The sequence below is a fragment of the Lipotes vexillifer genome, unplaced genomic scaffold, assembly GCF_000442215.2.
Source record: "Lipotes vexillifer unplaced genomic scaffold, Lipotes_vexillifer_v1.1 scaffold40, whole genome shotgun sequence".
Taxonomy (NCBI): domain Eukaryota; kingdom Metazoa; phylum Chordata; class Mammalia; order Artiodactyla; family Lipotidae; genus Lipotes; species Lipotes vexillifer.
In genome coordinates this window covers 3776339-3830816 of record NW_006771578.1, presented here as the reverse complement: position 1 = coordinate 3830816, position 54478 = coordinate 3776339, and the positions used below count along the sequence as shown (strand labels likewise).

At 48.4% G+C, this 54478-nt stretch overlaps 1 protein-coding gene across 2 annotated transcripts; it reads left to right on the top strand.

The window, feature by feature from the left end:
- The first annotated feature begins 16227 nt into the window (after positions 1-16227).
- Positions 16228-46875, top strand: PXYLP1 (2-phosphoxylose phosphatase 1). 2 transcript variants are annotated; one of them, XM_007446967.1, is made up of 5 exons: positions 16228-16306; positions 31843-32001; positions 33360-33486; positions 41323-41462; positions 45649-46586. In XM_007446967.1, exons 1-5 carry the CDS (start codon positions 16228-16230, stop codon positions 46584-46586), a joined length of 1443 nt encoding a protein of 480 aa, XP_007447029.1. The 2 variants fall into 2 exon arrangements, with proteins under 2 accessions (XP_007447029.1, XP_007447030.1); XM_007446968.1 differs by lacking the exon at positions 16228-16306 and adding an exon at positions 18223-18335 and having other exon boundaries at positions 45649-46875.
- Positions 46876-54478: the final 7603 nt, after the last annotated feature.

Genomic DNA, 54478 nt, shown 5'->3' with positions numbered 1-54478 from the left:
CCGTGAGCCATGGCCACTGAGCCTGCGCGTCCGGAGCCTGTGCTCCGCAAATGGGAGAGGCCACAACAGTGAGAGGCCCGCATAACGCAAGGAAAAAAAAAAAAAAAAAGCCTATGTGTGTGGGAGTTCCCTGGTGGCACAGTGGATAAGACTCCGAACTCCCAATGCAGGAGGCCTGGGTTCGATCCCTGGTCAGGGAACTAGGTCCCACATGCGTGCTGCAACTAAGAGTTCGCATGCCACAAGTAAGGAGCCCGCATGTTGCAACTAAGACCCGGCAACTAAGACCAAATAAATAAATATTTTTTTAAAAAGCCTATGTATATGGACAAGTAACTGTTAGGATTAGTGTTAAGCTGCTATAACAAATAAACCCCTAAATTTCTGTGGCTTAACACAATAGATTATTTTTCCCTAACAAAAATGGTCCAGTTTGGTTCCAGGACAATGGTATCAAGGATGGTGGTGTGTGAAAGTGGTGGGAGCTCTGTTGCACACAGATTTGGGGCCCCAAGCTTGTGGAAGCTCTGCTTCTGTAGCATGTGACTTTCAAGTTTGCCTTTTTCTCTTTTCTTTTGGTTATTTTATTATTTTTTAACACTGTACATTCATATTTACTCAACATCAATTTATATCCTATCTTCTTTTTTCCTCCAGTTTTATTGATATAATTGACTTACAACATTGTGTTAGTTTAAGGTGTACAACATAATGGTTTGATACGTGTGTATATTGCTAAATAATCACCACAGTAAGTCTAGTTAATATCCATCATCTCACAGAGTTATAAAAATTTTTTTTCTTGTGATGAAAATTCTGAAGATCTACTCTTTTAGAAACTTTCAAATATACAGTAGAGTATTGTTAGCCATAGTCACCATGCTGTACATAACATCCCAATAACTTATTTATCTTATAGCTGGAAGTTTGTACCTTTTTACCACCTTCACCCATTTCGCCTAACGCCCACCCTCCACCTCTGGCAATCACCAATCTGTTCTCTGTTTCTGTGAGTTCAGTTTTTTGGGTTTTTTTAAGATTTCACATATAAGTGAGATCATGCCATATTTGTCTTTTTCTGTTTGACTTATTTCACTAAGCTTAATGCCCCCAAGATCCATGCATGTTGTCACAAATGGTAGAATTTCCTTCTATTTCATGGCTGAATAACATCCCATTGTGTATGTGTGTGTGTATATATAAAGAACCTAATTGTCCATCAACAGATGAATGGATAAAGAAAATGTAATATATGTATATAGATGTAGATATAGATATATATCTTGGTTATTATAAGTAATGCCGCAGTGAACATGAGATGCAGATATCTCTTTGAGGTAGTGATTTTATTTCCTTCAAACATACACCCAGAAGTGGAATTACTGGATCATATAGTTATAGTAGTTCTATTTTTAATTTTTTGCAGATCCTCCATGCTATTTTCTATAGTGGCTGCACCAATTTACATTCCTACCAGTAGTGCATATGGGTTCCCTTTTCTCCACACCCTCGCCAACACTTGTCATCTCTTGTCTTTTTGATAATAGCCATTCTAATAGGTGTGAGGTGATGTCTCATTATGGTTTTGATTTGCATTTCCCTGATGATTGGTGGTATTGAACATCTTTTCAGGTACCTGTATGTCTTCTTTGGAAAAATGTCTATTCAGTTCCTCTCCCTTTTTTAAATCAGATTTTTTTTTTTTGCGGCTGAGTTGTATGAGTTCTTTATATATAGTTTAGATATTAATCCCTTATTTGATATGTGATTTGCAAATATTTTATCTCATCACATAGGTTGCCTTTTCATTTTGTTGATGATTTCCTTTGCTGTACAGAAGCTTTTTAGTTTGTTATAGTCCCACTTGTTTATTTTTGCTTTTGTTACCTTTGCTTATGGTGTCCATAGGAGCCAAAGGAGTTTACCCTCTATGTTTTCTTCTGGGAGTTTTATGGTTTCAGGTCTTATGTTCAAGTCTGATCCATTTTGAGTCAATTTTTGTGTATGGTATGAGATAGGGATTCAGTTTCATTCTTTCGCACGTGGCTGTACAGTTTTCCAATACCATTTATCAAAGAGGCTATCCTTTACCCATTGTATATTCTTGGCTCCTTTGTTGTAAATTAATTTATCATATATGCGTGGGTTTATTTCTGGGCTCTCTGTTCTGTTGATCTATGTATCTTTTTATGCCAGTAGTATACTGTTTTGATTACTATAGTTTTATAATACAGCTTGAAATCAGGAAGTGTGATGCCTCCAGCTTTGTTCTTTCTCAAGATTGCTTTGGCTAAGTGGGGTCTTTTGTGGTTCCTTACAAATTTTAGGGTTGTTTTTCTATTTCTGTGAAAAATGCCATTGGAATTTGGATAGAACGTGTAGATTGCTTTGGTTAGGATGGACATTTTAAGTTCTTCTAATCCATGAACATGGAATATCTTTCCATTTATTTTCCCTTCTGTTTCTTTCATCAATGTCTTATAGTTTTCAGTGTACAGATCTTTCACCTCCTTAGCTAAATTTATTCCTGGTATTTTATTCTTTTTGATGCAATTGTAAATGGGATTATTTTCCTAATTTCTTTTTCTGGTAGTTCATTTTTAGTGTATAGAAAGGCAACTGATTTTTGCATATTGATTTTGTAGCCTGTAACTTTACTGAAATTGTTTATTAGTTCCAAGTTTTTTGGTGGAGTCTTTAGGGTTTTTTGTATATAATATTACGTCATCTGCAAATAGAGACAGTTTTACTTCTTCCATTCTGATTTGGATGCCTTTTAATTCTTTTTCTTGCCTAATTGCTCTGGCTAGGGCTTATAGTACTGTGTCGAATAAAAGTGGCAAGAATGGACATCCTCGTCTTGTTTCTGATCTTAGAGGAAAAGTTTTTAGCTTTTCACCATTATACATATGAGTACCATTGACCTTGAGGCTTATGTTTCATTACAACTTTAAGCTGAATCAGTCTAAATGGAGCTTATTACAGTGTTATTCCCTACTTTATGGGAAGGGAGCTGGGACTAAATAACAGTTAGGATTCCTTCCAAGGTAAATGTCTGTGATTCTTTATGACCATGTTCTTAGCTCTGTTTTTGCTCTACCTGTCTGTTTATACATGCAAAGAAACCAGAAACAAACAAACAAACAAAAACCCAGTTTTGAGAGTTTCTCAAAACATCTGAATCAGAGAATCCTTGGATCTCAGCACATGGATTCTCCTACAGGTCACCCATGCCAGCCCCTCCACAGCACCTGCAGCAGGTAACTGCCCATTTGACCACCTCCTTGGGCAGGAGGGCTCATTCTGTATTGACACTGATGCTGCCAGCCTCCCACTGACTCACCCAGCAGTTTTCTGAAAGTTTTTTTAGAGGCATGGAGTTCCTGCCCACCAGCACTGGCAGTGATGTTGACACACAGAGGACCTGGGGCCCCACGCCTCGTCATGGCCGAGCCACGGGATGGGCCAGCAGTGAGCACAGGTTTTGTCAAAGCTCTGTAGGTGAGTGTGCTCCCAGCCTGAAAAAGGCCTCCCTGGGAGAAAAGCCTTGATCCGTTGCATGGATGAGTGCTCCCTTCATGTATCCACCCAGAGCAAAATTCTATTTCCACATAGTACTGTTAACATAGAAAAAATGCAGGTTTCAGAAAGCATAAGTGGCCTTGGCAACCTGCACTTTCAGGCGTGCCTGGTTCGCTCTGGACAGCTGAGATTCTCAGGACAGTGTGAGCTTTTTTGTTTTTTTTTTTCCTTTAAAATTTTGACTTCATCACTGAAATCTTCGATTGTCCATCACTTATAGTTCCAGTTTTATAGCCCTGCCTATTTAATCCTTTTGTGCTTTCCTTGACATTTTAAGAAACTTTTAATTGACACAGTTTGCTTGCAAAATAAAAAGAATCAGCTGTATTTTTTCAAGTGGCTTTGTGGTGAGTAAGGCATGCCAACTGTGTGTTCTCCCTTTTTTGTTGAGGTACTTATCGTTGCCCTTGACATTCTAAAATAAGAATGCCAGTTTCAGATGTGATGCTTCTAAAACTTAAGAAAGAGCAAAGCAGCCAAGTTGGCTGGCACCCAGACTTCTCCCCAAATGTCAGGAAAAAAAATCACTGAAGAGTACATAAAAGTGAAAATCCTGGCTTGCCGAATTATTTATTTCAGTCTCTTCTGGTCCTGAGAAACGATCAGTAGCCCTGACAAGTTTATCCTTTGTCGAGCTGGAAAAAAACCTCAAAGGGAAGAGGGGTGGGCATGTGTAGCTCACAAATGCAGGGCAAAAAAAAAACTTCACTATTTCAGGGCTTTTAAAATGCTACGCCTGCAGATTTATCTGCCTCAAAATCCTTTTTGGAAAGAAACGATAGTTAAATACTTCATGCTGCATATTTCAGCACATGTGAAATATGGAAAAAAAGTCTTGTCAGTAGAACGTGCAGTCAGTAGTCTGAGGGATGCTGCTCTGCTGGTTGTACCCAAGCAAACTGATGCTCGTTAAACATACAATTATAACGACATGTGCTTTGATTGCTAGATCTGAAAAGGGCTGGTACTGTCATCAGATGACTGGGTTTGAGAATAACTTTTTAGAGTCATTGTGTGTGTTGTCAAATCTTCTCCAGCTGTGGGTTGTTACAGGCATCCCCTCCCTCCCTCAGTCCTAACAGAGCTCCGATTCTGTTCACCATCTCCCTCCCTGCATGGGCCTCCGCCAGGAGGTGAATCCTGATTGGTTTCACCCAGTCTCGGTGGTCCATTCGTGGTGCTGGTGATCAGTTTGGGGCATGGGCATGTGACACAGTTCTGGCTGTTAGACGTTTGGGGAAGTCCGCTGGAGGGTTTCTGGGAAAGGCACCCTGGCGTCCAGTAGAAATGTGCAGGATCATCCCTTCTGCCTCTGCATATTGCCAAGGGTGATGCCTGGAAAGTGGTCACCATCTGTGATCCTTGGGTGGAGCCATCCTAGGGACAAACACAGAGGACGACAAACACAGAGGATGGCAGAGAGCCCGGATATGGAAAGATCCTGACTTCCTGATGATGCCTTTGAGTTGCTGAATTAAGCAACCCTGCTGCAGCAGTTCCTAGCACTGTGACTCATGTGAGAATGTCGATGGGTCCCTTTGCGTTAGCAGGGTTTTCTATTACCTGCAGCCAAGCCATCTTCATAGGTACATGAATTGTTTGAGATAAAACAAAAAAATAAAACTAAAAAAGAACAAAGGGGTCTTCCCTGGTGGCGCAGTGGTTGAGAGTCCGCCTGCCGATGCAGGGGACGCGGGTTCGTGCCCCGGTCCGGGAAGATCCCACATGCCGCAGAGCGGCTGGGCCCGTGAGCCATGGCCGCTGAGCCTGCGCGTCCGGAGCCTGTGCTCCGCAACGGGAGAGGTCACAACAGTGAGAGACCCGCGTACCGCAAAAAAAAAAAAAAAAAAAAAAAAAAAGAACAAAGGTTCCCCCAGCCATGTCTCATTTATATCACGTCTAAGAGTGATGTTCAGCCTGGTCAGTGATGAGCCTAATGCAATTAATCAGGAGTGTGTGTGGGCTTATTCATCACACCCCACAGAGGGAGCCCACATGGAGAGGACCCATGTCCTTTAGAGCTAGTGGTGAGTTCTAGTTAGGGGATTGCTCTGGCTGCTTTAACAGAAATGACAATGACTTTTTTTTTGTTTTTAATTTTTATTTTATATTGGAGTATAGTTGATTTACAGTGTTGTGTTTGTCTTGGGTGTACAGCAGCCTGGTTCAGTTATACATACACATGTATCCATTCTTTTCCCATATAGGTTATTACAGAAATAACAAAGACTTTAAAAGATTGTGAGATTGATTTTTCTCTCCCAAAACAGTTTGAGCTGGTAGGCAGTTAAGGAGATGGATGACCCATGGGGTCATCCAGGGTTCTTCTCTGTCATCTACAAGGATGTTGTCTCCATGGGCATCGAGAAAGCTGGCTCACCACCATGCCAGGGTTGAGGGTGGGGGAAGGAGGAAGGGCAGAGTCGGGTAGTGTAGGCAGCCTCCTTTTGACCCAGCACTGCACATATTACCGCCAGTCACAACTCATTGACCAGAACCTGGTCACATGATGACAGCTAATTGCAAGGGAGTCTGGGAAATAGCTGTCTCTAGCTGGGTGGCCACGTGTCCAGCTAAAACTAGAGGATTCTGCCAGTAAGAAGGCGAGAATAGACACTGGGCGACAGTTAGGAGTGTCTGCCACATCTGTGCCCTCTACGGTGAAGAGGAAGAAAGTGAGCAAGGCAGAGTGCTGGCGGCCACTCTCTGGTTGTGAAGCAGGGGTGCGTGCCAGGAGGGCCAGGCTCCCTGAGCAGCCTGGAGCCTTGTGCTGGTCGTGACCTGCCCTTGGCCTGTCTTCCGGTCAAACAGGGGACTTGAACCAGGTGGTGTTTAAAACCTCTTCAAACTGACTTGGTCTGTTTGCCGCAGTGGAGGCATTTATCTCTAGGCTGGGCACAGAGACAAGGCGGCAGCAGGGTGAGGACCCCATGTGTGGGTGGTGGGTATTAAAGTCATAAGAGAAGTCACTGCTGACACTTACTGAGAGCTTATTAGGAGCCTGGAACCGGGCTGTGTCCCTTACGAGGATTAACCCCATGAGCCTTACACACCCTGTGAGATGGATTGTTGCCATTTCATAGATGGGGCAGCTATGGCTCAGGAAGTGTTAGAGAAGGGCTCTAGCCCTGGCCAGCTGACCCCGGAGCCCACATACTTAACTCCACGTCGTGCAAAGAAGGACTGGGGCCTGCAGTGGGATTTGTGGGGTGTGGCCAGGTCATAGCAAGCCCGGAAAGCGGGGCCAGAGAGCGCTGGGCCTGATGCCGCCCTTATCCAGGGCCAGCTTCGGGCGTGACCGGCAGCGTTGATTGCTCCCCGCCCCCGACTGGTGACCCTGTAGCCAAGGAGGTGGGTGTTGCCACTCCGTGTCACATCTGGGCATGACGCTGTCTTGGGTTACACCACCCCTCCCCAGCCCAAGGTAGAAGACAGGCTGCCCTTCAAGAGGAGGGTAATGTGGGTGAGAGAGGCGTCCGGGAGGGTTGGTGTGAGGCACGGCGCAGAATGTTCCAGGGGCGGCACGTGGCTCTCAAGCGTCCTTTAAAGTGTCACCCCTGCTGAGAGGGGCAGGGAGGCCTCAGGGCCTGCTCCTGTCCTGTATTCCCAGCAGAGGCTGGTGCTGGGAAGAGATAGAGAATCCCAGCCCTAGAAAATGAGGGTCAGTCCACGAAGTAGGCCTGTCCCTCAAGCTGGCACTGCTTGGTGGCCTGGCTCCTGAGATCAGACCCCTCCCCTTGCTCCAACCTTGGAGGTCAGTGGCTTTGGGCCCTGAGGGGACTCCAGGAAGGGAGTGGGCATCAGTGGGTGAGCAGTCCAGTCCCTTGGTGGTGGGATTCCTTGGGGTCCATTGATAGGCTGGCCTAGGTGGGGGGAGTGAGGCCCTTGTAGCCACCTGCCTGTTGGCGCCGGGTCACAGGCAAGCTCCCCGTGGAGGAGCAGACCCAGGTGAGGTGAGGGCTCCCTGGCCTAGCCCTGGTGGGGCCTCTGGGCAGCCGGCTGTCCCCGGGTGCGGCAGACTCACTGCAGGTGCAGCTGTGGGGTGGTGCCCGGACTAATCCGCCTCCCCGCTCTGGCTCCTCTCACACACAGAGGTGCAAGCCCTCCTAGAGTCAGGACAGTCTTTCTTAGTGCTGTTTCTTCGGTTCGTTCCTGAAACGCACATGTTTTCCTAAAATGCAGTTGTGAACCCGTCAGCTCCAATCTGCTCTTGAAGATTGAGCTCAGCTCGGGCCCAGCTTTCTCCACAGGAAACAGTACCACCCACTCTGGGCCTAGGTGGGTCCCCTCCCCTCCCCCGCTCTGCTCCCCCATCATGGTACTGGTTTCACAGGCCAGATGTTCTATTTACTCATTGCTCCACTGACCAGACTGTGAGCTTCCTTTTTTTTTTTTTTAAACACTTGAAAAAAATTTTTTTTAACCTCAGACATACACAAAAGCACGGAGGATCATATGATGTGCCCTTAGGATTCATCACCCAGCTTCAGCAGTTGTCAGCAGTTTGCCAGTCTTGTTTCACTAATTCCTCCTTGACCTTCCCCCACCGCTCCCCCTTCCAGAATATTTTAAAGCAATTCCTAGATCTCATATCCTTTCTCTCATAAGTACATTTCAGCTGTGAGCTTCAAGGTGGCAGAAACTGTGTCCTGTATCCTGTGTCCTCAGCACTTCCGATGGTGCTCAACACATAATTGGCTTTGGGGAAATATGTTGTTTTGAATCAACCGATTGACTGGATGAGTGAATCGGTTTCGGCCTTTAGAGCCCAGCCTGCAGGTTAGCTGGAATTTGAATAACTGGAATGTGAATGACTGCTGGGAGCTCACAGCCCCCTTGGTGCTTTCCGGGAAGTTCTGGAATCTATCAGGCTCTCACTCATCAGACTTTAAGGTTGGTTTATTCTTAGCCAAGTGTCTTTGATTTTGCAATTAAACTCCACTCTGAGGTGACCTTGGAGAGGGAGGATTACGACGATGTAGCTTTTACCTTTGCTTGGTTCATATTTAGTTCACAATTATAGACTTGAGGGTTTTTTGTTAATTATAATGCTGGATTTACTTAGGCCAAAATGATTAAGACCGAAAAAAGAAATACCAAAGTATAGAATACAGCTAAAGCATTTTCTTTAATACCGTCTTTCTATTCCTGGTAATGGTATTTTAACTACACGTATGAGATAATTGAATGCATATTTTTCTTTCAAATGGTCATGGTCACGTTTACAACCCCCAATTCTGTACACTTCGAAGGGGACTCTGAGACCGGAGTCACCGACGTAGCATTTCCAGCTTTTACAAGGTGAAAGTCAGGCCAGGGCTTGGGCTTTGGAAATCTCTGGTGGTAGAATGGTAGCTTGTAAAAATGCCTTTGATATGTTCCTTTTTCCTCTTAATTCAGAAATGGTATTTACCATAATACAATAATGGGAACTGCCTATTTACTAGTGCTTTTTTTCAAAATTACATTCTAAAATATTTTCTTTCACTATTCAAATCTGTTGTAAAGTTGAATTAAGTTAACTGAGTTTTCTGTTTGCTTATTTGTTTGTTTTCTTTCTTGCTGCTTCATCAGGGATTCAGAGTAATAATTCTATTTCTGGATTTCAGATATTTTTTGCCATGTGGGTTTAGCAGTGGGGACTAAAGCTGGGCCCAGTAGACATTTGATGACTGGTAACTGTTAATATGTTCAGCCTGCAACATGAAACAGTGGTTTCCACTGAAGTATTTACAGGGATTGGATTTGGTCATGATGTCATATTGAGTCAAGAGCATCTTCCATGGAAGGTGATGGGACTTGAGAGATGTTTGACGGTTAGGAGAGGTGGGAGCTGTACTGAAGTAGGTCGCAGTCCTGCAGCATCTCACCCTGCTGATGTGGCAGTGACTCTTCCTGTGCACTTTGCTTTCTGGGCTGTGAGCAGGCTGTGGGGTTTCTTCTGTGGGCCCGGTCCTGGCTGTCTCTTGGCATGACTTGGACAAGTTCAATGGGTTATCTGGAGGAGCTGCAGTAGATCCCAGGGGTGTGCGTGCTCCAAACTCCTGTGGAGGGAATATGCAGGAATATGACCGGAAGGAGACCCAAGGAATGCTTGATGTCTTGAGTGGCTGAGGGCCTCCTCGCTAGGGATGGAAAAGGAGAAAGGGTCTCTGGAGAATGGGGCTGGAGCTTGGGCCAGAGAGACGGAGAGAGCCCGTTGGCTGGTAATCCTGTCTTCTTAGGGTGGGGCCCAACAGAAGCTGAGACAGATGTTCCAGGCTGGAAAACCTGTGGCAGGGTGGGACACCACAGCTGAGTCAGCCCCAAGGAAGGCCGGCATGGTGGGATGGGCCAGGAACGGGCTGCAAACGTGGCTGCCCGCCCTGACGGATGGGGCTGGGCTCGTGAAGAAGGCAGTGGCCCATGGCCAGGGTTTGGAAGGGGAGCCACAGCATGGGGCAGAACAGCAGCTCCGGGAAAGGTTGACTCTTCGTGTTTAGTTGGTGGGCAGAAGTCTGTGTGACTCCTCCAGAGCTGGGGGTCACACACAGCACATCCCTACTGTGTGCCAGGTGCTCTGCATATTATGATATTTACTCCTGCTCTTTATTTTATTTTTTTAATCCATTTATTTATTTATTTGTTTGTTTATTTTTGGCTGCATTGGGTCTTCGTTGCTGCACGTGGGCTTTCTCTAGTTGCGGCAAGTGGGAGCTACTCTTCGTTGCGGTGCACGGGCTTCTCATTGCGGTGGCTTCTCTTGTTGTGGAGCACGGACTCTAGGTGTGTGGGCTTCAGTAGTTGTGGCTCACGGGCTCAGTAGTTGTGGCTCACGGGCTTAGTTGCTCTGCGTCGTGTGGGATCTTCCCAGACCGGGGCTCAAACCCGTGTCTCCTGCGTTGGCAGATGGATTCTCAACCACTGCCCACCAGGGAAGCCCTACTCCTGCTCTTTTACGCTCTTATCCCTAATCTTATTTAAAGATCAGGATCCTGAAACTCGGCAAAGTGAAGTTGTCAGGAGGACACAGAAGAAAATAGCGGCAGAGCAGGGAATTGACACAGATATGCTGGTCTCTGAAGCCTCATGTTTCCCACTATGTCAGGGCTCCCCGGATCTCTTCCACTGAAGAAGTGAAGAAACACCCCAGGGTGGAACCATGCACCGGCTTCTCACATGGGGGTCCTAGCTCCAGCTGCAAATGCAAACTTCAAAGCCATGTAATTATATCGTTATTCTTTAGCCGTTTAAAAAAAAAAAGAACAGAGCGTGACCTTCCTTTCCAAGTATTCTAGGAAAATTAGCTCCAGGAGAAGGCATGTATGTGTTTATCCCAGGTTTGGTGTTAATGTGCTGCCCCCTTCCCTCTCCCCCCGGCCCCTAGGCTTTGTGCCACCAGGCTGGTCCTAGCACAGTGGCAGTAATGAGATTCTGACCATTATTTGCCATTTGCAGTCTGCCAAGGGAGAGTCAGAAGGTAGGGGCACAGAAACCCAGAACACATCAAGGGGAAACGGTGCGTGTCCCTTGATGGAGGCCTGTGTCATCAAATGAAAAGCCACAGATAACGTGGAGACGTCAGTAGCCCAAAAAGTAAAAGCAGTACGGCAGTCATATGATCCCAGCCATCTGGTTAACCCAACATATCCTCGGTATTTTAAATCTGGAACTAAATATAGCTTTCCCCAAAAGCCCTCAGCATATTGAAGAATGTAGATGAGATGGAGCTTTTGTATGTGGTGCCTGCAAAATAAAAGATGAGGATATAGGGATCTAGACCCTGGCTTAGAATTTCCTGGTAAAAACCCAAGGTGTTTTCTCTTTATTGGATCAGTTAGCTTTTGCTTTACAGGTCTCAAGCTCCCCAAACCTAGTGGCTTAAAACAGCAACCTGTACGTATTTGCTGTGATCTGGGGGTCGGCCGTGCAGTTCTTTTAGTCTGGGCTGACTCTCCCGATCTGCATCTGCGGGTGTTAAGGCTGAGCTGGATGGTCTCGGATGGCCTTGCTCACATGTGTGGTGATTGGCAGGCTGGTGGTCTGAAGAGAGCCTCAGCCAGGACTGCTTGCCTTGGCCCCATGTGGTCTCTCATCGTCCAACAGCCCGCCTGGGCATCTTCACATGGTGGTCTTGGTGTGTTCTAAAAGCAGCCAAGGAGGACAAGGCCTAATGCATAAGTACTTTTCATGCCTACCTTTGCAGCTCATTTGCTATCGTCCCATTCTCCAAAGCATATATATCTTGTCCAAGCTTAGAGTCGGTTTGGGAGGCATCTACACAAGGCCATGGATACAGAAAGGCACGAACAGAATGGGGGCCGTCACCACAGCAAATCAAACCTGTCTATAAGCCTGAGATTTAACTTAGCAAAAGCAGTTGTTTCCACCTGATGCCCACCTGAAGAAGACTCTGAACCAGGCTATGACTCACCCTCGTGTAAAGAGGCAGTTCTAGTGGCCTCATCTGTCAGTAAGTGTGGTGGAAAATCTCTCGAGAGCCTGGAGGCAGGAAGTGCTTAAAGGTCAGACCCAGCGCAGCACCAGAAGAAAGTTCTCACCCCCCACACCCAAATGCAGGGCAACCAAGAGGCAAGTCTGGTTCCAGAGCTGCTAAAGCAAAAGACACCACCAGGCTCAGAAATCAGTGGTGGGTGGTTTCCCCCAGGCAGCAAGGCTGCATCCCAGGCCCACAGTGAGAGGCTGAAGATGGCATCTGAGCCAGAGCGACAGAGAGACGGGTGGGGATGAGAACAGGTGACCATTTTAGCACTCACATAGCTGGAGGAACCAGCAAACAGGTTAAGAAACTCTTTCTCTTTCCCAGGAGGAGGGAGGAAGCAGCAGAGTGAACTGACAGAAGATGAGTAGGTAACAAAGACATTTTCTTTTTTTTTTTTAATTTATTTAATTAATTTATTTATTTTTGGCTGCATTGGGTCTTTGTTGCTGTGCACGGGCTTTCTCTAGCTGTGGTGAGTGGGGGCTACTCTTCGTTGTGGTGCGCAGGCTTCTCATCGCGGTGGCTTCTCTTGTTGCAGAGCACAGGCTCTAGGCGTGTGGGCTTCAGTAGTTGTGGCTAGCAGGCTCAGTAGTTGTGGCGCATGGGCTTAGTTGCTCCGTGGCATGTGGGATCTTCCCAGACCAGGGCTCGAACCCATGTCCCCTGCATTGGCAAGCAGATTCTTAACCACTGTGCCACCAGGGAAGCCCACCATTTTCTTTTAATATTTATTTATTTTATTTATTTATTTTCCTTATGTTTTTTGGCTGCGTTGGGTCTTAGTTGTGGCACACGGGATCTTTGTTGAGGCAAGAGGGATCTTTTCGTTACGGTGCGCGGTCTGCTCAGGTTTCTCTCTAGCTGTGGCATGCGGGTTTTTCTCTCTCTAGTCATGGCTGTGGTCTCCAGAGTGCGTGGGCTCTGTAGTTGGTGGCACGCGGGCTCTCTCGTTGAGGTGTGTGAGCTCAGTAGTTGCGGTGCACAGGCTTAGTTGCCCTGCGGCTTGTGGGATCCTAGTTCCCCAACCAGGGATCGAACCCACATCCCCTGCATTGCAAGGGGGATTCTCTACCACTGGACCACCAGGGAAGTTCCTGACAACCATTTTCTTTTGAGCGTCTACCATACGCTGGGGATTGTACTTAGCCTCACAACTCCCCCGGGTAATTAGTCCCAATTTACAGATGAGGAAACTGAGTCTCAGATTAAGTAACTGGGCCCATGGTTGCCGAGCTCGAGGTTCTGACCCAGCTCTGTCTGCCTCCAGAGTGCCGTGTGCCCTTTCTCTGCACGTGCTGCTGATGTGGTCCCGCAGAGAAGCATCTTCAGGCAGCAAGAAAAGCAGAACCCTCCTAACAGAACTCTGAAAGGCCCCAAAGGCCACCTGCTGGGCAGGAACACTTGAAGATGTTCGTGTAAAGGAAATGGAGCCCTTCCAAAGGTGGTATTAGCCTCAAAAGAAGGTGGTAGCATAACAGAAGGGACAGGAAGGCATGAAGGAAAGCCCCAGGATATTTATTTTTGGGGGAACAGGGACACCCAAAAGGAGACATTGCTCTGAACCTTCTCCACATTCTGTGATCTAATCTCCATCCACACACCCCACTCACCTTCCCCAAATTAAAAGGATCCCCTTATAAGAAGGTCATCGTAAAGTAGAATAAATCCAATCGGAAATGACTGAGTTAGTGAGAGGGTTCTGAAATCCACAGGCTGGTGAGCCAGAAGCAGCCAGCCGTCCTCAGGTAGCTAAGAAGCTGGCACATGCCAAGAGTTAAGTTGTTCTGCAGCTAGAATCAGTATGTGGACATGCGGGGATGACACTGTAAGGCATAAGAAAGAGCTTTAGAGGCACAGATCTCATTTCGTATCTTGTCATCACCACTTAATAACCTTGTGCCCTCGAGCTTCGATTTTCTGCTTGCATGTTAGAAATTACCAAGCCTGTCCTCAGGGCATGTCACGGGAATCCTAAGGGAATGGATGGTTTTGAGAAGGTAGAAGTCCCTGGTTCCCGGAGGAGTGGAGCCAAGGTTGGAAGCTGCCCAGGGGAGGCTGCTCCGGGGAACGCTGACATCCCACCCGGGTGGGGTATATTTTGGAAATACTGGCCAGTGATTGTAGCTGGATGTCGGTGCCTCCCACGCTCATCCCTGGGGAGCTTGGCCAGGCAGTAGAACCTGTCCAGGGTGAGGGGTCTCAGAGAGACTGTGACTTGGATTTGACTTAGGTTGTTTTCCTTTGGGCGGGCAGGGGGACGGTTGCTGTTGAACCATCAGATGAGCATTGCCGGGGACACCCCCAGGGTCGAGGATATGAGAGAGTAGACCATGACGCCTCCCAGACACCCCGGGCAAGGAGCTCGCCAGCCTGGATCAGCGGCCCAGAGCCACCCAGGCTTGATGCTTTACCTCTGGGACTGGGGTTTGTCCACATGAAGGCTTCACCCTCTTTGTTGCCTCAAGAGGGAAGAGCTACAGGGCCACAGTCAGATGGGCCCACATCCTGTCTCTCATTGTGACCTCAGCCGCCTCGGGGGTTCAGTGCAGAAGTCCTGGCCTTGGCCTCTCAGCAGGTGTAGGTTCTGTAGCTGCTTTCAGGGTCTGTGGGTGTCCTTGCAAACACCCCCAGGGGGAGGCCATGGGGAGTTTGAGTTTTGGAAACAGAAAACATTTATTTGGGGTCCTAAATATATTAAATCCTGGGTGGGATCAACCAGGGCTGTGTGTTGTTTTAGCCAGAAACGCCAGAGAGCTTGTGAGGCTGGTGAGTCCCCACCAGGGCAGGGAGGTGAGTGTCCCCAGGAGGATAGATCACCTTGGTACATGAAGTACTGGCCCCTGGCTAGGAGTGGTGACTAAAGGGACAGACGCAGTGCTCATTTGAAGGTATTAATTGGGATCCATTTGTTAACAGAGTTGCCAGACGCTGGACGTACAGGCTCGACTGTGAGGTGCAAGTGTATTTTCGTCAGTCTTTTAGCCACTGTTCTCTTGTGATAGAAAGTCTGACAGGTCTTTTAAAGGAGTGGTTTCTCAAACTCCCTTGTAGGGCTCTGGGTGTGGAGGTGGGTGAGTTGGGGGAGGGCAGCTGGGAAGCAAGAGACCCCAGGGCTCTGGCTCCTGCGTCATTCCCTGCACATGTGCTTTTTTTTTTTTTTTTTTAACAGCTTTGTTTAGGTATAATTCACATACCAAACAACTCACCTGAAGGGTATAATTCAATAGCTTTTAATATATTCATAGAGTTGTGCAGCCCTCACCGCATTAGCAGGTGAACTTTTATCTGATTGCTTTTCTATTGTATTTGAAGGAGAAAAAGATTCTGCCACAAAAATCAGGTTTGAAATAACTGTTATAATCTTTCTGTGGTTAAGAACCTTTTGTGAAGAGGCTGTGATTTTCAAGTTCTATTTTAAACCCCAATGAGAATCAGGAAATAAATTTGGTATCTAAGACTGATGGGGTAAAACCCATAGCAACCATTCACTTTTTTCACAGGAGGGACATTTAGAGCCTCATTCAGCATTTTTTTAAAGTCCTTTTGCACAGTTCTAACATGGTCAGAGAAAATTAGAATGGTGAGTGGGGCTGCAGGAAGACCCATGGATGCAGCTGAAATAGGCCCAGTGGTCCAGGATCGGGGGAGGTCTCTAATTAGCAGATGTTCCTGCTTGGCGTAGGAACAGATCCTCGACACAGCCCAGCTGTCCCTAAAGGCATTAAAGTGGGGCATGAGGCAGTGATTGACATTCAGGGTAACGATCAAAGCAGGGTCATCGTAGCAAAGTGTTCATCAGAAACGGTTGAAGATTTAGAAGTCGGGGGTCAGAATGGGGTGAGCATTTGCTGGTCCTTGTAAAGACTTCATGCGTCTGGCACACTGTAAGTGCTCAATAAACATCCTGTCTGGTTTTTCTTTGGAAAGGCCATGCTGTAGAATCTCCTTCTCTCTTGAGGTTGGATAAACAAAGCATCCACAGACTGTTCCCACTTGTTAATTTGAAGGGCACTTCCCTGCCAGAGGATGGGGCTAATTAGATTATTTCTGGTTGACAAACTTGGTTTTCCACCTTGGAACACATGTTTCTTGCCTCTCCTCTCTTCACAGGATGTGTTCCTGATTCGAGGTGAAACCATGAAGAGAAGATAAAACAAATAATAATGCTTTTCCGCAATCGCTTCGTGCTGCTGCTGGCCCTGGCTGCGCTGCTGGCCTTCGTGAGCCTCAGCCTTCAGTTCTGTGAGTGTGGCTGGGCTGGCGGGTCCCGGCCGGGGGAGTGCTTCTCTCTGAAATAGAAGGCCCCATGGGGAGGAAGCACGTAGGTCCCAAAGCCTTTGTTCTTTCAATGAACAGTGAGGTTTCAAACAACCCAGTCTTTTTATTGTTGGTCCTAGCGGTGGGAGGCTGTGATTCTGTGCCTGTGAGGAACAAGAGCAATCACTAAGCCTCGTGATGCGTTTTTGGCTTCTCCCTGGATTCCTAAACTGCCTGGTTATTCCTGGATCTTTAGTTCAGGTTCCCAAGGCAAAGACAGTGAGTGGTCAGCTCGTGTCCTCGTGCAGGTCACACAGCAGAGGTGCCTGGCCCACCAGCTGGTTCTTTGGGGGTTGGGTGTCCGTTATTAGGGAGGGTAGGGGGATTAGGTCCCAGTACCAAACGCAGCCCCTGGGCAGCAGGGACCGTGCATGGGAAACCCCACATGGCGAGCACAGCTGAGGAAGCCAGTCCATGGGCCTCACCGCCTGCACTCTGCCCTTCACTGGGAGCCTGGGCTCAGGCTGGGCCCCAAATCTATGTGCCCCACTGCTCCCTGAGGGAGTTTGTCCTCAAATAACAGATCTGGTCTGGTACCTTGTTGGTTGTAACCCTTCAGTGGTGGGTCCCCAGGAGGCCCCTTGCCTTCCTGGGGCCCCTCTCTCACCTTGAACTTTGTGCCATAGGCTTGTCAAGTGGCTTGGCATTCTCTCCAAGCCACTTCTCTCTGCTCTGTGCCCGGATCCTGCCGGCCCCTCTGCCTGGACTGTCCTCCTCACCTCCCTTCCATCTTTTCCTCCACATGGTTCACTCAGCCCTTTCTTCTTCAGGAACGTTCCGTGACTCCCTAACTGGGTCTGGGCTTCTTGGCTGTACTTCCGGGGTGCCCCGAACCTGCTCCCCTCCTACACTAGCCGTGCGGTATCATACTTTTCAGTTCCTGTGTCTTTTCCATCTACAAGACTGTCTGCTCTTTGAGAGCAGGACCCACATCCGTTTCCCTCTTTATCACAGGAGCCAGCATTGCCAACCACACAGGAGGTGTCTCAGGAATGTTTACGTGAATGAATGAACCTACACCTGCTCTGGAAAGCAGGCTGACCCTAATTCCCTGTCCTTCTGGTGCTGTGTACTTGAAGCCGAGAAAATATCTGGGCAATGCCGGCAGCAGTGTTTTTGCTGCCACCTACCTGCCCTCCACTTCCCACCTCACCCCGATGGGTGGGAGACAAGGGCTTGGCCCCCATCACCGCCTGGGACATCTCTGTGAGGAGGTGGCGTTGCCGTCACTGGTCTGCCTGATGGAAGGAAGGGCAGGTGGCTGCGAGAGCAGGATGTTCTCAGTGTGCTGGGGGACGTGGGAAAGACTTGGCATTTGGAATAAGTGGTTTGAAGGGAAGAGGCTTTGAGCAAGTTTCTCTGCTTCCCCTCCAATTTGTGACATATTCCATGCACACATCTACTGCATATGACAGGCACTTCTAACAGTAAAGAGAATTAAAAATACTCACTTTATCCTAACAGAATAGAGAAAGAGGTCAAGAGAAGATACTTGTTTAAAGATACTCCAGATTGTTAATGAAGTGTTTAAAAAAAAAAAAAAAAGAATCTTTTCCAGGAAGTGTGTTAGGACTGTCATTCATTTAATTGTTTATAACTTTTCATTAAAAACTTTCCATCCTGTCACTGGAGAGGTAGGATGTTACAATCAACCTTGATTGTTATTCTGAGACCCTGACAGGTTCTGAGACGTGAATGTGGTTTACTTGTGTTTGCTGGCTTTCTCTTGCATGAGGTGGTTTCCGCATCACTCAATTGGCCTGGGTGTTTCGCTTACATAACTCTTCTGAAAGTACCTTCTGTTTTAGGAGAGCCGCTTTTTAGCTGTACTGTTTTTCGGGAAAATTTTGCAGGGTGAATTGGCCTGCCTGGGTCTGAGGTCTTTATTCTTGAATACATTGGAGTTCGGGAAGACATTAAGATATGAACGTTCTTTCTGCTCTTCTGCTTCTAGGTAAACTGTAACTTTGGAATTTAACTATTTCCGTGTGAAAATTGAGTTACATTGCTTTATTTTTTAGTCGCTTTATTGGTCGCTAATTATCATGGTGTAAGAAACTGGGCTAATTCGTAATACAAAGGTGTCTGCTTAAGTAGCGCTTATATTTTCATCCTTACCCTGAAATATATGGACTTTTTTCTTTACCGTTTCTTTTGACTTATTTTTGAATACTGGATTAGCGCATATAATTGTCTTAGGTGATATATTTGAGGCAATCAAATAGAACTTGGTTTTCTCATGTTTTAAATGAACAATATTGTTTTGTTTGTTTTCTGAAATGATTGTATATTTTATTTTGTCTTGTTGATAGTTTTCTTTTTCTGATGTTTTGAATGTGAGAAAGTTATGACCCAGGTTACAATGAAAAAATCAGGTTGTTTAAAAAAGCATTTCTTCCTCTCGGTACAGAGAGTGTGTATGTGAACCCACATATATTTATTAAGTGCTTATGTGTGTTGGATATTTTTCTACGCTGTTGGGGTGGAGGTGGTAGGGAAAGGATACAAAAAAGATTAAAATACAGTTCATAGTTTCTCAAACTACGTTTATTTTAAATGGTAGTAATGACTCCCTGTATGCTAGTAGACACTAATGAAAATCATTCATTTTGTGTTTTCAAGTCCTTGATGTTTTTGAGTTTGGAAGGGACTCTGAAATTCCCTATATTCAGATCGAAGAAGGGAACAAGTAAGGTATATATTTCATTAGTTATTCTAGTTAAAATGTGTACAAGTGGAAAAATAACTTCTCAAATTGATGGACTTCTTTGGTGCGACAGGAAAACACCACTGGGTTATGAAAGCCTGTGGATGATTCGTTATTTTGCTGCTTTTTCTGCTCGTTTGTGATCGTCCATTTTCCTGCTTTGACCCACCCTTTCCTTCATGCTTATCCTGTGCTCTTTTCACCACGTTCCAGCCACCATTCCCAAAATGGCAGTGTGGCAGGAGCTCAGCTCGCAGACCCTGGAACCACAGCCTTGGGTTTGAATGCCGCTCTGCCACTTAGCAGCTGTGTGCCCTCGGCAGGTGTGGCCTCCTGGAGCCTCTATTCCTTCTTCTGTAAAATGGAGTGTTCATTGTTGCTCCTTTGAAACACTGGCGTGAGAACGGAGATTTTGTGGGAAAACCCTTGGCTCGGGGAAGCACAGTCAATGTAAGCAGTAGAGTCCTGTCATGATATGTCATCACCAGAATCCAGGGCTCTTGGTGTCCCAAAGGCTGCTTCAGCCACTTATGGAGAGAGCTTTTGAAACAGTATATCATGCATTTCTTTCTTTTTGATCAGAGTTCATTGGCCGTGATAGGAGTCAGTCTACACTGGGCACCTGTATCTTGGGCAGGGCCCTGGTTGACCAGAGCAAGTTTCTAAGGGAGATGTCCAAGGTGGACTGGAAACGCAGATCCCCAGGTAGAAGAGGGGAGGGTTAACCTGCCAAAGTGAAAGCCAGAGTGAAGGCTGTCTTCAGTATCTGCAGAGCCCTATCTCTCTCCAGTATCTGCAAGAGGAGTGAGACCAGCTCTGTGTGGCCTGGTGGCCAGGGAGACACATTTTAGTTAAGCATCAAGCTAAGCTTCCTGAATGTGATCGTCCGGCGGAAGGGGAGCGGGCTGTGTGCGCACCCTGGAGCATCGCTCTATGAAGAATAGGACAGTAGGCAGGTCACTGGACCTGATCCCATTTAAAACCTCTTCAGACTCTGAGGTTTTGGGAATTTTATCTTTCCTTGTCGATCCAGTGCCATGAGTTTGCATAGCTTTGTCCTTCAGCAAACATTCCACTGTGTGCTGGGCCAGGGCTGGGCGTTTCGTCTCCTAGGAGCCACAGGAGCTCTCCGCCTGGTGGAGGAGCATCCCGAGCAGATACCTGGAACACGGTGTACAATACGCTAGGACAGGAAAGAGGCAGCCCCACGAGGAAGTGGGAAAGAACGTGGACTCCAGCGCCAGACTGCCGGGGTCGAGTCCCTGTCCTGCCACTTACCAGCTATGTGAGGTCAGGCACGTTACCTACCCTCTCCGTGCCTCTGTTTCCTCATCTGTAAAATGGGGATAATGAGAGTTCCTATTTCATTGGGTTGGTAAAGGATATTTATAATAATATAAATATAATACTATATTTAATATTATTTTAATATAAAATAATATTTATAATATCCTGGCACATAATAATCACTCTATGCATGTTTGTTAAATAAAATGAATGAGAGATGACTCGTGACAGGGTGACGTGGGCGGAGGAAGGACAAGAAGCCGATCCAGCGTAGGAGATCGGGGAAGACTCATTCCCAGAGGAGGTGACATCCGAGCTTCAGCCTTGAGGGATGAGTTGGAGTTGTCCAAAGAGGAATCTGGGAAGAGCATTCCTGGCAGATGGAGGTGGGTGTGCAAAGGCAGGGCAGGAGAGAGCAGGACCAGGTTAGTCACCGGTGTGTAGCTGTGAAGGTGGACAAAGGCCCAGGCCACCTCCATCACCATGTTATATCATGAAAGTATGGGGAGCCACTGAAGCAGGGAAGACAGCATGTCTGGGAAAGACCACAGTCTGGTACAGTGTTGCCGAAGAGTGGTCTCCTGAGCACCTTGATCAGAGTAGCCCCGGGCGTCTGTTAGAATGCGTGTTCCAAAACCAAAAAGAGAGCACATTTGTGCCCCTCCCCAGAGAATCAGAACTGTGGGAGTAGAACTCCCTGGGGCTTCTAATGTACACAAAATTTGGGTGCTGCCCGTTCAGAGGCCGGTGGGAGGCTGATACTGAGAGACAACTCGGAGCCACTTTCCTCCTCCAGTTAAAGGCTGGGAGCGGCTCCGATGAAGGTGTTGGCCCCGAAAGGAAGGAGCAAAGCTGAGAGCATCAGGTGGTTCTGTGGACTTTGAGCTAAACGATCAGGCGGTGGTGCAGCGGGCCCGGGGTGAAGAAAGAGAAGCGAAGGCTCTGCCACGCCTTGTAGGGCTCAGGCGATTCAGGGGATGCTGGCTTCATTCACGCATCCACGCAGCCGCTCACACCGACGGCCCCTCCACCGGGCTTAAGTGTGCCAAAGGCCGAAGGCAGTACCCAGCGCACATTCTGGGAGGTGGACCATGTGGAGCTGTTGGCGGTGGGGGAGGAGGCCCGGGGAGAGCAGTCTGAGCAAGCGGAGAAGCAGGGCAAGCCCAGGCAGCTGGGTGGGAGCGGAGCTGGGTGAAGAGCTGGGGCCTCCGCCTGCTGCCCTTCAAGCTCGGCCGTTGGCATTTGCGGCTCCGGCTCGTCGTGGGCCCCCCCGAAGGTCCGTGGCGTATGGCGGCGGGGATTTTGCTGAGGCACAAATGCACATAATCATAGCTGTGAGTGGGCACCTTGGGCTGGTCCTGCGTCCCACCCTGCAAAGCTGCGGGGCTTTGTCATTCTCCCTTCTCTGTCCTGTGTACATTTTATGGAGGAAAGCACGTGTCCGGGTGATGTGTGTAAATTTGGGGATTCATGAAGATCTTAATATGTTTTGGTGGCAAAGGTTTGGGGATGCAACCCTTAGGATGCCAAGGCTCTCATGTACTGTGTATTTAAAAAACGCAATAAGGTTCCTGCTGGGTTTTTATTTTGGTGAGTCAAAGTCCAAAAAATGAGAAATTTAAAATGAGGGCTTGCATTTTTAACCTAAGGGTTCATAGGTTCTAAATAAATTCTTTATTTAGTATTTTTTAAATTAATCTTGATCCTTTTCTTGGAGATTTATTTTCTTTGATTTCTGAGAGTTTTAATGTTGCTTTTTCTTTGAATGTTTCATGCCCAGCTACCACATAGAGTGAAATATCTTTGGGTAGGAAAAATTCTGTAGGTAAATGACAAAATTAAGTCTGACAAATCAGCTTTTATCGTAATGTCTTAAGCTCATGTCATAGTTATTATTAGAGGAGGTGAGAGTATCATGTACCACGCAGGCCCTTCCACGAACTAAAAATGGGACACATTTATGTCCGTGGGTTCTTTCTAGTTTTCTTCCAGGGTGGGGACATTGTTTCTGTCTCTGTCTCTGTCTCTCTCTCTCTCTCTCTCTCTCTCTCTCTCTTTTTCTTTCTCCCCCCTGCCGCTTCCCCCTCTCTCCCTCACCCTCCTCCCTCTCTCCCTCCCTCCTTCCTTGTTTCTGATCTTAGAGAATTTCTCCTAAGAATGGACAGAGGACAGAGATGTATGCTCAAAGATGTTTATTGCATCACTGCTTATAATAGGAAAAAGGGGTAGACAACCAAAGTGTCCAACAGGAAATACTGCTGCATCCATTATACCATGTTTACATAGACCTGTCTACATTGACTTGGAAGGTTGTCCATATGTCTACTAAAAGGACATGTGGTACTTTTATGTGTGTGTGTGTGTGTGTGTGTGTGTGTGTGTGTGTGTGTGTGTGTAGTCAGCAATATTGATAAGAAGGGGAATCTCCCATTTTAGAGGAGAGGCAACTATCCAGCCTAGTTAGTAAAACTAGGAAGTGTTAGTAAAATGAGTCAGTGAATTCAGGAGAACGTGTGCCCGTCGCCAAGACTGTATGAGGAGAGAGACAGTAGGAAAGGAAGCTGCAGGATGTTGACATTGGAGTACCCACTGAGTGGAGCTGAGCTGGTGATGCAGTGGGAGTCTGCCCAGGTAGCGTTTGCACTGATCAGCTTGGGCCCCACTCCTGTTGTCTTGGCAACAGGGCTCCAAGCTGATGACGTTAAACAAAAAGAAACTTGAAGTGAGGTAAGTGGTAATCAGAGGCAGAGCCCTGTGATCTTGGTAGTGTCCCACCAGGGGGAAGGGGTTGGAGGGGGAGGTTTTTGAGACTGATCAGCAATGAGGTCTTGGGGGACAGAATCTGAACCCCAAATAAGAAGGTGAAGTCAGGAATGCACACAGAGAGAGCTCTGGAACAGTCTCACCATCCTTCCTGCCAGCGTGGCCCCGGCACACGACGCCTCACTGGGGCCCAGCAGAGCCAGGCCGCCCGGCGAACAGGGAGTTCGCCGCAATGCAGGGCCCTCTCTGAATTAACTGTTCTGGGCTCTGGCATCACCTCTTGCCCTCCCTGTCTCCCTCCCTCTTTTTTTCTGTACCATCTGAGGGGCTGGACCCCACTGGCCAGGGGTTTTGCCTCTTGGGGAACCTGGAACCCCGCTCTGCTTCTCCTCGGTCTCAGGTATCTAGCAGAGAGTGAGATGGCCAGTCTTCAGTGTCCAGATACCTGAGGCCCCCTTGCCTCCCGCAGTGCGTGGTCTCTCACTGAGGTGGCCTCCCCAAGGCTCTCCCACCCACCTGACCGCTATTCCTTTTGACCCTTTTCACAGAAGCAAATGACCAGCCTTGACCCACCTTTCTGAGCAGTTGGTTTGGTGGCCTCAGTGGAGTGCAGACCTTTGAGACACAGAAAACTTTTTGCTCTTGGGGAAGGGGGAACAATGTCCTTGGGCCACAGTGACCCTGTCTCCATTCCCACCGGAGCAGAGACGGGAGCACAGGTTCACCTCTGGCGGGACATCCAGCCACACACACACTGCACCATTCACTGTGGGTTCTCTGGGTGGGAAGAATATGCGTGACTCACTTCTTTTTATACCTTAGTATCCATGGCTATTTTAGGATCCCTTTTCAATTGGAAAAAGAAAAAAAATCTCTTCTCGAGGGCGTTGACATCGGAAACCTACTTCCAGGTACACTGAATTCTTAGCCTGAGTTCATGGACATCTGCATTGTCTCACATGGCTTCAGGGGTGCTGTGAACCCCCAGAAATCAAATTTAAAAGTAAGTGTACGCAGTCCTTTTTCAAGGGTGAAGATCATCGGTAGCTCTTATCAGATTCTCAAAGGTAAGGTAGAGGGGATCCAGGCCCTTATCCAGATGGGTAAGGATGTCTGAGGTTCTTTTCATAGCTCTTTTTGGGGACCTGTCTTGAACGTCTCTCTGATTTCTAGTCTCTGTCATGATTTGGAGTCCTTGGTGCTCCCAGCATCTACCCCAAGGGACCCGGTTAGGTCAAGGCCAGTTACCAGTGGTCCCATAGGAGTGTGAGGTTTCCTGGCTCCTCCAGGAGTCTGCAGCTGGGCTCAGGCTCAGGTCGCAGTGGGGCTCCTGCCCCTGCACTCTGGCCGTCCTGTGGACTTGGGTCTCAGTTGTCAGAAGGAGGTCAGGCAGGGAGGAGATAAGAGCTTGCAGACAGCCTAGGACAGGAACTGAGTCCTCAGCCGCATGAGGCCCCACCCTGTTCTGGGCTCTGGTAGTGTAGTTCTGGTTTTTATTTGAGAATTACACACATTTTTATATTCAGTGCAGGCTGGAGACAGAAAGGGCATTAAAGATGCCTTAGTGGATTGAGGAACACAAAGGGAATCGTGGGGATTACCTGTCAGAGCAAATCATTCTTCTTTGGCAGGCCAGTGAAGGAGAGAATTCAAGAGCCTTTTGGACTATTGGGAGGAAGAAATCGGAGACATCAGGTGACAGGACTAGGGGTGTTTAAACTTATGAGAAGGCACCATCTTGGATAAGCAGAATTATTTAAGGGAGTTGTGGCCCCAGGGCTGACTGAGGACAGACTTGAGTGGCACAAGGAAGAGGTGACTCTAGTCCCCTAGGCAGGTGACCAGCCCGGGGCTGAGGTCCCAGCAGGCGTGAGGCAGGCTGTGGAGCTAGGAAGGTGAAAAGCAGGTGCTGGGGCCACACGTCGGCCCCACCAGGTTCTTTGCCGGCACAATCAGTGGTGAGACCTCTGGGGCAGCTGAGCGCACAGCCGTGGAGACAGAGGTCAGCCAACACTTGCCCACCTGCCCTGGGACACCTGTGGATCCCTGACACCTGTCTGCAACCTGCCAGGGTGTTTATGTAATCAGAGGAAGAGCTGACAACTAAACAACAGCAGGATAACTAAACAGCTGAGGCAGGGGTGGCAGGAGGTGTGGGTTCCAAGGTCACCTGACTCCCTGTAAAACTGACTCTTCCACGTGGGGAAATTCTCTCTCCTGGAAAAGGGCCTTTAGTGGCACAGTGGGCCAGTTGCCAGGTCCTATCCCTGGGGCCGTCAGGATAGCAAGGGGAGGGTCCTGGACGAGGGGCATGACCATGCCCACCACAGCACAGGATTGGCATGGGAGAGGAGCCACCCACAGAAGGGAAGGAGGGGCGGTGCTCTGACCCAGGCATGGGCCCACGGTGCTCCGTCAAAATCTCCTTCCTGTAAAGGCCTGCATACAGCGGGTTCTTCAGGCTAGAGCTGCTGGGAGAAGGCCAGGAAGCAGGTGGATTCTTGTCCTCTGCCCTGGGCCAGAGCCCCCACATGGAGTGAAGAGCTGGAGGCCGTGGGCACCAGCTTAGTGCACTGGCCTGTCTTCATGCAAGTCAGAGTGACTCCCAGGGAATGAGCTGGCTGCACACACCTGGCTGTAACATGACCCACTGACTGTGTGCATCGCTGGGCGTCTGGAAGTAACTAAGGGCGCCTGAGGCCCGAGGCCAGACAGGAAGGACCCCTCTGCCTAGCGGCCTGTGCTAAGTCATGATCTGACCCTGACCCTGAACTCTTTGTTCCTCTCCTTTCCTCTCTCCCGTGGGGCCGTCAATAGAATAAATAAAAATTAAAAGAAGCAAATCATCATTGGATGAAACATCTCTCTCCAGACATGTTCATAGCATTGGCTGCTGAGCAGAGACTTGCTGATAGGCCGTATTTCACCTGAGGCTCTTCTCGAGCACTCTCATGGTACTTCCCAGTATCTCCTTTATATCCGAGTCGTTCCTGTATTCTTACACCTGTGCCCCCAAACCAACGACCGTGGTGTGCAGAGGCACCATGACTGAGGGCATTTCCCTCTAAGGACCATACGCCCTTCTGCTCCCTTCTTATTTAATATCTTAACGCCCTCCCCAACTGGATTGTAAGTTCCTGCAGAAGGGCAGAGACCTTAGTCTTTTATTCTCTGAAGACTTCCCAGCAGGTGCTCCATAAATGTTGGATGGCTGGATGGGAGATGCATAAATACCCGGCCTGGCAGGTCAGCAGGCCTGGCTTACAGGCTGTGGAACCCCAGGCCAGTCCCTTGACCTGCCTCTGCCTGAGGTCCATTGCCTGGCTGATGGTTGCTCTTCCTTGATGAAGTCCAAGGCTGGAAAAAGCAGTGTGGGCCAGTTGGCTCGAATTCTAGTCACAGCTACAGGGATGTCTGCTAATGAGGCACATGGATCCATCCTCTGTACATTGAGGAGGGTGCCGGTGAGACGGGGAGGGCCTACGTGAAACAGCACCTGATTGTTTTACTCGGTGGTTCTAAGAAGTTTGCTAGTTGCCTTTACGAGTGAGGGGGCCCAGGGAACTGCTTTAGAGGTCATGTTCTCTGCCATTATTTGACGTTGAGACCTCGCTGGCATCTTCGTATACAAGAAGGTTTATGGATGTGAGGACAGGATGAAAATGACTGTAGGTGAGATGAGCAGGTAAAGCAGACATAAATGGGAGAGACTCGTATCCTCGGGGTGGCTTATGAAGTGTTCTCTTCTGCTGGGAAATCACACCACAAAGAAACTGCGTGCCCATTGGTGCTGAGTTAATTATCAATTAAAGGCGTCTCCTATTCTGTGATTCATGTTGGCCACAGTGATACTGGGGTCCCAGGGCACTCATCTAGGTTCATGGGGTTTTTTTACACCTACATGATGAAACTTGTTATCCTTCCGCCTCTTGGCCTGCCCACTGTTCCTTCTGACGCTCCCACAGTCCTTTTTTCTTCTGAGCTGCTGTCGTCTGCGTGGGATCAGCAGAGTTCCTAATTGTCCTGAGGGCGTCGGAGGAGCTGGGGAGGCCTGCCAGGAGAAGCAGTATCCTGCAGCGCCAGGCCCCAGGTGTGGAATCTGCTCCCCAGCCCCCGCATCTGCCCCACAGCCCCCTGTGAGATGAACAGGGCAAGCCCAGGACTCCTAATGGGCAAGTCAGGCAGCAGCCGGGGCAGAGGTGCCTCCAGCCCAGGTCTGCTCCTTTGCAGCCGACCTTTCCCCGGATCCCTGCGCGTCAGCCCTGGTGGGGCCAACTGGACCGGGCTTCAGAGGTATCTAGATCCAGCCTGCTGCCTCTTGTCTGCTGTGTTTGTCCTCCCTCATCCTCCTCTCCTCTTCCCCGTGTTGCCAGCTTCATTTCTGCCTTTCAGTCCCAGCTTGGGTGTCTTCTTGAGGAAACCTGCTTGGACAATCCCCAGCCCCCGGGCTGGTCAGGTGACTGCTTTCCCTTAGTGTTCCCACGTGAGGATTCGAGAAGGTATTTCACCAGAAGCATGGAGCACAGTGCCTGGCTCAGGCAAGACCTTTAACTCAACAAGTATTTATGGAGGGCCTTCCCTGTGCTGGTTGCTGGGGGAATATAAACTTGAAAGAGACATAGTTCTGGCCCTCTGGACATTTGGGTTGGCGAGTTGATAAACTGTGGACACCTCTGCTTACATGTACTGTAGTGTGAGCTAGGAGGGCAGCAAGAACCGGGTGGGCTTATAGAAGGGGGATGTCCAAACTACTTGGGAATTCGGGGTGGGCTTCCTGGAGGAGGTGACCCCTGGGATGAGTTATGGAGTTGGCCAGATCTGGGAAACAGAGGTTGGGGTGAGGTTAGAGGCATAAGCAAGAGGAGGGAAACATCCTGAAAAGCATCCTGTGGGAATGGGGGCAGCTCTGAGCAGTTCAGGACAATGAGAACCAAGGTAGGGGAGGGGACGTAGGGAGATGGAGCTGGGGAGACGTCTCACCCTGTGGCCTCTATGCATCAGAACTTCCCCTGATTGTCTGGTATCTGGAGGACCCTTCAAAAGACCCCACATGGACTGACGCTGTGTCCTGGTGACTCAGGAAGGTGCGAAACGGTGGAAGGTAATCTCAACAGCTAGTGGGCGAGGTTGACAGGCCCAGATGCCAGAGGAAGCAGCAGATGAAAACTTTCTGGATGGAAGGTTTCTTTACCTGTGGCTTTCAAACCATTGCTTCCTTGAGTTGTGGGTGGTTCCTATCTTAGTCTGTTGGGCTGCTAAATAAAAATACCATAAACTGGCTGGCTTATAAACAACGGAAGTTTATTTCTCACAGTTCTCGAGACTGGGTAGTCTAAGATCAAAGCACTGGCAGATTTGGTGTCTAGTGAGAGCCCACTTCCTAGAAGGCGTCTTTTTGCTGTAACCTCACATGGCAGAAATGGGGGTGGGGGAGATCTTTGGGGTCTCTTTTATAAGGGCACTAATCCCATTCATGAGGGCTCCACCCTCTTGACCATATCACTCCCAAAGGCCTCACCTCCAAATACCATCACCTTGGCAGTTAGGATTCAACATGTGAATCTGGGGGGACATAAACATTCAGTTTATAGCAGTTCCCAGGCGGCAGCCCCAACAAGCCTAACCCCGTGTGCTCTCAGATAAGCCAGCAAACTGTGGGGACTCTGGGATGTGCAGGGACCCATGCCCCTCTGTCCCTGTGTCACTCATAATATTATCATGTCACCTTAGCTTCGCTTTTCCCTGGCCCAGACTCAAAGGGAGTGTGCCCACAGGCATGGCCAAGGGGCCAGAACCTGGTACCACTTTATAACAGAGCAGAGTAAAGGATTGGGGGGTGCCACACAGCCGGAAGGGCTGGGTCATTGACATACTGCCTTAGGACATCTAGTTTTCATCATTCTCTTGATCTGGCACAAATCCTCCCATGGTAAATGACCTCTGGACACCAGAGCTATGTATTTAGCAGTTCTGGGGCCTTCTAGCTGTTAGGAAGAAAGTGGCTCTAGGACCAGTCAAAGGGCTAATTTGAGTTGGTGAAGGGCCAACTCTAGCTCTGTGGTTGTGGTTTTATCATAAGTAATGAACAAAAATAATGCTTATTGAAAAAAAGTATATCTAGACATTATAGAAATATGCATATATTTCTATACCTATAGAATATATGTAACCTATGCTTACTGTTAATCCATATCTACATATGTACGTGCGTGGATTTGTAAAACAATATAGACAGTTTTAGGAAAACAAGTGAAAATACTTCACACCCCATTCTACCCATTCCCCAAAGGCATTGTGATGGATGTCCTTGTAGACATTTTTCTGCTCATTTACATAGTAAGAGTGCCTGTATATTCATAACATTTATGGTTAATTTTTTCTTTCCACCAAAAGGTTTATATAAATATCCAGTGACTTGGTTTATTCACTGCATTTATCTTTGATTCTTTTCCATTCTTTTTAACTGTGGCAGAGTATTCCACTGTGGATGTAACCTTCTGTTCTGCTGATGAAAGATATTTAGGTCATTTCCCTTTTTTTTTATTGTTGTCAAAAACAGCACTGCAGGGCTTCCCTGGTGGCGCAGTGGTTGAGAGTCCGCCTGCCAGTGCAGGGGGCGCGGGTTCGTGCCCCTGGTCCGGGGGGATGCCACGTGCCGCGGAGCGGCTGGACCCGTGAGCCATGGCCTCTGGACCTGCGCGTCCGGAGCCTGTGCTCCACAACGGGGGCGGCCACAGCAGTGAGAGGCCCGCGTACCGCAAAAAAACAAACAAACAAACAAACAAAAAAACAGCACTGCACCATACGTCTTGGTGATGGGAATTGATATCTTTGTCGAATAGATTCCAAGAGGTAGAATAATGGGGTCATGGATAAAGCACATGTAACATTTTAGTGGCAACTGCCAAATTCTCCTTCCGAAAAGTCCTTCCAGTTTCCTCTCTCACTTGCAGTATATGGAAATGTAGGTTTCACACCCTTGCCAGTACTGATATTATTGTTAAAATGTGAATTTTTAGTCTGGTGAGGTGGGGGTGAATCATATCCTATTGTTTTATTTTGTATTTCTTTAAGTGTGTATAATGTTGAACATTTTTTCATGTGTTTATTGCCACTGGTATTTATTTTTCTTTAATTAGCCTGCTTATATCCTTTATTGATTTTTCAATTGTAGGAGATCTGTGCACTTTGGATGTTAATAATTTGTAATATATGTTGCAAATATTTTCCTCTCAGTGGATTGCTTATCTTTCACTTTTGTTTATAACATCTGTTTGCCAAAGGGAAGTTTTAAATATTTACAGAAGAATTTGTAGGAGTAGCTAGGGAATTTAAGTGGATTTAGACTGGTGATTGGGCTCTGTTTTAGCTGTTGTTCAAATGTATGCATATATATTATATGATGATTAATAAGCCTTTTAGAAGTTAAACGATTCATGGGCACACCTATTTCTTTGTATTTCCTCAGTTGGCGATGCTAAAAGTCCAACTATTATTTTGTAGGGAGTTCCAAATTGGGAACTCTTAGAGACTGGCGACCACTGACCCAGAAGATGGACTTACATCTGTTTATAAATAATTGATAAAGTGTATGAACCAGGACTCATTTCGTTGAAAGTAACAGAAACCCAACTCACACTAGCTGAAATAAGACGACTTTCTCGACTTACAGAACTGGAACATCTAATGGACACTTTGACCACATCTGGACCCAGGGACTCAAAGGGTGGATGTCCTCAGGTCTTCCTTCCTCTTTCTGATAACTCTCTTCATTTGTTCGTCTGGCTTATCTCTACTTAGCCTCATTTTCTTCCACTGCAGAGGCTGCCCATGAGCGACAGATGGCTGGGGCCGCCCCAGGTTTCCATTCTTAGAGATCAGCGTCCAGGAGAAAAGGAGCCCCTTTCCCCACGTCTGTAGTGTGCCTCTCTCAAGGAGGCAGGACGATGTGATTGACAGTTCAGCTGAACCACATGAGAGGGAAGGAGTGGTTCACCAACAGAAAGAGCAGTAGATGGACAAACAGAACAGATTGCAGGGCCCACCCATGATATCCAGCAGACAGTGGGGGAGAACCTGGTCTGGAGGCAGAGGGGTGAGTTTGGGATGGCTTTCCATCCACCATGTACACCTTGGGCAGCTGCCTCAGCCTCCCCTTGGATCCCTGGCTCTCTGCTCCGTAAAATGGTCTCTTGAGGATTAATGAGCGGATGCCTGTGCTTGGGCTCAAGGGCCCACAAAGTGCAAAGCAGATGATATTAAATGAGATACGTCAGACACCTGTCTATCACTTTGTAGGCACTCAATAGGTGATGGTTTTCCTCCTTAGTATTTACCAGAATTCAGAGGGTGTTCAGAACGAAGTAATCGGGTTGCATGAAGTTAGTGTGTAAGTTCTTCCTTTACCACCATGGGTGAGGCCCCCTCTCTCTGGGGGGGCCCACCTGGTGTTGCGTAGATAATTATTGATAAGGAAAGGATAATGGCATTGAGAGAATGAGGCAGGGCTTGGAGGGGGCTCAAGAAACAGTTGAAGCTGACTTTTTGCTACATTGAAGTCCAGCCTAATTCTGAGGGAGTGGATAGTTACGGTGAAAATCCAGCTGCCCTCTGGGCCCGTCTAGCTGGCCTGTGCACCCTATCCCCTACCCCTGCCCCCTGCCCAGGACCATGTGTGTCGTGACCTGCTTTGCTTTCTCTGCAGTCCACCTGATCCCAGTGTCGGCAGCTAGGAATGGAGTGACTAGCAAGAATCGAAAGAGGATCATGCCTGACCCGGTGACGGAGCCCCCCGTGATGGACCCCATTTACGAAGCCCTTTTGTACTGCAACATTCCACGTGTGGCCGAGCGCAGCATGGAAGGTAGGCCTGGCTGCGCTGCCCAGCGTGGTACCATCTTCAACCAGCATCTAAGGAGCTAGACGGCTAGGGCCCAAATCTTGCAGTTGCCACCAGGCTGTGTCCTTGAATGAGTTTCCAGGTCTTAGTTTCCTTGTCTGTAAAATAGGCATAACTTGCAGTCCCTACTCACAGGGCTGCTGGGAGGATTAAGTGACCTCTGAGCAGCACGAGGCTCATGATTAGCCCTCCACAAATGTTTGCCATCATCCTGATTATCAGTGAGACAGCAGTGGGATGGAAAGGTGGCCTTGGCTGGCCCTAGGGTGTCATCCTCAGCTAACTCCTTTCCCAGGCGGGCTGTCTCTGGGCTTAGGACACAGCATGCCCTGCTGGTGTCTTGAAGTGAAAGTGTAGGAAAATATGATTTCTATGTTGAGTTTTGCTTTTTTGAAAGTGTATCAAAGAATGATGTTGAATATTTATCTGTTTGTGGCCTGCTGTGTTTCACAAGAGGGAGATTTAAAGCAGAGGTCATTGTTTCCGGTACCTCTGTGGCCTCCCCTAGTCTGTGGATGTGCGCGAGGCTACATGAATAAGTCTTGTTTTTGCTTTACAATGTTGCGTTAGTTTCTGCTGCATAACAAAGTGAATCAGCTATATGTATACATATATCCCCATATCTCCTCCCTCTTGAGCCTCCCTCCCACCCTCCCTATCCCACCCCTCTAGGTGGACACAAAGCACTGAGCTGATCTCCCTGTGCTATGCGGCTGCTTCCCACTAGCTATCTATTTTACATTTGGTAGTGTATATATGTCCATGCCACTCTCTCACTTCATCCCAGCTCACCCTTCCCCCTCCTCGTGTCCTCAAGTCCATTCTCTACGTCTGCATCTTTATTCCTGTCCCGCCCCTATGTTCTTCATGACCATTTTTTTGTTTGTTTTTTAGATTCCATATATATGTGTTAGCATACGGTATTTGTCTTTCTCTTTCTGACTGACTTCACTCTGTATGACAGACTCCAGGTACATCCACCTCACTACAAATAGCTCAGTCTCATTCCTTTTCATGGCTGAGTAATATTCCATTGTAAATATGCGCCACGTCTTCTTTATCCATTACATGAATAGTCTTGCCCACATTTCACTGGAGGTCAGGTGACCCCCCCACCACACCCCAGGGCCTCCCCATGACTTCCAGGGGGCTGGGGCGTAAGCAGCCCTCTCACGTTCCTGTGCCCTGCCCTGTGAGGCTGGTCAGGGGCCTCCCACCCAGCACAGCACCCTTCCACCATGGTCACCCCTCCCCTCCTCTGCGAGGTCAAAGGGATGGACATCTCCTGGGTGATAACCAGACAGTGTGCTTCTCTCTCGCAGGTCACGCACCGCATCATTTTAAGCTGGTCTCGGTGCATGTGTTCATTCGACACGGGGACAGGTACCCACTGTATGTCATTCCCAAAACGAAGCGCCCAGAAATTGACTGCACTCTGGTGGCTAACAGGTAAATTGCAGTTTTCCTAAAAGTCATTTTCAAGAATCTGTTGCCTCTGTTGAAATGAAGAGGCTGACTGGAGAATTACAGAATCGGGGAGTGGCCTACACTTGTGCAGTGGGTACTGTTTGCCAGGAGTCTGATCTTCAGAACAATCCTGCAGGTGAATCCCATTTCACAGTTGAGAGGGCAGAGGCCCAGAGAGGTGAGAACACCTGCCTAAGGCCACACAGCAGATAAACTGAGATTTCAGCCCAGGCCAGCCTGCTATCTGCAGTCTCCCACCCTGCTATTCTTCAGTCTGGGAAACAACTGGGACGGGGTGCAGTGAGCACTGGGTTAGGAGTCCTCGGACCCTGGCGTGGCTGTTCCATTGAGGGGAGCAGGTAAGTCCCTTAGGCTCTCTGAGCCTCAGCCTTCTGTCTCTAAAATGGGGATGACGCTGCTGACTGGACAGGGTTGGGGTGAGGAATAAGTGGGATGATAAGGAGATGCCCATTACCAGTTGCAGAGCCACAACCGGAAGACATTTATTTCAACCTTTTCATTCTTCACAGGAGTAGAGACAGCCTGCCCTTGGTTGAGAGCCCTTACGATGAAAAATACTTGAAAAGAGAGTAGAAATTGTACATGCAGACATGGCATGGCTCTAAAATGAGAGGCACAGTTAGCAATAAAGTGATGGGCCAGGCCTCAGCAAATGTGTCAGGGGACGCATAACCTCCCAAGCAGAGTTTACTGAATGAGGAGAGGAGGCGGGGGAAGTGCTCTGTGGGGATGACGTTCTTTTGATGGAATGCCTTGGGTGCCAGCCTGCCCCGGGCAGCGCCAGCCTGGTGGAACCATGGATTGCCTCCCTGCAGCCAGGGCTGTCCCGTCACAGTGGACTGCAGTGTGGACCCGGGAATTCCAGGTTAACCCTTTGCATCTCAGCCTTCTTACTGTCTAATATCAAGGGGAAGATGAAGTAAACCATTTTATGTAAAAACATCACGAAATACCATGTGACTCTAGGCTTTCATTTCCTGCTGGAGGCCACGAACCTCGCAGCCTGGGGATTTACGTCTTCTTTTCTGTGTTCAGCAAGTATGGATGCATGTCCTTGTGTCCCATGAGCTGGGAAACACCCTGGGTGGAGTCCAGCCTGTGTCAGAGCACCGGGCAGTCCCTGGCTTTCTTCCTCGTCTCTAGCCCTCTGTGCTGGCCTTTCTCCTGGGACCCTCGGCCCCTGTCAACCACTGCCTGCCAGCCCCTCACCCTTCAGGCCTTTGCACCTGCCGTTTGGCTTGCTGACCCCCTTCCAAAGCTCCTTCAAGGCCCCCTGAGATGGTACGCCTTCTAGGAGGCCTCTCGCAGTGCGTCAGCAGGGATTCTCTGCTTGTATCAGGCGCTGCCACCGCCTCACTCAACCTGAAAAAGGGGGACGTAGGGAAGAATCTCAGAACAAAATACTTAACGACCAGACCTTAACAGGCTTAGGACTAGGCAAGGGTGGAGGTCACTTGCTGTGCTGGGTATTAACCCTTTAGTTTCTGGGCTGGAGCATCCAGGGTGGCAGGAGGACACAGGGAGGGCAGCTGGGGGGTGTGGCTTTGCTCCTTCGGGCGCAGCAGAGTGTCAGTGTGTTAACAACTGGCACAGTCCTGCCGTTGTACAGGACTTTGAACAGCCCAGGGACAGGCGGGCCACTAGGCCGCTGAGCTGGCCGGACCCAGAGAGCAGCCTCAAGGGCTTTGTGGGAGGTACCACGCTTCAGCCGGCAGCTCGCAGCTTCTGCCCCCCTTTCTCTGGCTGGGCTCCAGCTTCCCAGGCGTGAGAATGGGTCTGCCCCCGAGGCCAGTCTGCTGTTGCTGGAGCGGTCCCTGAGCACCGCGAGGCTTTGAGGGCCACCTGGCTGTTCCCAGGGAAGGGCCCAGTGGGCAGGGCCGCTGGGCGGCGTGCAGGCCTCCAGTGGGCGTGCTGGCGCTCTATGACTTGTCCTCCCAGCATCGTTGTCTGTGCTCTGCCTGCACCACCGGCCCCTCAGGGCACTGAGTCTTATACCTTCCATATCACTGGTGCCCAGCCCGAGCCTGGCATGTAGTAGTTGTTGGACTGGGTTGGTTGCAGAACGAATTCAGGAGCCCAGTGAGAATCACAGGTCATCATTGCCTATCATGTATCTATCATAGGAGATTTGAGTCTTGACCATGAAATCCTCTGAGGCCTTTGTCACCGGTTTGATGTAGGGCAAATCCCTTCACCTCTCTGAGCCTCAGTATTCTGTCCGAGAGCATGCGGATAGTAATACGGTAAGTCCCCTGCATACAAACAAGTTCCATTCTGAGAACGCGTTTGTAAGTCCAGTTTGTTCGTAAGTCCAACAGAGTTAGCCGAGGTACCCAAGTTTTACAGATGACACCAGACACGTGAACTAACTTACGTGATTGGGCATGCGAACGTATGTTCGCATCTTTGAAAGCTTTGGAGGTTCGTATGTAGGGGACTTACCGTACCTCCCCTAAAACATCCTCGTGAAGTCTACCAAGGTGATGGAATAAAGCGCTGAGAGCCTGGTCCCCACTGAGAGCTTGAGAAATGGTGTTTCATTTACCAAAGCAGCCTGGAATCTCCCAGGCCTGGCCTCTTTTCCTCTCTGAGTGGTCGTGGTCACAGGGCCAGGTCGGGTCCCGGGGTCCCTCGTTCTGCCACAGCCCTGACGGGGCCAGTTCTGGAGCTCCCAGCTGAGAGGTGCAGTTCCTGGGGACCAGCTGCCCCAGCTGCCTCTGCCTCATTTCCCCCTGGCCTTGGTCTTTTGGTCTAGTTCTATTTCATACAAATACATTCTGTATTTTTTGGAGCTACTTTCAATCCTTTATAGAAAGTGGGTGGAGTATGCATGTTTAATTAATTGATGGCATTTAATGAATTCCATCTTTTATAACAATAAAAGTTGACTTGTCATTATAAACGCACATTTAGTGTAAGAGTGAGCAGGACCCCCAGCTAAGGGGACCCACTCTGGGCCTCTGAACCCCCTGGGACTGTGGAATCTGGGTCACCAGCTGTGCCTGCTGCCTTCCCAGGTGCCAGTTCGGCTTCACGAATTATTAATTGTTATGGCCTCCTCAAAGGCGGAGCGTCCTGAATTGTGCCCATTACTCCCGTCTGGTGAAGGACACTGTCTGGGCCGGCGGCGGGCGTGCAGTGAGCTGAATCAGCAGGAGCCGGACACCCCAGTGTTTCCCTTCCTAAGGACACCTTCCACGACTCTCAGAGTCTTTGTAGTGGAAGCTGCCTCTTCGTGAGTAGTCGTGGGGCTCAGGAACATTGTCTGGCCGGGAGGTAGAGGTTGACTTGAGAGTTTAGCATGTAGATGGCAGCCGAAGCTGTGGACTTGAACGGTATCACATACAGAGCCTCTGGAGTGAGGTAAGGGCCAAAGACAGAGCCCTCTAAGAGCACCAGCCAATTACAGCACAGAGAGAAAGGAGGGTCCCAGGAGGAGATGGAGAAGCTGCAACAGGAAGGAGGCAGGAGAGTGATGTTATGAGAGCTGAGGAAGCAGAGTTTCAGGAAGGGGGAGGGGGTGGGTAATCACATCAAACAGGGCGAAAAGGTCCAGAAAGCTAAAGACTGAGAAAGGTTATTATACTAAGTTTATCTTTTTAGAATTTCGTTTTATTAATAATATAAAATAATAAATTCTTTAATTAGCATAAATTGTAAAAATCCATGCTATGAACTTGTTATGGTTTCTAGCCGTATAAGCTTTTTTGAATTGTGTTTCCTGGTAACAGTGTCACTGGTCTTATATCTCTTCTCTGCTTGTCTTAATGATCTGTACGGAACTCAGTAGTTGCTCAGATTATGGCTAAAGCACAATAAGTTTTCTTACAGGTGTGTAGATGAGCTTGGGGTTCCATGAATGCTTTGTGGCATAAGTAGGTGTGAAAAATGCATATAAAAATGTAAACAAGACCTCTGAAGTGAATGGTTTGAAGGCTTAAGATGGTAGCACTGCTGGCTCTTTCCATTTTCAATATGAAAATAGACTTCCAATGAGAATACAGTAACGTGGATTTTTCCCGAAGAAAAATTCATCATCACAGATATAATCATTTCTGTGTTGGTCAGGGTAAGGCTAGGCTGCATGCTGTTATAATAAAGAGAACCAAGGAGGAATTCCCTGGTGGTCCAGTGGTTAGGACTCGGCACTTTCACTGCTGTGGGCCTGGATTCAGTCCCTGGTCCGTGAACCATAAGCCGTGTGGTGCGCCCAAAAAGTAAAAAAGAGAGCCAAGAATGCATTGCCTTAGATAATAGAAGTTTATCTCTTGCATGAAGGTCTGAGATGAGTGTTCCAGGTTGTATAACTTGGCTTTACCTGGTCATTCAGGGCCCCAGGTTCCTTCCAGGTTGTTGCTCCCACCGTGCCCTAGGCATGTCTACGTGACTGAACCTGGGTTGCTGCAGTGCCTGAATAGTGGCCAGAAGGAAGGGAGAGAGTGTGAAGGGGGCACGCCCGTGATCTGAAAGCCTAAACACAGACTGGCATACATCCTTCCATTCCACTGCAGAATACTTAGTCACATGGCTCTGCCTGACCACTAGGACTTCAGAAATGGGCTCTAACCAAGTTCCCAAGAAGAGGGGAACAGATTTTAGTCTATAGCTGTTAAAGAAGAAACAGAGCCAGAGAACAGATAAAGTAGTAAAAACAGATCTTATCCAGGAGTTAACGCAGAAGGGTAGCACCGGACTCAGTTCCAAATACAGCACGGACAAGTGGGGTTTTATAGCCAAGGAGCAGGGTGTGGGTCAGTGGATGGGGAATTACTATGAGGAGACATCAGGGGTCAGGGGGGTTCTGGCTAAACTCACTCCACAGGATTCTTGCTGAAGGCAGACCAGGGTTATCAGGTACCACCGGGGGTGAGGAATTTGATCACGTACCAAGGGTGATCAGATATCAAAAGTGGGAGATTCTGGCTAAACAGACTTAGCAGGATTTTTGCTGAAAATGGGCAATGCAAAGACAGATACAAATCCAAAGAAAATGAAAGTCCAGAGGTCAGGGCTTGGTTGGGAAGAGGGTTCAGAGGAGACGAAAATTTGGTCAAAGAGAGTCTCACTCACAACAGCCTTTATTTTTAATATTTCCATCAAAATCTGGATACTTTAATAAACACTATGGGAACTTGCCATATTCATTGCTACAGATTAAGAAGGCTTGGACTTCTCTTGAAGCATCGAAGGTTGGGGCACTTCCCAGTTGAAATCATTTCCTTGTGCTTCTGAGGTATTTACCATGTGCTGGGTACCCTTTCTGCTGCAGGGATGGAGCAGTAGATGCAGTAGGCGGGACTAATCTCGGGTGGCTTTGGCTGTGTCAGCTTGAAGTGGGAATCTCAGTTGCCTGACCAGGGATCGAACCCAGGCCACAGTGCTGCCCTGGGTCTTGTCTGCTTTGAAGAAAGAATTCAGCAAAGAGACAAAAAGTAGTGAGGCAAGTAAAGTGTTTATTAGGAGAGAAGATACGCGCGGAGAAAGCACGGGCGGGCTCAGAGAGAGAGAAAGAGAGAGCCGTGGGCTTTTGGGGTGGGTTAAATCACTTATATGGAGGCAGTTCTGCGTTTCCAATCATCTTGCTTTGTCTGGCTTTGAGTCCATATCTCGTCTGGCTCAGGGCCCTACCCTGGGCGCACGTGCATCTTTTAGCCAAGATGGACTCGGGCGCTAGGTTCCCTGAGAAGTTGACAGAACACATTATGGTCTAGCACCCCCTCCCCTGAGGATCCTTTCTGCACAGGCGTAGCTTGGGGGTCTCCTTGACCTCCAGAATGAGAAATATGTGGTCTCTTTATCTTTTATCTCGGCAGAACTCAGCTCCTCCTGGCTCCGCCATTGTCTTTATCTTGGAGTATCTGTCCAAAGGGGACAGACTTCAGCTGCTCTGCCTGGGGCCCGTCTGTCTCCTGCCTCAGGGTCTGGTCATTCAGATCCAGGACAGGCCCAGGGACTCAGGTTACCTGGTCCTTTTCCTGATTAAAAGTCTTTTGTTACTCTGTTCCGTAAGTGAAGTTTTTCTTCCACGAATCGTCATCTTTCCATATCAAAAACAAGTTTCCATGAATACAGTTAGATATTAATGCACCATTAAGGAGTCAGATTCCCTGAAAACTTTCAGTAGTGAAATTTCATTTCTAAAACTGGTAGCAAAGCTTTTCTTAGATCCTCAAACATCACCAACCTGAAATAATGGCCTGGAGCAGAACATTTGACTCCTGTTGATGGATAGCCTTTGTTTATGTGGATTTGTTTTGGCAGCCTCATTATCAGTCTGGACATTTTATTTCACAGTTTGTAAATATTTATGTGTTTTAGCCTCAGGGAGAATAACACAGTCTCTGTTTTTATGGAAATCCATAATGCCCTATAGCAATCCAGGGTGATTTATTAGACTATATACTGTATGTCAGGATTAGCATTCTCTAATTTTAAAACGTATTTCTGGAATGGATTTTTTTTTAGCTTTATGTTTTTGAAAGATAAACCCATTTTGGCAGCCATTGTAAAAGCATTGCCAAAGTTAATTAGGCCTTCAGACGGGAGGTGGGGGGGTCTGCCATTAAACAATTTATCTTTGCTTCTTTTTGTGCTGATTTAGTTTAGTTGGGAACTACTCTATCTGTCCACCTCTGTTCAGCTGGAAATGTATAAACGTTCATAGGCCATTTCATTATTTAAAGAAAAGGTGTGTGTACTCATAGGTCATCTCATTATTCAGAGAAAATGTGTATATATTCATGGGTCATTTCATTATTCAGGGAAATTGTGTATTAGTGACTAGAACAATAAATCTTGATTTACCATGTGTACTTCATGGCAGAAATATAAATAATGTCAGATCTCATAAATAACCTGGTGTGTTGTGTTTTTTTTCCCACTATTCATCCCCACCCCACATGCAGTGAGATACCATATGTGCAAAATGCATAGTGAGCTGTAGAGAACTGGGTTATCTTAATCAGTTAATTTTCTTCACAGGAGATTTTCCAGAGGTCACATAAAGTTAAGGATTAAGGGTTACCCCAGTGAAGGTCGGGATGCATTTTCTAGGAGGAAGAGGCAGCATGTGGAAAGTCTTGGAAGCATGAAAGAACAGGTGTGCAGGGCCCACAGAAGGCAGACGCTGTGCGTGGCCAGAGCACAGCATTAGGGAGCCTTGGGCCTCAACGTGAGGCAGAGCCAGGATAGACTGACGGCTGTGCGTGGCTTCTTGGGAAGGTGGCACCGTGGAAGAGCAGTGACAGTCGGGGTTGCCTTCTATGTCGACCTCACTGGCTGTGGAGGAGGCAAGATGTGACTGCAGGCAGGCCAAGGAGGGGCCCATGCCATCCAGACAAAAGCTGACCGAGGCAGACCCTGCTCAGGGATGCAGGGATACAGGAGAGAGGGGCAGAGAAGCCCAGGAGGACACATGTGCAGGGCGCAGGGGAGGGAGAAATCGAGGAGGACCCGCAGCCTCGGCTTGGCTGCCTCGGGTCGGGGGGTTGATGGCCTCCTGGAGGGGGAGATAGGAGTGGGGCGGCCTGGGGAACCAGGTGGATGAGGTCAACGCTGACTCCCACGGTGCTGAGGATGATGGGCACTTCGGTGGAGGGCGGGGTCTCGGGCTGGCCTTATGGAGTGGGGATTTTATGTGTAGGTGGCAGCGGGCAGGTAATCTTGAAACTGGAATGTATTATTATTGTGGGTGAGAAAGGTCTTGGCTCACTTGGGATCCTGCTTGCTGAGGCTGAAATCGTCACGGACGGTTTTGGAGCACGCCAACCACTAACTCTCTCTGTGTTGTCTCTTTAGGAAACCGTATCACCCTAAACTGGAGGCTTTCGTGAGTCACATGTCCAAAGGATCTGGAGCCTCTTTCGAAAGCCCCTTGCACTCCCTGCCTCTTTATCCCAGCCACCAGCTGTGTGAGATGGGAGAGCTCACGCAGACAGGTATGTGGGGCTGCCCCTCCCCTACTCAGTCTCCCACCCGCTCTTGTATTCGGCGGACTCGTGTATCGGGACCTCCTGGGAAAGACGCTGTGGGCGCAGGGGTGAGTAGGGCCAGCATCTCAAGCAGCTGTATGCCCACCAAGGTGTATGATTCAACATGTGATTTCTAAATATTAAAAATAAGCTTTTGGGCTTCCCTGGTGGCGCAGTGGTTGAGAGTCCGCCTGCCGATGCAGGGGACGCAGGTTCGTGCCCCGGTCCAGGAAGATCCCACATGCCGCGGAGCGGCTGGGCCCATGAGCTATGGCCGCTGAGGCTGCGTGTCCGGAGCCTGTGCTCCGCAACGGGAGAGGCCACAACAGTGAGAGGCCCAGGTACCGCAAAAAAAAAAAAAAACAACCTTTTTTCTTATTACAAAAACTATATATGTTCATGGAAGAGAAAGCAGGAAAGACAATTAAGCAAAAGGAAGAAAATTTAAAGCACTCATAATCCCACCAAAGAAATTAATCATCTTTCTTCCTGTGTTTATATCTGCATGCACTCGTGGGCGTGCACACACACACACACACACACACACACACTCATTCTCACAGGTGGTATCTTCCTAAACACTGTCTTGTAACCTACTTTTTCACTTAACAATATATTGGGATCATCTTTCCCTATCAATGAATGTTCATCAACAGCGTCATTTCTGACAGCTGCATATTATTCCACTATGAATGGGCCATGATTCATGTAACCAGTCCCATGTTCTTAGCTTCTTTAGACAAAACAGCTGAAAGGTTTTAATGCACCAGATCTCAGGGAGACACGCATAGGGCAGAGCCCCACTGAGCATGGAGTTTGTCTGGCTTGTGTGTTCCTCAGAGAAACCCATCTCTCCCTCCGCAGCCCTGTTCATACTGTTGTGCTGCCAGTTCACTGTCAGCGTAGGTTGGTGATTTAACAGTGGGGTCACCTTTGTCGGTATGAGAAGGAACTGGTGGTCCCCTAAGAGGTTCCAGCTTCCTGCTTCCTCAGTCTGGGACCTTAAAGGACTTTTGCGTCTTCTACCAGCCTTTCTGGAGGAATCAAGGCGACTGATTGGCCACGTTCTGTTTCTTGATCCACCAGCATCTTAGGACCTCAGCTTTGATGGAAGGAAGGTCTCTGTCCTGTACTTGGCCCTGTTGGTTTCGCCATGTTTTGAAAGCCATTATTATTGGGGATACTGAGTGTGACAGAGTGGGGCGAGCTTAAGTCTCTGGAGGACTAGCCTTGAATAAGGAGTCTTGTCAAAAGCTTTTGCTAATTAGTTCACGTGCACAAGCTCTGCACTCGTTTAAAACAGGAATTCTCCTCCTACCAGATCCAGCACCCCCTTTATTAACAAGTGTTTTGTGGTGCTCCCTGAACTATCCTGAAGTGAAATTCGAGTATAGCTTTTCTATATACATAATTTTATAAAACAGTTATGTCAGGCACCCCAATTGTAATATGAAGTAGAAACAACAGGAAACTAATTTATTATATAATTCTGTATATCTCAGTATAAATGCCTGAGCGCACCTTTGTTAGAAAATAGGATGAAATAATCAATTGCTTGCACTTCAGTGTAGACTGACGTGTGTGACAGCTACAAATGCAGACTGATCAAGGGATGTGTATTGGTGACTCTGCTGCTCTGTGTCAGGACATGATTTTTTTTGACAAGTTGTGATCAAAACAAAAGACAGGTGTCCCTTAATTTATATTGCATTTCTGGAAAATTCAGTGGATGTTAATGTTACGCAAAAATGGTTTTGTGTTTATAGACACAAAAAACCAGATTTGAGATTGAAGTATTTAAACAGGGTTTTCACATGAGGGAATGTCTTACACATTCAAAAGTTACGTGGAACAGAACACAGTTCCTTGTGAAGACTGTCTGGCCCTTGGACCCCACCCACGAGGGATCAGGAACGTGCTTCCCCATATTGGAAATTTCACATCACTGTTAGAATCATCATTTGTAAGTGGCACACTTTGGGCACCCCACAGGAGCTGTGTAAGATGCGACTGATCATAAGTGCCTACTCTGTCCCAGATGCTTTGGCAGCTGCCGCATGTAGGGGTGGCGGGGCGGGGGGGGTGGCTGGATGACTGAGATGCTGTCCTAAAGGAACCTGCGGCTACAGTGGCGCAGCGCATGGAGACCCCTGAGGGTGTTGGTGCGGGTCGCAGGCTCTTACAGAGTAAACACGGGTTCTGGAGTAGACAGACCTGTGAAACGGGGCTCATAATAGCATCTTCCCGACAGCGCTGGTGGCAAGCTGCAGTAGACAGCATGTGTAAAGCGCCCAGCACAGTGCTAGCGTATGCTAGGCTCAATGTATGCAGCTGTTGCCTTAGCGGTCCCGCGGCCTGTGCAAACAGGAGGGAATGATTAATTGGACCTCTGGGGAGCGAGGGAGGAGGAGGGAGACAGAGAAGGTAGTATTGGAGCCAGGATGAGGATTTCACTGGGAAGAGAAAGGGAAGGGCGTGAACAGAGGCATGAAGATGCAGGCCGTGTTTGGAGAGAAGGAGAAGCCCTGAATGGGTAGTGTTTCTGCGGGAACATGTAGGGAGGAGGTGATGTGAGCACAGGGTTGGGCCGGGGCAGGGGCTGGAGTTCTGTGAATGGCTCGGGCCTCAGTTTCCTCATCTGTAAAATAAGGAAAAGGGGGATAATGATAATATGCCTTCTTTGCTGGGTTTTTGTGAGGATTAAAGGAGAAAGGTTGGCACATAGTAAGCGCGCCAACCTTAATGTACATAGCCTCAGAATACAGGGTAGGCCCAGAGGGGAACGGGGGCAGACACAGATTCTGGATGTTTGTCGCTCATGGCTGGTCCCTTTATGCGGGTCATTTGGAAACGCGACGACCTGCCCCAGCCCAGATCTCTCAGGGAATTCTGCTGTCAATACTCTTCATTCAAAGTAGGACCTAGACATCCTTTTTTTTTTCCCTGAGCTGTTCCCCTTCCTGGGCCAACACCGTTCTCTCTGTCTCACGCATTTCAGCCTGAAGTTGTCTCATCTTTGTGGTGGGGCTTTTCAAACCATTCGGGCATCTGAATAAGTGGCATTACTGGTGATAGGGCCTGCCTGTGATTGACACTCTCAGAGAATGCAGATCTTGCACTGAAATTCCATCCCAACATCCTATTGGCTGCAGGATGAGCTTGCTTTTATCTTGGACCGCCTTCTCCTGCTTGAAGATAAGACTTTTGCAGTTTTTTCCTTTTTTTTTTCAAGATACTATACTGTGGTATAGTTCCTGTATGTAGTTCGAAACTATGACAACTAAAGGGTAAACTTAAAATTCACGCTCCTACCTATGTTCCACCTCCCCCCCCATTTCTGTGCCCCCATCATCCCCAGGTAACCATTGTGCATCCTTGCAAAATTTTTCTATGCAAAACACAGGCAGCTGCCAATACACGTTCTTATTTTCCCCTCATTTTTATTTAAAAGCAGCATAATAAACATACTGTTCTGCAGTTTGCTTTTCTGAGTATCTGGGAGATCATTCCAGATCCATACAGAGACAGTATCCTTGCTGATGAGCAGGTAAAGCCCTAGCAGGATTGGGCAGAGTGTACCCAGAAGGTGAGCAGAGAGCCTTCAGCTGGAACAGTAGGGAGGATGGTGTGAAGGAGGGGACGTCCCCAAAGTGAGGGGACTAGGCAGCCAGCAAGTGACTTGTTGTTCTTGCCTGACAGATTTCCATGAACTCCCCGGGCACACTGAGGAATGATTCGTCCCAGGGCAGGAGGGAGAAAGCTCTCCTTAGGCCCCTGCCAGTTACCTCCTAGACGTCCACCAGTGCGATGGTTCCTACCCTCTGAGCCCCACCAGTCACAACCCTCCTCCAGGGGAGGGACCAGTCAGAAGGGAGGAATCAAGGCAGATAAATGGTCCTTGTGCTTCCCAGAGAGGCGTGGGTCCAGAGGACCGGGCCCCTCTCTGCTCGTCCCTTTGTGGGTAACCCTGAGGGGCTCCCTTTGCACGCTGACGTGAGCCCGTTCTCGGGGCTTCCACGCACTGGGGGCCAGGCTCGAGGATGTAATCGTTCGCTGTCTAAAGCATTCCAGAGTTGGACGGGCCTCGACTCCCCGTGCTGTTCCTTTTGCTAAGCTGGTAGCAAGGCAAGCGTGTGGCACTCTTGTGTTTCAGGGGTTGTGCAGCATCTGCAGAATGGCCAGCTGCTGAGGGACATCTATCTGAAGAAACACAAACTCCTGCCCAGTGACTGGTCCACAAAGCAGCTTCACTTAGAGACCACTGGCAAAAGCCGGACGCTGCAGAGTGGGCTGGCTCTGCTTTATGGCTTTCTCCCAGATTTTGACTGGAAAAAGGTTTATTTCCGGCACCAGCCCAGCGCTCTGTTCTGCTCTGGGAACTGCTACTGCCCGCTGAGGAACCAGTACCTAGAAAAGGAGCAGCGTCGGCAGTACCTGTTGCGTTTGAAAAACAGGCAGCTGGAGAGGACCTACGAGGAGATGGCCAGGATCGTGGACACCCCCACCAAGCAGCTCCGGGCCGCCAACCCCATAGACGCCATGCTCTGCCTCTTCTGCCACAACGTCAGCTTCCCCTGCACCAGGAATGGCTGTGTTAACATGGAGCACTTCAAGGTGATCAAGAGGCATCAGATAGAGGACGAGAGCGAGAGGCGGGAGAAGAAACTGTATCTGGGGTACGCGCTCCTGGGCGCCCACCCCATCCTGAACCAGACCGTGGGCCGCATGCGGCGCGCGGCAGAGGGCCGGAAGGAAGAGCTCTTTGCTCTCTCCTCTGCTCACGACGTCACTCTGGCCCCGATTCTCAGTGCCTTGGGCCTTACAGAAGCCAGGTTCCCGAGGTTCGCGGCCAGGTTGATCTTTGAGCTCTGGCAAGACAGAGAGAAGCCCGGCGAGCACTCCGTCCGGATTCTCTACGACGGTGTCGATGTCACGTTCCACACCTCGTTCTGCCAGGATCACCACAAGCGGTCTCCCAAGCCCATGTGCCCCCTCGAAAACTTCGTCCGCTTTGTCAAAAGGGACATGTTCGTGGCCCTGGGTAGTGGTAGCACTAATTATTATGACGCGTGTCACAGGGAAGGATCCTAAAAGGTACGTGGTGTAGCGCTAACAGAATCTATGCCAATACAGAGGGATGGGAAAGGTCTGCTTCTAGTTCCTTTGGTTGCTAAGGGTACAAGGTGATTTTTAAAGGCCGGAAGTCATGCTTGGGGGCCACACGGATTTAGGGCTGAACAGTGAATATGTTGCTGTAATTGGGTACTTGAGTTACTTGGTACACAATGGCCAGTTCACAGAGAAAGGAAGGTACTTTATCATAGCCAGACTTTGCTTAGGATGCCAGAATAATGCTTCAGTACCCAAAGCTGCCAATCCACATATGTGTTCTTTTGATCTGCCTTGGTACTGTATGATGGAACCAGCAAACCTCAGCCAAAAGTTTCTTAATCTGGGACAATCTCACCTTGTCCTTGTTCAGTGAACAATTTCCTGAAGTGATTTATCTAAAATAGGGGTAGGCAAACTTTTTCTGTAAAGGGCCAAATAGTAAATATTGTAGACATTGTGGACCAAAAGGCCACATATAGCGTCTGTCACAGCTACTGGATTCTGCTCTTGTAACTTGAAAGCAGCAACAGACAGCATGTGAATGAATAAACATGGCTGTGTTCATAGGCCGCACAGAACAGGCACTGGGCCAGGTGTGGCCCGAGGGCTGTAGTTTGCTGATCCCTGTTCTAAAAGCTAGGCTCTACTACAATTGCACTTTCAGCACTTTGTGAGAGAACCAGTTGAATACCCAGAATTATTCAGTGGTGCCTCCAGTAACTTCTGCTAGAAACACAGAATCTGGTCTGTATCCGACATTATAACAAAACTTGAGGGGAAATAAACATTGAATCAAAATGAATCATAGAAAAATTATTAGAATAATACTTGATGTTCATGATGATTATGGTATAAGATAGTTCTGAGTATGTCTTAAATATTTGTCTGCTGTAGTCTGTTTGCTGTACATGTTGAAATTTTTGTATTCCATTTAGTATTTTTATAGCCTAGGAAAATATTTTCTAAGACCAGTTTTAGATGTGCTCTGATTCCTATGAAATATTCAGTTTATTGTATCTGCTTGGGGGTTAGAAGGGAGCCAGAAGCTGAATTCAGGCACTTTCTTCCAATAAAACTAATTATGGCTCATTGCCTTCGACAAGCAGTAGAATTGGATCGATTTTTAAACCATTTTCGTGTTTCAAATGGTACATTCGAATTGAGTTTTAAATAAGTTTTTGGAAGAACTTTGTTACTAGATAGTTAAATAATCTTTATAAGGTATTTTATATATTGGAAGCAATTATAATTAAATCTGTGATTTCTGACTAAAATGGTGCTAGTTCTGTGCGAAGAAATATAAAGTGAGATTCCCCGATGTCGCTGGTATTCCAGCCTTTTCTCTTTGTTTTTTGTCCAGTGTTGCATTTGAATACATCCGTTTCTGTTAATAAATTTTTGAAGATTACTCGTACACACAACTCATGGTTTGTACCTGTTAAGTCACTCTATTTCCTTTCAAGTGAGTTCATATGTTTTTTAATTTATCTTTTTTTAAATAAACAAAAGCATTTTAAATTAGAAAGCTCTACAGCAGGGGTCCCCAACCCCCAGGCCACAGACCGCAGCCTGTTAGGAACTGGCCGCACAGCAGGAGGTGAGCTGCGGGAAGGCGAGTGAAGCTTCACCTGCTGCTCCCCATGGCTCCCCATCGCTCACATGACCGCCTGCACCATCCCCCATCCCCCCACCCTGCCCGTGGAAAAACTGTCTTCCACGAAACCAGTCCCTGGTGCTAAAAAGGTCGGGGACCGCTGCTCTACAGTACACGTGGGTAAGGGAGGGCCAGGCCCCAGCCTAGTGTGGCCAGCCACAGGCCAAGCTGGGCCCTCAGGGGTGATGGGAAGGGACAGCAGTCCTGCACTGGGCCACAGAGGGGCTGCAGCTTCCTTCTCTGACAGCAGCATCAGGGCTCGGTGGCCAAGAGGATGTGTCACAGCTGGTGGCCTTGGACTGGGTGAAAATTTATCCCCAGAGGTGCTTTCTTTTTTTTTTTTTTTTTTTTTTTTTTTTTTTTTTTTGTGGTACGCGGGCCTCTCACTGTTGTGGCCTCTCCCATTGCGGAGCACAGGCTCCGGACGCACAGGCTCAGCAGCCTTGGCTCACGGGCCCAGCCACTCCAAGGCATGTGAGATCTTCCCGGACGGGGGCACGAACCCGTGTGCCCTGCATCGGCAGGCGGACTCCCAACCACTGCGCCACCAGGGAAGCCCCCAGAGCTGCTTTTATTGCTGAAAATTGTGTGTTATCTCTCGAGTATTTAAAGCCTAAGCAGGGTTTTTTTCGTTGTTTTTCCCACTCACAATCTATCTGAATCAGAACTGCTAAACACAGCTTGAAGATTTAAAAATAAAGGTGAATCAGAAAATGTTTTAAAAATCAGTTTGCAACATCTGTTGGTAAAGGTGGATATTTTGCATAATAGCCAACATTAAAAGTGTAGATAGAGGTTTTGCCTCCCAAGACATTGGGTATGCATGGCATTAAAGTATCCTCCTCAATATCAACTTCTGAGACATTTCATTTCCATAAACAAACACTGAGCACGCAGCTGAGGTTTCCTTTAACAATATGTCTTTTAGATATATTTCTCATTAAGCTGCTTCCCATAACAGTATATCTTGGAGAGTTCCACATTGAGAGAGGGTGGTGGGGCGGGAGAGAGAGAGAGAGAAAGGGAGAGGGAGAGAGAGACAGTGGGGGGGAGGGGGGAAGAGAGAGAGAGGGAGAGAAAGAGGGAGGGGAGAGTGGGGAGAGAGAGATGGAGAGAGAGAGGAGAGAAAGAAAGAGTGGGGGGGAGACCGGGAGAGAGGGGGAGGGGGAGAGAGAGAGGGAGAGAGAGAGGGAGAAAGAGAAAGAAGGAAGGAAGGAAGAAAGGAAAAGAAAGAGAAACGAAAAGGAAGGAAGAAAGGTAAGGAAGGAGAAAGAGAGGTGGGCAGCTCTGGGCAGCTCTTTTATAGCTATAGGCATAATTCATGATTTCATGATATAGATGAGACATATTTTTAAGTTTTCATTAAAAATGAATGAAATTAAAATGTAACACCAAGGTACTAAGGACTACAAGGCTTTTGAGGTACACGGAACAAAGTAGAGAGACCAGCGATTGTATGTGTTGATTAATATGAGTACATATTCTTTCTCTAAATTCACTTAGAAATAGAAATGAAGAACTTAACCCAATATTGCTGTTAAGTCTATTTGAGGGTCTTTGTAGCTATAGCAGAATTAGATGTTTGAAAGATTTGAGTGATCCCTTTTTTCTAGAACTCATAGAGACTGACACGGGATAGGCAGGGATGTTTCCGTTTCTCTGAATCTTTAGAAAGCCATCTGGACAGATTGAGCAGTCTAAGCATGTTTAAACACAACATAAGTAGAAAGCGGAAGACAGCTGTGGTTCACGTTGTGGGTCGCGTTGATCGGGGCTCGCTCAGAGCTCTGGCCCGGGCACCAGTTAGCTCCCATTGCTCGAGGCCCCTGAACTGAGCGCTGGGTTGCGCCCTGGATAATGCCTGCCCAGTGGCCAGCTCAGGCTTGACACTTCATCAGAGTGTCCGGTCAGGCCTTCCGGGCCTGTGAAGCCCTACTGCCTGCTGAGAGTGGCCTTGATGAGAAGGTATCCCCGGGACAGCTCCTCCCAGGGCTGCAGAGCCCCTCATGGAGGGGTGGCCTGAGGCCTGGCTTCTGGAGAACTCAGGAGTAAAGGCAATATTTGGGGGGGTCCTGCTTCCCTCGGGGGGGCACCCCACAAGCATCTCTATCAATCTAACCCTCCGAGGGAGGTCCTATTACTCCTAGTTCAATGAGGAAACGGGATCATCGGGGTGAAGTCACTTTTCAAAGGAAGAGTCAAAGTGCAGATTCTAACGCAAGTTTACATGACATCAGTGAAACTTACAGCACATGGACTGTGACACACCGTGTCAGTGGCTTTGCTACACTCACTCAATCCTCCCAATAACCCCACAATGTACCATATTTGCTGGCGAGTATCAGTGAGTACTAAAATATAGTGGGATTACAACAGCTATAAATTTAAATCTAAATGGTTAGGAGAATATTCCAACTCTGCCTCTGACCAAAAACTGGTTACAGTTTTTGTTAAGAAAAAACTACTTACGTGAATAATTTTACAAACGCATTTTTGCAGTGATGTTATATTATACTCAGCCACTAGGGGGCAGCATCAAATATAATTGTTAGCCTTCGGGACCCAGTCTTCCATTTGTAAAGGAGGTAGGTATTTCGGGAAGTGTTTTAATAGGGTGACCAGCTGTCCTGGTTTGCCTGGGACTGAGGAGTTTCCCAGGATGCGGGGGTTTCAGTGCTAAAAGTGGGCAAGTTCCAGGCAAACGGGGACAAGTTGGTTACCCTAGTGTTACATGAGACACGCATTAGGTGGTACTGTCATTTCCACTTTTATAGAAAAAGAGAAGTGTGATGGAGTGAATTCTCTGAAGTTTCACACAGCTAGCTGTATGCAGCAGAGCTGAGGCTCAAAGATGTTGTCCATTAACCCAAAGGCCCATGTTCTTAAGCAGAATATGATTACGCATCTCTGAACCATCCAGGACTGTTTGGTCACATGCAAAAGAAAACTGTCTACAGTGATTAAGCAAATAAAACATTCAGTGGCTTTATTTCTCCAGTGGCTTCACCATGTCATCAGGAACCCAGGCTGCTATCTACATCTTACTGGCCAGAATGGGGTCCCGTAAGCCACTGCCACTGCAGAGAAGTCTAGGAAAGGGAGTATTTTCATTGGGCACATTGCTGTCTCAAGCAAATCAGGCCTTCTTAATAAGGAAGAAGGGGGAAAGTGGATACTGGTTAGAGAACCAGCAGTGACTGTCACATTCTCCAAAGCCACCCCTTAGAACTGAAGTGTGGTGGATGCTACCCTACCCAGATTCCCCACTCCAGGACTTCTTTCCCCAGTGGCTGGGAGTGTGCAGGCTGGCAGTGCCTCCTTCCCAGGCGGCCACATCCACTGACTGGGCAGGGCAGGGATTGAAAGACCTGGGGACAACCCTGAAGGGCCATCCCAGCTTTGGTGCTCCCCACGGGGTCTGTTGAGGCCTTGGGACTGCACTGCAGCCCATTTCTTCTGCCCCGTCCTGCTTCCTTCCCCTCCTTCACAGTGTCGACCCCAAGAACACTCCCCAGTAAACTTCCTACATCTACATCTGTCTCAGAGTCTGCTTCCTGGGAACTGAGCTGCAATGGAAGGCAAGCAAATCCTAGGGACTAAGGCCTCTGCTAGTCTGGGCAGTAAAGCTGGAGTCATTTATTTGAAAGAGACAATGTAGCTATTGATCACAAATTTCTTCTATCACTGCCTATGAGAGGCTTACCATTTCATTGTGGAAGCTAAGTAAGCACACGTGAAGCGACAGGAGACAACAGAGGGCTGTTACAGTAAAACTCACCGTTTATTGAGCACATATTAGGGGCTGGACACTGGGCCAAGCACTCAACTGACAGAGTCTCTGTCTCAGAGTATGAGCAGGCATCTATGATCTCCGTTTTACAGGAAAGGAACAGAGGCTCAGAGGCAGACACCTGCCTAGGATGGCGTAGCCACTAGTGAGTAGCAGACTCAGGACTGGGCTGGACTACAGAGCTCTCCCAGCTTCCTTAGCTCACCCCTTCCTCTACCCTCACACAAGTGAGTAAGTAAAACTGGGAACTTGGGGTGTAGGCAAGAGTTTACCCAACCCCAGGGAATGATCGCTGTTCCAGATGTTCATGTTTCTAGCAGTTTCTAATGCAGCATTTCAAAGAAATTAGGATCATCTTATAATGGTTATCTTAGCCTGGGTTCCTTTGAAAAGCAGGGTCTGAGAAAAAAACCTTAAGTGTAGGTATTCAATAGGAAATGTGGTCCCCAGGAACAAAGGTGAAGGACAGAGAGGGGGAAAAGGGAGGGGAAAGCCAGCGCAAGGATGCACACTGAGCTGACCATGGTGATAGGCTGTCCAGCCGAGGGACCTCCCAGAAGCCCTGTGAAATGCACCTCCTCACTGGTCACCTGGGGGAAGGGGGGGGTACATTTATCCCTCAGCTCTGTCCACGGCTGTGTCTCCCTCGCTTCTGGGTGGAACATGCATGAGTGGGTCCACCTGAGCATCTGAGAAGCCCTCGGGCAGGAAGCAAGAGAAGGAGATGCTGCAGATCAAAGCTTGCAGGGCCTGGTGGTCACACAGTGGCTGGGAAAAGACACGAGGCCGAGAGGATTGGAACTGGAGCAGGCGATGCACAGGGTGAGACAAGCCCACGTTCGTTGAGCGCTTTAACGTGCCAGGCGCTGTGCTGTGTTGCACAAGCATAACCTTGTTTCATCCTCACAGCAACCCTGTGGCTTAGAAATCATCGTTCTCATCTCTCATTTGTAAGAGGAGGAAAGAAACAGAGAAGAGGTCATTTGCCAAAGCCTCACAGGCAGGAAGCGACAGAACCAGGAGTCAAACCAGCCTGACCCCTGAGCCCTCGCTCAGGATCACTGTACCATTATATTAAACATTCCTCCCGGAGCCCCACGAGAAGTATATGTGAGCGCTTACTAATATGCACTGAATACCTACTCAGTATTTCTGCCATATATGGATTGTACCTTTGTGTCAGTGCAAATCAAATCATGCCACTCCACTGCCTTCTAGAGAAAATCCAAGCTCCCTAAGGTGACTCACCAGGCTCTTCATGGTCTGGCTCCCACTTAACCACTTCAGCTTTATTACTTGCAATAGTACACGACTGAAGGGCTTGTCCACAGAGGGTAGTTGTGATGTGTTTTTTTGCACACCTGGGAGAGAGAAAAAGGGTCTTTGTATCATCATGTGGGATGTCAGGTTTGCAGAGTCGCTGAAAGGCACAGTCCTGTCCAGAGCCACCCCCAGCAACTCTCCCTCAGGACCTAGCAACCCCCAGTCCTTCACCGTCCTCCCCTTCCCCGCCTGTGTCCCCTTCCCCAGATCCCAGAAAAGGAAAGCACTTTGGAACCACACAGACTGAGTTCAAACCCAGTTCTGTATCACTTCCCAGCTATGAGGGCTCAGGCAAGGTATCTAGTCTCTCTAGGCCTCAGGTGCCTCACCTGTAAACCAGGATGGCACCTCCCACGAGAGAGCGCAGGTAAAGCCCCGCGCACGTGGGTCACCTCCGCAATGGAGCCTCCATGACTGCCCCCACTTACGCTTCCTTTTAACTGTGCAGTCACCGAAACCAGCTAGAACCAGAATATTGTCCCTGCCCATTTTTTAAAGCCAGGAAGCCCACCTGGAGGCACAGCATCACGCTCTAGGCATAACTGGGAGATATAACTCCCTGAGCTCATGCACTTCTCTTTGGGAGAGGAAAGAACTTGAATCTTCTGAGTCCTGCCTTTGTGGCAGTGTCGTATTTGGCACCTTATATAAACGTCTCCATTATTTCTCAAGGGAAAGGAAGCTCACTGCTCGTCCTTTCCTCATGTTTCTGTCATCACCTATGTCTAACCTCCAGCTTCCTGCTTTAGTTAGAGTGGCTGTCCGTTGCAGAAGCAGCAGCTGAGCACAGCGTTCAGCAAAGGAATGGCAGTCTGGAGGCTTTAGGCCATTGGTCTGGCCCCTCCATGGCCCCTCGAGGCACTGAAGGAGAAGCAGCCCGGGAAGTGACGTGCACCTCGACAGAAGACAGATCCTGCCCTGGGTGGCTCCGCTGTAGGAAGCTGCACCCCTCCCTGCTCCTGGGGCCCACCAGTGAGGCACTCCTTCTCCATCCTCCCTCCTCCTCAGTGCTCAGGAACGGCAAGTCCTTTTGCTGGTGGGCAGCTGGCTGCTTCCTCCCAGCATAGAGCCAAGTGTGTCTTGGCTAGGCACTCCGCACATGTT

Excerpts from the sequence above, each read along its gene's own strand:
- PXYLP1 (XM_007446967.1), top strand. The coding sequence starts at position 16,228 with ATGCTTTTCCGCAATCGCTTCGTGCTGCTGCTGGCCCTGGCTGCGCTG. Across the intron at positions 16,307-31,842 it reads GAGCCTCAGCCTTCAGTTCT|TCCACCTGATCCCAGTGTCG; the intron begins GTGAGTGTGGCT and ends CTTTCTCTGCAG. Across the intron at positions 32,002-33,359 it reads GGCCGAGCGCAGCATGGAAG|GTCACGCACCGCATCATTTT; the intron begins GTAGGCCTGGCT and ends TCTCTCTCGCAG.